General features: G+C 45.6%; 1 protein-coding gene and 4 long non-coding RNA genes across 16 annotated transcripts; 3 read left to right on the forward strand and 2 right to left on the reverse strand.

Annotated features, from left to right (window-relative positions):
• Positions 1 to 10,863: 10,863 nt before the first annotated feature.
• On the forward strand, positions 10,864 to 54,599 carry letm1 (leucine zipper-EF-hand containing transmembrane protein 1). 3 transcript variants are annotated; one of them, XM_052495873.1, is made up of 13 exons: positions 10,864 to 11,355; positions 15,971 to 16,028; positions 27,309 to 27,837; positions 33,733 to 33,876; positions 35,669 to 35,806; positions 36,004 to 36,207; positions 37,753 to 37,872; positions 38,406 to 38,537; positions 40,302 to 40,535; positions 46,639 to 46,773; positions 48,122 to 48,315; positions 52,848 to 53,004; positions 53,124 to 54,599. In XM_052495873.1, the coding sequence occupies exons 1-13, from the start codon at positions 11,277 to 11,279 to the stop codon at positions 53,262 to 53,264; spliced, it is 2,265 nt and encodes a 754-aa protein (XP_052351833.1). In that variant the 5' UTR covers positions 10,864 to 11,276; the 3' UTR covers positions 53,265 to 54,599. The 3 variants fall into 3 exon arrangements, with proteins under 3 accessions (XP_052351833.1, XP_052351832.1, XP_052351834.1); XM_052495872.1 differs by having other exon boundaries at positions 10,868 to 11,355; positions 27,306 to 27,837; XM_052495874.1 differs by having other exon boundaries at positions 10,875 to 11,355; positions 27,306 to 27,837; positions 52,866 to 53,004.
• LOC127915647 (uncharacterized) lies at positions 13,244 to 15,961 on the forward strand. 2 transcript variants are annotated; one of them, XR_008091489.1, is made up of 5 exons: positions 13,244 to 13,400; positions 13,457 to 13,502; positions 14,415 to 14,490; positions 15,142 to 15,165; positions 15,359 to 15,961. It is a non-coding gene; the product is annotated as an uncharacterized LOC127915647 (long non-coding RNA). The 2 variants fall into 2 exon arrangements; XR_008091490.1 differs by lacking the exons at positions 15,142 to 15,165; positions 15,359 to 15,961 and adding an exon at positions 14,589 to 14,805 and having other exon boundaries at positions 14,415 to 14,542.
• Positions 54,600 to 57,601: 3,002 nt separating the features above from the next.
• On the reverse strand, positions 57,602 to 58,448 carry LOC127915645 (uncharacterized). 6 transcript variants are annotated; one of them, XR_008091481.1, is made up of 4 exons: positions 58,307 to 58,448; positions 57,925 to 58,116; positions 57,836 to 57,892; positions 57,606 to 57,746 (listed from the first exon to the last, which is right to left on the reverse strand). It is a non-coding gene; the product is annotated as an uncharacterized LOC127915645 (long non-coding RNA). The 6 variants fall into 6 exon arrangements; XR_008091482.1 differs by having other exon boundaries at positions 57,925 to 58,148; XR_008091484.1 differs by lacking the exon at positions 58,307 to 58,448 and having other exon boundaries at positions 57,925 to 58,052; positions 58,085 to 58,299.
• A 273-nt stretch (positions 58,449 to 58,721) lies between these two features.
• Positions 58,722 to 60,048, forward strand: LOC127915646 (uncharacterized). Its single transcript, XR_008091488.1, has 2 exons — positions 58,722 to 59,440; positions 59,478 to 60,048. It is a non-coding gene; the product is annotated as an uncharacterized LOC127915646 (long non-coding RNA).
• A 2,317-nt stretch (positions 60,049 to 62,365) lies between these two features.
• On the reverse strand, positions 62,366 to 65,420 carry LOC127915648 (uncharacterized). Of its 4 annotated transcripts, none has more exons than XR_008091491.1 (3): positions 65,348 to 65,420; positions 64,213 to 65,285; positions 62,366 to 62,766 (listed from the first exon to the last, which is right to left on the reverse strand). It is a non-coding gene; the product is annotated as an uncharacterized LOC127915648 (long non-coding RNA). The 4 variants fall into 4 exon arrangements; XR_008091495.1 differs by having other exon boundaries at positions 64,213 to 65,223; positions 65,286 to 65,420; XR_008091494.1 differs by having other exon boundaries at positions 64,213 to 65,099; positions 65,224 to 65,420.
• Between the last annotated feature and the right edge of the window lie 6,669 nt (positions 65,421 to 72,089).

Raw genomic sequence — 72,089 nt, forward strand, 5'->3', positions numbered from 1 at the left:
TTTGGGGGACGTCGCGATGGGGGAAAGTCTGTTTTTGCCTCTTCGTGCGGTGATGTCGTGGAATTAGTAGGGTTCCAAGTAGCTCTAGGTAGCTAGTAGGCCTAGCAGGTTAGCAGAATGGGCCTTCAGCGGACGTCGCGCCTGAGGGGCCTGTTGGAGTCCTCGGGCAGATTATGTCGGTATTCCAGTCGTAGAGGATCGGCAGGGTTCCGTACCCCGTACCGGCAGTAGAAGGGGTCCAGATATTGTAGCCCAGTAGTGGGCTTTGGTGGTAGCATAGGAGCCCGGGCCGGACTAGCTTCAGGCTAATTGGTGCTTGCTCCAGAATGGAAACGCTAGCCAGGAGTGGTCACCCGGGATTGTGGTTAGCTAGTTGCGAAGATCCAGATGAAAATGTTCAGAGTTTGCGGTAGGAATCTGGGGATATGGAGAGAAATAGGTCCGTGATGACTCCCCTTGATCTAGCATAAGCACCAGGGATATGGCTTTTAATCTTCTTCCCATTTTCCATTTTCAGAATCTTCTCTTGCTGGCTAACACAAAAAATTAACAATCTACCATTTCCAATTAACCAAGCTAATTTGACTTCACCTAGCTCTTTCTCTATGGCATTCGTTCATCTGATAGTGTCAAAATGAGGTCCTGTGGTCTCATCAAACACCATCACCACTTTCCACTCCAACACATTACAACTCTTGCTTCCTATCTTGACCTTCTTTATGCTTTCTTTACTAGACGCTCCACTGCTTTCAGTATCATGATCTCTCTTCTTCCTATGTCTTTCATCTACAGACCATTCCGGTCCTTGACCCTAATCCTCCCGCTCCATACCATCAGAACTGACACCCATATTGTTCGCATTCCAGCACAGCTGTTGCTTCACCAACATTTTCTCAATTTCCTCCATTTTGTCCTCACTACTCACCACCATTTCCAACTCACTCCTACCGCCTCTGTTCATCTCTCCCGTCGATCCTAACATCAGCTTTTACAATGGTGGTAATGACCAGTCGTAAATACTAGGGGTGTGGCGACTTGGCCATACTCGTATTCGTAATCATATCGGTAAATTGACAATTGATGGTCGGATCGGATGATACTTGTGATCGGGAAAAATATCTTTCTCCCTGCACCTTGGTAGAGAAAACAGGTTGAAGATACGGAGCAACAAGGGTGTGTGTTTCTGTGTCCTCAAATTGCAAGGGGCAGACAAGCTGGCTGTCACTCAGTCAGAATGCGCATTGGTGCATGTATTTTCACTACCCTCGCCCGCTTGTTAGAGATTATGCACATTGATAACTTGCGATACTAGCAAACGTCCTCGCCATTTGATTTATCATAGTAGCAGCTAACAGGAAGCAGAAGCAATCTAAATGAACAGACCGAAACATGTGAGAAGTGATCAAGTGAAATTATGAAGTGAAGCGTGTGGATGGAGAAATACAGCTTTGCTCTATCCAATCAGAGCAGCAGGATCAACATCCAGCCCACCCTTCTCTCTTTCAGCTGTTAACTGAAGAGGTTCATCAGGCAATTTTTGTGGGGCTACTATACCTATTTTGCCAATTGGCCTGGACCCTTTTACTACATGGAGCCCTGCTGATCCATCACGACTGGTCTGCCAACGTAACCGCACGAAGGGGCTACAACTGACTTCTTCCGTCCCAACGTCCCTCTAAGGCCCTTCTGCTAGCCCGCTAGCTGTCTGAATCGCGGTGTTTCCAGCTCGCCCAGCTACTCACTGGACCCAATAATCACTCGGCTACGCATGTCTCTCCCTAATGTCAATATCAAATCAAATCAAATGTATTTATATAGCCCTGCTGTACAGAAACCCAGCCTAAAACCCCAAACAGCAAGCAATGCAGGTGTAGAAGCATGGTGGCTAGGAAAAACTCCATAGAAAGGCCTAAACCTAGAGAGGAACCAGGCTATGAGGGGTGGCCAGTCCTCTTCTGGCTGTGCCGGGTGGAGATTATAACAGAACATGGCCAAGATGATCAAATGTTCATAAATGACAAGCCTGGTCAAATAATAATAATCACAGTGGTTGTCGAGGGTGCAACAAGTCAGCACCTCAGGAGTAAATGTCAGTTAGCTTTTCATAGCCGATCATTGAGAGTATCTCTGACTCTCCTGCTGTCTCTCGAGAGTTTAAAACAGCAGGTCTGGGACAGGTAGCACGTCTGGTGAACAGGTCAGGGTTCCATAGCCGCAGGCAGAACAGTTGTAACTGGAACATCAGCACGGCCAGGTGGACTGGGGACAGCAAAGAGTCATCATGCCAGATAGTCCTGAGGGATGGTCCTAGGGTTCAGGTCCTCCGAGAAAGAGAAAGAAAGAAAGAGAGGAAGAGAGAATTAGAGAGAGCATACTTAAATTTAGACCTGATAAGACAGGAGAAATACTATAGATATAACAGACTGACCCTAGCCCACGGACACATAAACTACTGCAGCTTAAATACTGGAGGCTGAGACAGGAGGAGTCAGGAGACAGTGTGGCCCCATCTGATGATCCCCCGGACAGGGCCAAACAGGCAGGATATAACCCCACCCACTTTGCCGAAGCACAGCCTCCACACCATTAGAGGGATATCTCCAACCACCAACTTACCATCCTGAGACAAGGCCGAGTATAGCCCACGAAGATCTCCGCCACGGCACAACCCAAGGGGGGGCACCAACCCAGACAGGAAGACCACGTCAGCGACTGAACCCACTCAAGTGACGCACCCCTCCTAGGGATGGCATGTAACAGCACCAGTAAACCAGTGACTCAGCCCCTGTAATAGAGTTAGAGGCAGAAAATCCCAGTGGAGAGAGGGGAACCGGCCAGGCAGAGACAGCAAGGGCGGTTAGTTGCTCCAGAGCCTTTCCGTTCACCTTCCCACTACTGGGCCAGACTACACTCAATCATATGACCAACTGAAGAGATGAGTCTTCAGTAAAGACTTAAAGATTGAGACCGAGTCTGCGTCTCTCACATGGATAGGCAGACCGTTCCATAAAAATGGAGCTCTATCGGAGAAAGCCCTACTTCCAGCTTTTTGCTTAGAAATTCTAGGGACAATTAGGAGGCTTGCGTCTTGTGACCGTAGTGTACGTGTAGGTATATATGGTAGGACCAAATCGGAAAGATAGGCAGGAGCAAGCCCATGTAATGCTTTGTAGTTTAGCAGTAAAACCTTGAATTCAGCCCTTGCCTTAACAGGAAGCCAGTGTAGGGAGGCTAGCCCTGGAGTAATATGATAAAAAAAATTCGGTTCTAGTCAGGATTCTAGCAGCCGTATTTAGCACTAACTGAAGTTTATTTAGTGCTTTATATATATTTATGTTTCAATCAAATGTACAGCTGTGTGTCATCTGCATAGCAGTGAAAGTTAACATTATGTTTTCGAATGACATCCCCCAAAGGTAAAATATATAGTGAAAACAATAGTGGTCCTAAAACCAAACCTTGAGGAACACCAACATTTACAGTTGATTTGTCAGAGGACAAACCATTCACAGAGACAAATTTATATTTTTCCAACAAATAAGATCTAAACCAGGCCAGAACTTGTCCATGTAGACCAATTTGTGTTTCCAAACTCTCCAAAAGAATGTGGTGATTGATGGTATCAAAAGCAGCACTAAGGTCTACGAGCACGAGGACAGATGCAGAGCCTCGGTCTGACACCATTAAAAGGTAATTTACTGCCTTCACAAGTGCAGTCTCAGTGCTATGATGGGGTCTAAAACCAGACTGAAGCATTTCGTATACACTGTTTGTCTTCAGGAAGGCAGTGAGTTGCTGCGCAACAGCTTTTTCTAAAAATGTTGAAAGGAATGGGAGATTCGATATAGGCCGATAGTTTTTAAAATAGTTTGGCTTTTTCAAGAGAGGCTTTATTACTGCCACTTTTAGTGCGTTTGGTACACCTCCGGTGGATAGAGAGCCGTTTATTATGTTCAACATAGGAGGGCCAAGCACAGGAAGCAGCTCTTTCAGTAGTTTAGTTGGAATAGGGTCCAGTATGCAGCTTGAAGGTTTAAAGGCGATGATTATTTTCATCATTGTGTCAAGAGATATAGTACTAAAACACTTGAGTGTCTCCCTTGATCCTAGGTCCTGGCAGAGTTGTGCAGACACAGGACAACTGAGCTTTGGAGGAATACGCAGATTTAAAGGGGAGTCCGTAATTTGCTTTCTAATGATCATGATCTTTCCCTCAAAGAAGTTCATTAATTTATTACTGCTGAAGTGAAATCCATCCTCTCTTGGGGAATGCTGCTTTTTAGTTAGCTTTGTGACAGTATCAAAAATACATTTCGGATTGTAATTTTTTCCTCAATTAAGTTGGAAAAATAGGATGATGGAGCAGCAGTGAGGGCTCTTCGATACTGCACGGTACTGTCTTTCCAAGCTCGTCAGAAGACTTCCAGTTTGGTGGAGCAGCAGTAAGGGCTCTTCGATACGGCACGGTACTGTCTTTCCAAGCTCGTCAGAAGACTTCCAGTTTGGTGGAGCAGCAGTGAGGGCTCTTCGATACTGCACGGTACTGTCTTTCCAAGCTAGTCGGAAGACTTCCAGTTTGGTGGAGCAGCAGTGAGGGCTCTTCGATACTGCACAGTACTGTCTTTCCAAGCTAGTCGGAAGACTTCCAGTTTGGTGTGGCTCCATTTCTGTTCCCATTCTCTGGAAGCTTCAGAGCTCGGGTATTTTCTGTATACCAGGAGCTAGTTTCTCATGAGACATGTTTTTTGTTTTTAGGGTTGCGACTGCATCTAGGGTATTGCGCAAGGTTAAATAGAGTTCCTCGGTTAGGTGGTTAACTGATGTTTGTAATCTGACGTTCTTGGGTAGGCAGAGGTAGTCTGGAAGGGCATCAAGGAACCTTTGGGTTGTCTGAAAATGTATAGCATGACTTTTGATGCTCTTTGGTTGGGGTCTGAGCAGATTATTTGTTACGATTGCAAACGTAATAAAATGTTGGTCCGATAGTCCAGGGTTATGCGGAAAAACATTAAGATCCACAACATTTATTCCATGGGACAAAACTAGGTCCAGAGTATGACTGTGGAAGTGAGTAGGTCCAGAGACATGTTGGACAAAACCCACTGAGTCGATGATGGCTCCGAAAGCCTTTTGGAGTGGGTCTGTGGACTTTTCCATGTGAATATTAAAGTCACTAAAAATGAGAATATTATCTGCTATCACTACAAGGTCCAATAGGAATTCAGGGAACTCAGTGAGGAACGCTGTATATGGCCCAGGAGGCCTGTAAACAGTAGCTATAAAAAGTGATTGGGTAGGCTGCATAGATTTCATGACTAGAAGCTCAAATTACGAAAATGTGGTTTAATATTTTTGGTAAATTTAAATTTGCTATCGTAAATGTTAGCAACGCCTCCGCCCCTGAACAGGCAATTAACCCACTGTTCCTAGGCCGTCATTGAAAATAAGAACTTGTTCTTAATAACTGACTTGCCTAGATAAATAAATATACTGTTCAGCCTGTACATTAACTGTATCTTTACTTAACTAGGCAAGTCAGTTAATGTCAGCCTCGGAAATAGTGGGTTGATTGCCTTGTTCAGGGGCAGAACAACAGATTTGTACCTTGTCGGCTCAGGGATTTCGAAAACTTCGAAAACTTCAATAAGCATTTCTCAACGGCTGGCCATGCCTTCCGCCTGGCTACTCCAACCTCGGCCAACAGCTCCGCCCCCCCCGCAGCTCCTCGCCCAAGCCTCTCCAGGTTCTCCTTTACCCAAATCCAGATAGCAGATGTTCTGAAAGAGCTGCAAAACCTGGACCCGTACAAATCAGCTGGGCTTGACAATCTGGACCCTCTATTTCTGAAACTATCCGCCGCCATTGTCGCAACCCCTATTACCAGCCTGTTCAACCTCTCTTTCATATCGTCTGCGATCCCCAAGGATTGGAAAGCTGCCGCAGTCATCCCCCTCTTCAAAGGGGGAGACACCCTGGACCTAAACTGTTACAGACCTATATCCATCCTGCCCTGCCATCCTGCCCTGCCCTCCATCCTGCCCTCTAAGGTCTTCGAAAGCCAAGTCTACAAACAGATCACTTACCATCTCGAATAGTGGTCCTTCTGTAGCTCAGTTGGTAGAGCATGGCGCTTGTAATGCCAGGGTAGTGGGTTCGATCCCGGGACCACCCATACGTAGAATGTATGCACACATGACTGTAAGTCGCTTTGGATAAAAGCGTCTGCTAAATGGCATTTTCTTCTTCTTCTTCTTCGAATCCCACCGTACCTTCTCCGCTGTGCAATATGGTTTCCGAGCCGGTCACGGGTGCACCTCAGCCACACTCAAGGTACTAAACGATATCATAACCGCCATCGATAAAAGACAGTACTGTGCAGCCGTCTTCATCGACCTTGCCAAGGCTTTCGACTCTGTCAATCACCATATTCTTATCGGCAGACTCAGTAGCCTCGGTTTTTCGGATGACTGCCTTGCCTGGTTCACCAATTACTTTGCAGACAGAGTTCAGTGTGTCAAATCGGAGGGCATGCTGTCCGGTCCTCTGGCAGTCTCTATGGGGGTGCCACAGGGTTCAATTCTCGGGCCGACTCTTTTCTCTGTATATATCAATGATGTTGCTCTTGCTGCGGGCGATTCCCTGATCCACCTCTACGCAGACGACACCATTCTATATACTTTCGGCCCGTCATTGGACACTGTGCTATCTAACCTCAAACGAGCTTCAATGCCATACAGCACTCCTTCCGTGGCCTCCAACTGCTCTTAAACGCTAGTAAAACCAAATGCATGCTTTTCAACCGATCGCTGCCTGCACCCGCATGCCCGACTAGCATCACCACCCTGGATGGTTCCGACCTTGAATATGTGGACATCTATAAGTACCTAGGTGTCTGGCAAGACTGCAAACTCTCCTTCCAGACTCATATCAAACATCTCCAATCGAAAATCAAATGAAGAGTCGGCTTTCTATTCCGCAACAAAGCCTCCTTCACTCACGCCGCCAAGCTTACCCTAGTAAAACTGACTATCCTACCGATCCTCGACTTCGGCGATGTCATCTACAAAATGGCTTCCAACACTCTACTCAGCAAACTGGATGCAGTCAATCACAGTGCCATCCGTTTTTGTCAGTAAAGCACCTTATACCACCCACCACTGCGACTTGTATGCTCTAGTCGGCTGGCCCTCGCTACATATTCGTCGCCAGACCCACTGGCTCCAGGTCATCTACAAGTCCATGCTAGGTAAAGCTCCGCCTTATCTCAGTTTACTGGTCACGATGGCTACACCCATCCGTAGCACGCGCTCCAGAAGGTGTATCTCACTGATCATCCCTAAAGCCAACACCTCATTTGGCCCCCTTTCGTTCCAGTACTCTGCTGCCTGTGACTGGAACGAACTGCAAAAATCGCTGAAGTTGGAGAATTTTATCTCCCTCACCAACTTCAAACATCAGCTATCTGAGCAGCTAACCGATCGCTGCAGCTGTACATAGTCTATTGGTTATTTGCCCACCCATTTTCACCTACCTCATTCCCATACTGTTTTTATACTGTTTTTATTTATTTTTCTGCTCTTTTGCACACCAATATCTCTACCTGTACATGACCATCTGATCATTTATCACTCCAGTGTTAATCTGCAAAATTGTAATTATTCGCCTACCTCCTCATGCCTTTTGCACACATTGTATATAGACTGCCCCTTTTTTTCTACTGTGTTATTGACTTGTTAATTGTTTACTCCATGTGTAACTCTGTGTTGTCTGTTCACACTGCTATGCTTTATCTTGGCCAGGTCGCAGTTGCAAATGAGAACTTGTTCTCAACTAGCCTACCTGGTTAAATAAAGGTGAAATAAAAAATTTAAAAATTTGATTTTCAACCTTTCGGTTACTAGTCCAACGCTCTAACCACTGGGCTACCCGCCGCCTCAGCAACCTGTGTTCTGTCTGTACTGGGTCTGAAGTTCAGATGTGTGCAGGTGATTCAGTGATAATTGTGTACGCAAAGAGCAAACAACAAGTTGCACAAGAACTCACTACTGTAATGGTCCAGGTTACAAAGTGGCTCAGTGACTCATGTTTGCATCTCAATGTGAAAAAAAGCTGTCTGTGTGTTCTTCACAAAGAGGACAACTGATGCCACTGAGCCACATGTTTATGTGTCAGGGGAGAAGCTCCAGGTGGTATCTGATGCTACCGAGCCAGATGTCTTTGTGTCAGGGGAGAAGCTCCAGGTGGTATCTGATTTTAAATACCTTGGCATCATACTTGATTCCAACTTCTCTTTTAAAAAGAAGGTGAAATAGGTAACACAAATAACCAAATTCAACCTAGCTAATTTCTGACTTATACGCAATGATTTGACTAGCAAAACTTTACTCCCCCACTTAACATACTGCTTGACTAGTTGGGCCCAAGTTTGCTGTTAAAACCCATTCATTCTGTCTACAAACAGGCTCTCAAAATGCTTGATTCGAAGCCCAATAGCCATCATCACTGTTACATCCTCAGAAAGCATGAGCTCCTGAGTTGGAAAAATCTTGTGCAATACACTGACACATGTCTTGTATTCAAGATCCTAAATGGCTTGGCTCCTCCCCCTCCACTCAGTACTTTTGTTAAACAGAAAACCCAAGCATATGGCAGCAGATCCACAAGGTCTGCCATGAGAGGATCCACCCAATTTTTAAAATGTTCTCCTAAAATGACATACCCAAATCTAACTGCCTGTTGCTCAGGACCTGAAGCAAGGATATGCATATTCTTGGTACCACTTTGTAGTTTGTGGAAAAGTGAATGGAATGTTGGAGAATATAACACAATAGATATAGTAAAAGACAATATAAATAAAAAAACAACTGTTCTTTTGTCAAAAAAATTGTACCATCTTCTTTGAAATGCAAGAGAAAGGCCATAATGTATTATTCCAGCCCAGGTGTATTTTGGCCTCTAGATGGCAGCAGTGTATTTGCAAAGTTTTGGACTGATCCAATGAACCATTGCATCTCTGTTCACAATTTTGTATCAAGACTGCCAAAATGTGACTAATTTGTTTATTAACAACTTTTCATGTTCAAAATTATGCACTCTCCTCAAGCAATAGCATTGTATTATTTCACTGTAATAGCTACTGTAAATGTGTCAGTGTAGTTAGTTTAACAATAATTTAAGCTTTCTGCCAATATCAGATAGGTCTATGTACTGGGAAATGTTCTTGTTACTTACAACCTTATGCTAATCGCATTAGCCTACGTTAGCTCAACCTCATGCTAATCGCATTAGCCTACGTTAGCTCAACCTCATGCTAATCACATTAGCCTACGTTAGCTCAACCTCATGCTAATCGCGTTAGCCTACGTTAGCTCAACCTCATGCTAATCGCGTTAGCCTACGTTAGCTCAACCTCATGCTAATCGCATTAGCCTACGTTAGCTCAACCTCATGCTAATCACATTAGCCTACGTTAGCTCAACCTCATGCTAATCGCGTTAGCCTACGTTAGCTCAACCTCATGCTAATCACATTAGCCTATGTTAGCTCAACCTCATGCTAATCGCGTTAGCCTACGTTAGCTCAACCTCATGCTAATCGCATTAGCCTACGTTAGCTCAACCTCATGCTAATCGCATTAGCCTACGTTAGCTCAACCTCATGCTAATCGCATTAGCCTACGTTAGCTCAACCGTCCCATGGAAGGGACACCGATCCCAATAAGGAAAAGCACCTTTAGTCAATCTGCTTTCTCTGTGAGAGCTTTACACTGCCATCAGACACACACAACTGCACCACCTATCACACTTTCACAAAAAATATGAAGACATGGCTAAAGGTCAATCAGATGTGTGAACATAATCTCTAGTTGTGTGTTGCCGCTTTCCATGTTGTCTGTTGTCTGTAGCTTGTGAGGTGTGGAAACACTTTGTTGATTTTGTGGATTTTGTCCTGTTGCTTTTTGTGCTATGTTTCTCTATCTGCATTCTACATCTTGCTTGTCCTATGTTGCTCTGCGTGTGCTCACTGATTGTCTGTATTGTTATTGTAATTGTTTTTAATAACCTGCCCAGGGACTGCGGTTGAAAATTAGCTGGCTGGCTAAAACCGCCACTTTTTACTGAAATGTTGATTAATGTGCACTATCCCTGTAAAAATAAAAATAAACTCAAACTCAAACTTACAAATATTCTACAATGTAGAAAATAGTTAAAATAAACAGAAAACCTTGAATGAGTAGGTGGTCTAAAACTTCTGACTGACACTGTATATTCTCATTATTGTTGTTTTATTGTATTACTATTTCCTCTTTTGCAAATGTTTCTTACTTTTTGACTCAGAATTGTTGGAAAGTAAACGTTTCACGGTAAAGTCTACACCTGCTATATTCGGCGAATGTGACAATAACATTAGATTGATTTTACTCTTATTTTGAAAAAAACAAACAAATCTGCATTCATGTTGCTGCCATTATATCCTGCTGCCAGGAGAACGGTAATGTACTGAAATCGGTCTCCAGGAAGACGTAAATCAACGGGAAAATGGCGGAAGTTGATGTTCTGTTTGAATCAGATTTCGTGTGGAGTGGACAAGAGAGTGAGAGGAATTGGATTACAGTGGAGAATGCAGAAGGGAATAAGAGAACTAAATTGGTGGTGGAAACTAGTAAATCCAAACTTAGTTCTTAGTCCTTTTTTTGGTTGGAATAAGGGTTTTGAATCGATGTTGTTACCAGAGAGATCTGTTTTGAATTCTCTATTAAAATTGTGGTTGTGTTGGGTGAGGTGGCGTCAGTAAGAATAATGAGAAGTGGGCTTCTCAGGTACGAGGAGTGCAGCTGAGCGGTTTTTGGGACTCAGGGACTTCTCTGCAGAGGCATTACAATGAATCCTGTCGACGAATGCTCCGTCCTCACAGGCACCCGTGTAGATATGTGATTTGAATATGACTGAAGGAGTGGGGTGGTTGTTTGATTGATTTTTGTATTATCTCCGATCCCCCCTTCCCGCATTTGAGTATATTGTGTTATGTACCCGGTACAGTAGGTGGCGGCGATTCACCAATAGGTGTGGACTGCCATTAAACTTTAAAGAAGAAGAAGAAGAAGAACGACGAAGACGGAAGCCAATATAATCCGCAGTTCATCCACCTCGCCGCACTCACCCACGGAGAAAGCAAGGACATGGGGCTAGTTCAGCTAGTGTCATATTAAAGTAGCTAGCAGCACGTTAGTTTTCCGTTAGTTTGACCGACTAAAAGCCGTTATCGGAGCCAGGAGCATGGCGTTAATCTTGTTGACGAGGTCTCGCACTCCGCTGATGAAAACATCTCGCTCGTTAAAGAGCGATTTCCGCAACGGTGAGAAGGATCCTTCATGTCGACTGTCGATACGCGTCTTTTGTTGTAATTTATGTTTCGATTTGTATTAGCTTGTTTTAACATTGTAGCTAGACTGCCAATGCTGTTTAGCTGTGAATGTCATTGTTGGTTAATGAGGAAACCGTAGTTAAACTAGATTAGCTGGTTCAGACAGTTAAATAACTAACGTTAGTAAAACCCATGGCTTTGTAGAAAGATAAATGTTCATAACTAAACGTGTTTTATGACCGTGTAGAGGTTAACTAGTTGTTTCACTGAGATAATGGTAACGTCAGCTAACTATACGGGCTATTTCTGTTAATAAGTTACTATAGTTAGCAACTAGCAGTAGCTCCGCCGGTAACGGTGTATACCGGTTCCAGAAACGTGTGTTGTGGCATGGTCCCGTCCCGGCCTTTGTTGCTCTATTACACCGGGCATGACAGCGCTGTGGACAGAGGCGCGGCAGCAACTTCTAGACCGATTCCAGCTCATCTATTAACTACAACGTTAACTAAGCGGTTCAACGTGGGCATTGAACGTGTTTCTGTTGCAGAGGTTGTGATTACATTGTCAGGTCATCTAAGGCCAAGACTAATGGCAGGGGTCTGGGGGGGACGGTCCGTGAGGCCTAGAAGACGTAGATACAACTAACGTTAGTTGTCACATCTCCCTTCCCCGTAAGGTGTTTATGCGACGGTCATTATTCTAATAAAGCTCTCTAGTCTGGCGCATCCACTAACTATACAATGCATCAGGTTTCAGATCCTCGACAGCTTTCAGTCAATTTCCATTCCAATGTATTTTGTTATGCTGTTATATCTATAAACACGTCCTGTATGTATTTTTGGCGGTGTATCGTGATCGGAAATGTGATCGCTTCAGGCACCACACCTTGCGAATGTAGTAATGGGAGGAGACGTCATTCGAGGGCAGGTTCGTTCATAGGGATGGTGCCGTTTCCCTGGCCTGCTATGGTGCCGTTTCCCTGGCCTGCTATGGTGCCGTTTCCCTGGCCTGCTATGGTGCCGTAGAGGTGTTTATAGAGGTGTTTATAGAGGTGTTTATAGAGGTGTTTATAGAGGTGTTTATAGAGGTGTTTATAGAGGTGTTTATAGAGGTGTTTATAGAGGTGTTTATAGAGGTGTTTATAGAGGTGTTTATAGAGGTGTTTGTGGGTGTAGGTGTTTATGTAGTTGTGGGTGTTTGTGGGTGTTTATATAGGTGTAGGTGTTTGTAGGTGTTTATATAGGTGTAGGTGTTTGTAGGTGTTTATATAGGTGTAGGTGTTTGTAGGTGTTTATATAGGTGTAGGTGTTTGTAGGTGTTTATATAGGTGTAGGTGTTTGTAGGTGTTTATATAGGTGTAGGTGTTTGTAGGTGTTTATATAGGTGTAGGTGTTTGTAGGTGTTTAATAATAATAATAATAATATATGCCATTTAGCAGACGCTTTTATCCAAAGCGACTTACAGTCATGTGTGCATACATTCTACGTATGGGTGGTCCCGGGAATCGAACCCCGGTCCCAGGAATCGAACCCACTACCCTGGCGTTACAAGCGCCATGCTCTACCAACTGTTCCACAGAAGGACCACGTTTATATAGGTGTAGGTGTTTATAGAGGTGACAGTGTTTATAGGTGTTTATAGAGGTGTAGGTGTTTATAGGTGTAGGTGTTTATAGAGGTGACAGTGTTTATAGGTGTTTATATAGGTGTAGGTGTTTATAGAGGTGACAGTGTTTATAGGTGTAGGTGTTTATAGGTGTAGGTGTTTATATAGGTGTAGGTGTTTATAGAGGTGACAGTGTTTATAGGTGTTTATAGAGGTGACAGTGTTTATAGGTGTTTATAGAGGTGACAGTGTTTATAGGTGTTTATATAGGTGTAGGTGTTTATAGAGGTGACAGTGTTTATAGGTGTTTATATAGGTGTAGGTGTTTATATAGGTGTAGGTGTTTATATAGGTGTAGGTGTTTATATAGGTGTAGGTGTTTATATAGGTGTAGGTGTTTATATAGGTGTAGGTGTTTATATAGGTGTAGGTGTTTATAGAGGTGACAGTGTTTATAGGTGTTTATAGAGGTGACAGTGTTTATAGGTGTTTATATAGGTGTAGGTGTTTATAGAGGTGACAGTGTTTATAGGTGTTTATATAGGTGTAGGTGTTTATATAGGTGACAGTGTTTATAGGTGTTTATATAGATGTAGGTGTTTATATAGGTGACAGTGTTTATAGGTGTTTATGTAGGTGTAGGTGTTTATATAGGTGACAGTGTTTATAGGTGTTTATATAGTTGTAGGTGTTTATATAGGTGTAGGTGTTTATATAGGTGACAGTGTTTATAGGTGTTTATATAGGTGTAGGTGTTTATAGGTGTAGGTGTTTATAGAGGTGACAGTGTTTATAGGTGTTTATATAGGTGTAGGTGTTTATATAGGTGACAGTGTTTATAGGTGTTTATATAGGTGTAGGTGTTTATATAGGTGTAGGTGTTTATATAGGTGTAGGTGTTTATAGAGGTGACAGTGTTTATAGGTGTTTATATAGATGTAGGTGTTTATATAGGTGACAGTGTTTATAGGTGTTTATGTAGGTGTAGGTGTTTATATAGGTGTAGGTGTTTATATAGGTGACAGTGTTTATAGGTGTTTATATAGGTGTAGGTGTTTATATAGGTGTAGGTGTTTATATAGGTGTAGGTGTTTATAGAGGTGACAGTGTTTATAGGTGTTTATAGAGGTGACAGTGTTTATATAGGTGACATTGTTTATAGGTGTTTATATAGTTGTAGGTGTTTATAGAGGTGACAGTGTTTATAGGTGTTTATATAGGTGTAGGTGTTTATATAGGTGACAGTGTTTATAGGTGTTTATATAGGTGTAGGTGTTTATATAGGTGACAGTGTTTATAGGTGTTTATATAGTTGTAGGTGTTTATATAGGTGTAGGTGTTTATAGAGGTGACAGTGTTTATAGGTGTTTATAGGTGACAGTGTTTATAGGTGTTTATATAGGTGTAGGTGTTTATATAGGTGTAGGTGTTTATATAGGTGTAGGTGTTTATATAGGTGTAGGTGTTTATAGAGGTGACAGTGTTTATAGGTGTTTATATAGGTGTAGGTGTTTATATAGGTGTAGGTGTTTATAGGTGTTTATATAGGTGTAGGTGTTTATATAGGTGTAGGTGGTTATATATGTGTAGGTGGTTATATAGGTGTAGGTGGTTATAGGTGTTTATAGAGGTGACAGTGTTTATAGGTGTTTATATAGGTGTAGGTGTTTATATAGGTGTAGGTGTTTATAGGTGTTTATATAGGTGTAGGTGTTTATATAGGTGTAGGTGGTTATATATGTGTAGGTGGTTATATAGGTGTAGGTGGTTATAGGTGTTTATGTAGGTGTAGGTGGTTATAGGTGTTTATGTAGGTGTAGGTGTTTATATAGGTGACAGTGTTTATAGGTGTTTATATAGGTGTAGGTGGTTATATAGGTGTAGGTGGTTATATAGGTGTAGGTGGTTATATAGGTGTAGGTGGTTTATATAGGTGTAGGTGGTTATAGGTGTTTAAGTAGGTGTAGGTGGTTATAGGTGTTTATGTAGGTGTAGGTGTTTATATAGGTGACAGTGTTTATAGGTGTTTATATAGGTGTAGGTGTTTATATAGGTGTAGGTGTTTATATAGGTGTAGGTGTTTATATAGGTGTAGGTGTTTATAGGTGTAGGTGTTTATATAGGTGTAGGTGTTTATGTAGGTGTAGGTGTTTATGTAGGTGTTTATGTAGGTGTAGGTGTTTATGTAGGTGTAGGTGTTTATATAGGTGTAGGTGTTTATAGGTGTTTATGTAGGTGTAGGTGTTTATGTAGGTGTAGGTGTTTATAGTGTTTATAGGTGTTGTTTATAGGTGTAGGTGTTTATATAGGTGTAGGTGTTTATATAGGTGTTTTATATAGGTGTAGGTGTTTATATAGGTGTTTATATAGGTGTAGGTGTTTATATAGGTGTTTATATAGGTGTAGGTGTTTATATAGGTGTAGGTGTTTATGTAGGTGTAGTATCTATTGAAGTCAGTCCGACAGAGTTACAGTAATCTTTTAGCCAGGTGTGTAATGCCAGTAGCCTGCTGAATCCTTCACACCCGCGGTCCAATGATGATACCGGACCTGAATTGATTGGCTGCTTTTTGTAATCTTTCAGTGCTAGAATCAGTTCTTTAAAATAATTTTTCCAGAAGTTCTGAGCTAGCTCTCCTGATGTCGTTTGACCCCACGTGGACTACGACAGTTCCCGCCAACGGTTATAGAATGGCCAGAAGCAGCTTTGTAATGTCCTGTACTTGTGCTCCAGGATAGCACAGGCTTCTTACAATAGAGCTGCTGATGAAGACAACTTGTGCAATGGCTGAGTTCTGGCTGTTCTTTTGCCTTGGGTGGTTTCGCAAACCCCTCGAGGACCGAAGGGCAGTGGGGCCCGATGGACCCAAGCTGGCTGTAGTATCCATCCTGGATGATGAATGGGTGGCATACTGTAAACTGACTCTCTGCCCTGTCATGTACTATTCTGTTGCAGCCTGCCTTATAGGTCAATATATCTGTTTCTCTCTGTGTTTTCAGGGAAACTTCAAGATGGCTCCTGTTTCAGCTGTACATCTCTCAGACTCTCCAGTCAAAGGTAGTTTCTAACTGATACAAAGTAACAGTTAAATTAATCACCATGCTGGGGTTCTTCTGTTCATATTGTCAATGAGTGTGGTGTGGTTTTTGTTTTTTGGGGGATTTTATTAGGATCCCCATTAGCTGTTGCAAAAGCAGCAGCTACTCAGCCTGAGGTCCATATAAAAGATGAAACATGAGAATACAGAACATTAAATAGACAAGAACAGCTCAAGGTGAGAACTAAATTAATAAAAAAACAGTTTTCCAGAAGGCACACAGCCTACACATACATACACACAAACCATTTAGGTCAAACAGGGGAGAGGCGTTGTGCCGTGTCTGGGTTTAAAAATAACAGGTTTGTTGTTCATTTTGAGCAATATGAGATGGAACAGAGTTCCGTGCTATAATGGCTCTGTATAATGTGTATCAATAATTGGAAGGAGCAATTTCATAAATTCATCAAATGCAGCATCTGGATGCTCTTCATTAATCACATCAGATCAACAAATATTTTTAACTTAAAAGTCAGTCTTTTATAGGATCTGTTTTACACTATTTTAGGCCTAGCTTTTGGAACATTGTCTTTCCTGGATATAGCCACTATACTGTGATCACATCATCCAATGGGGATGGATATAGCCACTATACTGTGATCACTGCATCCAATGGGTACGGATATAGCCACTATACTGTGATCACTGCATCCAATGGGGATGGATATAGCCACTATACTGTGATCACTGCATCCAATGGGTACGGATATAGCCACTATCCTGTGATCACTGCATCCAATGGGGATGGATATAGCCACTATACTGTGATCACATCATCCAATGGGGATGGATATAGCCACTATACTGTGATCACATCATCCAATGGGGATGGATATAGCCACTATACTGTGATCACTGCATCCAATGGGGATGGATATAGCCACTATACTGTGATCACATCATCCAATGGGGATGGATATAGCCACTATACTGTGATCACTGCATCCAATGGGGATGGATATAGCCACTATACTGTGATCACTGCATCCAATGGGGATGGATATAGCCACTATACTGTGATCACATCATCCAATGGGGATGGATATAGCCACTATACTGTGATCACTGCATCCAATGGGTATGGATATAGCCACTATACTGTGATCACTGCATCCAATGGGGATGGATATAGCCACTATACTGTGATCACTGCATCCAATGGGGATGGATATAGCCACTATACTGTGATCACTGCATCCAATGGGGATGGATATAGCCACTATACTGTGATCACATCATCCAATGGGGATGGATATAGCCACTATACTGTGATCACTGCATCCAATGGGGATGGATATAGCCACTATACTGTGATCACTGCATCCAATGGGGATGGATATAGCCACTATACTGTGATCACTGCATCCAATGGGTACAGATATAGCCACTATACTGTGATTACTGCATCCAATGGGGATGGATAGCCACTATACTGTGATCACTGCATCCAATGGGGATGGATATAGCCACTATACTGTGATCACATCATCCAATGGGGATGGATATAGCCACTATACTGTGATCACATCATCCAATGGGGATGGATATAGCCACTATACTGTGATCACATCATCCAATGGGGATGGATATAGCCACTATACTGTGATCACTGCATCCAATGGGGATGGATATAGCCACTATACTGTGATCACAGCATCCAATGGGGATGGATATAGCCACTATACTGTGATCACATCATCCAATGGGGATGGATATAGCCACTATACTGTGATCACTGCATCCAATGGGGATGGATATAGCCACTATACTGTGATCACTGCATCCAATGGGGATGGATATAGCCACTATACTGTGATCACTGCATCCAATGGGTACGGATATAGCCACTATACTGTGATCACATCATCCAATGGGGATGGATATAGCCACTATACTGTGATCACTGCATCCAATGGGGATGGATATAGCCACTATACTGTGATCACTGCATCCAATGGGGATGGATATAGCCACTATACTGTGATCACTGCATCCAATGGGGATGGATATAGCCACTATACTGTGATCACTGCATCCAATGGGTATGGATATAGCCACTATACTGTGATCACATCATCCAATGGGGATGGATATAGCCACTATACTGTGATCACTGCATCCAATGGGGATGGATATAGCCACTATACTGTGATCACTGCATCCAATGGGGATGGATATAGCCACTATACTGTGATCACTGCATCCAATGGGGATGGATATAGCCACTATACTGTGATCACTGCATCCAATGGGGATGGATATAGCCACTATACTGTGATTACTGCATCCAATGGGGATGGATATAGCCACTATACTGTGATCACTGCATCCAATGGGGATGGATATAGCCACTATACTGTGATTACATCATCCAATGGGGATGGATATAGCCACTATACTGTGATCACTGCACCCAATGGGTATGGATATAGCCACTATACTGTGATCACATCATCCAATGGGGATGGATATAGCCACTATACTGTGATCACTGCATCCAATGGGGATGGATATAGCCACTATACTGTGATCACTGCATCCAATGGGGATGGATATAGCCACTATACTGTGATCACATCATCCAATGGGGATGGATATAGCCACTATACTGTGATCACTGCATCCAATGGGGATGGATATAGCCACTATACTGTGATCACTGCATCCAATGGGGATGGATATAGCCACTATACTGTGATCACTGCATCCAATGGGGATGGATATAGCTACTATACTGTGATCACTGCATCCAATGGGGATGGATATAGCCACTATACTGTGATCACTGCATCCAATGGGGATGGATATAGCCACTATACTGTGATCACATCATCCAATGGGGATGGATATAGCCACTATACTGTGATCACTGCATCCAATGGGTATGGATATAGCCACTATACTGTGATCACATCATCCAATGGGGATGGATATAGCCACTATACTGTGATCACTGCATCCAATGGGGATGGATATAGCCACTATACTGTGATCACTGCATCCAATGGGGATGGATATAGCCACTATACTGTGATCACTGCATCCAATGGGGATGGATATAGCCACTATACTGTGATCACTGCATCCAATGGGGATGGATATAGCCACTATACTGTGATCACTGCATCCAATGGGGATGGATATAGCCACTATACTGTGATCACATCATCCAATGGGGATGGATATAGCCACTATACTGTGATCACATCATCCAATGGGGATGGATATAGCCACTATACTGTGATCACATCATCCAATGGGGATGGATATAGCCACTATACTGTGATCACTGCATCCAATGGGGATGGATATAGCCACTATACTGTGATCACTGCATCCAATGGGGATGGATATAGCCACTATACTGTGATCACATCATCCAATGGGGATGGATATAGCCACTATACTGTGATCACTGCATCCAATGGGGATGGATATAGCCACTATACTGTGATCACTGCATCCAATGGGTATGGATATAGCCACTATACTGTGATCACTGCATCCAATGGGTATGGATATAGCCACTATACTGTGATCACATCATCCAATGGGGATGGATATAGCCACTATACTGTGATCACTGCATCCAATGGGGATGGATATAGCCACTGCACTGCATCCAATGGGGATGGATATAGCCACTATACTGTGATCACTGCATCCAATGGGGATGGATATAGCCACTATACTGTGATCACTGCATCCAATGGGTACGGATATAGCCACTATACTGTGATCACTGCATCCAATGGGGATGGATATAGCCACTATACTGTGATCACTGCATCCAATGGGTACGGATATAGCCACTATACTGTGATCACTGCATCCAATGGGGATGGATATAGCCACTATACTGTGATCACTGCATCCAATGGGTACGGATATAGCCACTATACTGTGATCACTGCATCCAATGGGGATGGATATAGCCACTATACTGTGATCACTGCATCCAATGGGGATGGATATAGCCACTATACTGTGATCACTGCATCCAATGGGGATGGATATAGCCACTATACTGTGATCACTGCATCCAATGGGGATGGATATAGCCACTATACTGTGATCACTGCATCCAATGGGGATGGATATAGCCACTATACTGTGATCACTGCATCCAATGGGGATGGATATAGCCACTATACTGTGATCACTCATCCAATGGGGATGGATATAGCCACTATACTGTGATCACTGCATCCAATGGGGATGGATATAGCCACTATATCACTGTGATCACTATACTGTGATCACAATGGGGATGGATATAGCCACTATACTGTGATCACTGCATCCAATGGGGATGGATATAGCCACTATACTGTGATCACTGCATCCAATGGGGATGGATATAGCCACTATACTGTGATCACATCATCCAATGGGGATGGATATAGCCACTATACTGTGATCACTGCATCCAATGGGTATGGATATAGCCACTATACTGTGATCACTGCATCCAATGGGGATGGATATAGCCACTATACTGTGATCACTGCATCCAATGGGGATGGATATAGCCACTATACTGTGATCACTGCATCCAATGGGGATGGATATAGCCACTATACTGTGATCACTGCATCCAATGGGGATGGATATAGCCACTATACTGTGATCACATCATCCAATGGGGATGGATATAGCCACTATACTGTGATCACTGCATCCAATGGGTATGGATATAGCCACTATACTGTGATCACATCATCCAATGGGGATGGATATAGCCACTATACTGTGATCACTGCATCCAATGGGGATGGATATAGCCACTATACTGTGATCACTGCATCCAATGGGGATGGATATAGCCACTATACTGTGATCACTGCATCCAATGGGGATGGATATAGCCACTATACTGTGATCACTGCATCCAATGGGGATGGATATAGCCACTATACTGTGATCACTGCATCCAATGGGGATGGATATAGCCACTATACTGTGATCACATCATCCAATGGGGATGGATATAGCCACTATACTGTGATCACATCATCCAATGGGGATGGATATAGCCACTATACTGTGATCACATCATCCAATGGGGATGGATATAGCCACTATACTGTGATCACTGCATCCAATGGGGATGGATATAGCCACTATACTGTGATCACTGCATCCAATGGGGATGGATATAGCCACTATACTGTGATCACATCATCCAATGGGGATGGATATAGCCACTATACTGTGATCACTGCATCCAATGGGGATGGATATAGCCACTATACTGTGATCACTGCATCCAATGGGTATGGATATAGCCACTATACTGTGATCACTGCATCCAATGGGGATGGATATAGCCACTATACTGTGATCACATCATCCAATGGGGATGGATATAGCCACTATACTGTGATCACTGCATCCAATGGGGATGGATATAGCCACTATACTGTGATCACTGCATCCAATGGGGATGGATATAGCCACTATACTGTGATCACATCATCCAATGGGGATGGATATAGCCACTATACTGTGATCACATCATCCAATGGGTACGGATATAGCCACTATACTGTGATCACATCATCCAATGGGGATGGACTATATAGCATCAATGGGGATGGATATAGCCACTATACTGTGATCACTGCATCCAATGGGGATGGATATAGCCACTATACTGTGATCACTGCATCCAATGGGGATGGATATAGCCACTATACTGTGATCACTGCATCCAATGGGGATGGATATAGCCACTATACTGTGATCACTGCATCCAATGGGGATGGATATAGCCACTATACTGTGATCACTGCATCCAATGGGGATGGATATAGCCACTATACTGTGATCACTGCATCCAATGGGGATGGATATAGCCACTATACTGTGATCACTGCATCCAATGGGGATGGATATAGCCACTATACTGTGATCACTGCATCCAATGGGGATGGATATAGCCACTATACTGTGATCACTGCATCCAATGGGGATGGATATAGCCACTATACTGTGATCACTGCATCCAATGGGGATGGATATAGCCACTATACTGTGATCACTGCATCCAATGGGGATGGATATAGCCACTCACTACTGTGATCACTGCATCCAATGGGGATGGATATAGCCACTATACTGTGATCACTGCATCCAATGGGGATGGATATAGCCACTATACTGTGATCACTGCATCCAATGGGGATGGATATAGCCACTATACTGTGATCACTGCATCCAATGGGGATGGATATAGCCACTATACTGTGATCACTGGGGGATGGATATAGCCACTATACTGTGATCATATCATCCAATGGGGATGGATATAGCCACTATACTGTGATCACTGCATCCAATGGGGATGGATATAGCCACTATACTGTGATCACTGCATCCAATGGGGATGGATATAGCCACTATACTGTGATCACTGCATCCAATGGGGATGGATATAGCCACTATACTGTGATCACTGCATCCAATGGGGATGGATATAGCCACTATACTGTGATCACTGCATCCAATGGGGATGGATATAGCCACTATACTGTGATCACTGCATCCAATGGGGATGGATATAGCCACTATACTGTGATCACTGCATCCAATGGGGATGGATATAGCCACTATACTGTGATCACTGCATCCAATGGGGATGGATATAGCCACTATACTGTGATCACTGCATCCAATGGGGATGGATATAGCCACTATACTGTGATCACTGCATCCAATGGGGATGGATATAGCCACTATACTGTGATCACTGCATCCAATGGGGATGGATATAGCCACTATACTGTGATCACATCATCCAATGGGGATGGATATAGCCACTATACTGTGATCACTGCATCCAATGGGGATGGATATAGCCACTATACTGTGATCACTGCATCCAATGGGGATGGATATAGCCACTATACTGTGATCACTGCATCCAATGGGGATGGATATAGCCACTATACTGTGATCACTGCATCCAATGGGGATGGATATAGCCACTATACTGTGATCACTGCATCCAATGGGGATGGATATAGCCACTATACTGTGATCACTGCATCCAATGGGGATGGATATAGCCACTATACTGTGATCACATCATCCAATGGGGATGGATATAGCCACTATACTGTGATCACATCATCCAATGGGGATGGATATAGCCACTATACTGTGATCACTGCATCCAATGGGTACAGATATAGCCACTATACTGTGATCACTGCATACAATGGGGATGGATATAGCCACTATACTGTGATCGCTGCATCCAATGGGTACGGATACAGCTGTAGAACAAAGTTCTACAGTGTTAGTAACAATTTGATCAATACATGTTGATGATCTTGTACCTGTAGTGTTTGTAAACACCCTGGTAGGTTGATAAATAACCTGAACCACATTACAGGCACTGGTTACAGTGAGAAGCTTCCTCTTGAGCGGACAGCTTGATGAAAACCAGTCAATATTCATGTCCCTGAGAAAGTAGACCTCTCTGTTTACGTCACATACACTATCAAGCATTTCACACATATTATTTAGATACTGACTACACCTGGTGGCCTGTAGCAACACCCCAAAAGAAAAGGCTTTAGATGAGTCAGGTGAAGCTGCAACCACAACACTTCAGTAACCCTTGACAAATGATCTCTAAGCATTACAGGGATATGTATGGCTCTGAATATATATATATATATATATAGCATCACCTCCCCCATAAACATTACAGGGATATGGTCACCACCGACAAATCCATGATTATCGAAAACTTCAACAAGCATTTCTCAACGGCTGGCCATGCCTTCCGCCTGGCTACTCCTACCTCGGCCAACAGCTCCGGCCCCCCCGCAGCTCCTCGCCCAAGCCTCTCCAGGTTCTCCTTTACCCAAATCCAGATAGCAGATGTTCTGAAAGAGCTGCAAAACCTGGACCCGTATAAATCAGCTGGGCTTGACAATCTGGACCCTCTATTTCTGAAACTATCCGCCGCCATTGTCGCAACCCCTATTACCAGCCTGTTCAACCTCTCTTTCATATCGTCTGAGATCCCCAAGGATTGGAAAGCTGCCGCAGTCATCCCCCTCTTCAAAGGGGGAGACACCCTGGATCCAAACTGTTACAGACCTACAGAATATCCATCCTGCCCTGCCTATCTAAGGTCTTCGAAAGCCAAGTCAACAAACAGGTCACTGACCATCTCGAATCCCACCGTACCTTCTCCGCTATGCAATCTGGTTTCCGAGCCGGTCACGGGTGCACCTCAGCCACACTCAAGGTACTAAACGACATCATAACCGCCATCGATAAAAGACAGTACTGTGCAGCCGTCTTCATCGACCTTGCCAAGGCTTTCGACTCTGCATATTCTTATCAGCAGACTCAGTAGCCTCGGTTTTTCGGATGACTGCCTTGCCTGGTTCACCAATGACTTTGCAGACAGAGTTCAGTTTGTTAAATCGGAGGGCATGCTGTCCGGTCCTCTGGCAGTCTCTATGGGGGTGCCACAGGGTTCAATTCTCGGGCCGACTCTTTTCTCTGTATATATCAATGATGTTGCTCTTGCTGCGGGCGATTCCCTGATCCACCTCTACGCAGACGACACCATTGTATATACTTTCGGCCCATCATTGGACACTGTGCTATCTAACCTCCAATCGAGCTTCAATGCCATACAACACTCCTTCCGTGGCCTCCAACTGCTCTTAAACGCTAGTAAAACCAAATGCATGCTTTTCAACCGATCGCTGCCTGCACCCGCATGCCCGACTAGCATCACCACACTGGATGGTTCCGACCTTGAATATGTGGACACCTATAAGTACCTAGGTGTCTGGCTAGACTGTAAACTCTCCTTCCAGACCCATATCAAACATCTCCAATCGAAAATCAAATCAAGAATCGGCTTTCTATTCCGCAACAAAGCCTCCTTCACTCACGCTGCCAAGTTTACCCTACTAAAACTGACTATCTTACCGATCCTCGACTTCGGCGCCGTCATCTACAAAATTGCTTCCAACACTCTTCTCAGCAAACTGGATGCAGTTTATCACAGTGCCATCCGTTTTGTCAGTAAAGCACCTTATACTACCCACCACTGCGACTTGTATGCTCTAGTCGGCTGGCCCTCGCTACATATTCGTCGCCAGACCCACTGGCTCCAGGTCATCTACAAGTCCATGCTAGGCAAAGCTCCGCCTTATCTCAGCTCACTGGTCACGATGGCAACACCCATCCGTAGCACGCGCTCCAGCAGGTGTATCTCATTGATCATCCCTAAAGCCAACACCTCATTCGGCCGCCTTTCGTTCCAGTACTCTGCTGCCTGTGACTGGAACGAATTGCAAAAATCGCTGGAGTTGGAGACTTTTATCTCTCTCACCAACTTCAAACATCAGCTAGCTGAGCAGCTAACCGATCGCTGCAGCTGTACATAATCTATTGGTAAATAGCACACCCATTTTCACCTACCTCATCCCCACAGTTTTTATTTATTTACTTTTCTGCTCTTTTGCACACCAATATCTCTACCTGTACATGATCATCTGATCATTTGTCACTCCAGTGTTAATCTGCAATATTGTAATTATTCGCCTACCTCCTCATGCCTTTTGCACACATTGTATACAGACTCCCCTTTTTTCTCTGTGTTATTGACTTGTTAATTGTTCACTCCATGTGTAACTCTGTGTTGTCTGTTCACACTGCTATGCTTTATCTTGGCCAGGTCGCAGTAAACATTACAGGGATATGGCTCTGAATATATACAACACCTCCCCTATAAACATTACAGGGATATGGCTCTGAATATATACAGCAACACCTCCCCCATAAACATTACAGGGATATGGCTCTGAATATATACAGCAACACCTCCCCTGTAAACAGTACAGGGATATGGCTCTGAATATATAAAACACCTCCTCTATAAACATTACAGGGATATGGCTCTGAATATATACAGCACCTCCCCTATAAACATTACAGGGATATGGCTCTGAATATATACAACAACACCTCCCCTATAAACATTACAGGGATATGGCTCTGAATATATACAGCACCTCCCCTATAAACATTACAGGGATATGGCTCTGCATATAAACATAAATACAACACCTCCCCTATAAACATTACAGGGATATGGCTCTGAATATATATACAACACCTCCCTCTGAATAAACATTACAGGGATATGGCTCTGAATATATACAACATCACCTCCCCTATAAACATTACAGGGATATGGCTCTGAATATATACAACACCTCCTCTATAAACATTACAGGGATATGGCTCTGAAAATATACAGCAACACCTCTCCTATAAACATTACAGGGATATGGCTCTGAAAATATACAGCAACACCTCTCCTATAAACATTTCTGTGTCCTATATCCTTGTTTCTACTGCTGTATCATCAGAATGAATTATCTAAGAGTTTCAGAAATGTCTAATATTTGAATGTTATCTGATGTCAGCAAGTTATTGATTTCATGAACTTTATTTCTAAGGCTACATATATTAATATGGGCTATTTTCAGCCCTTTCCTGGGTAGCTGATCAGAGATGGACTTAATACTGAAAAGAGCAAACAAAGCAAGAGAAAAAAAATACACATTCAGATGTGTGTGTGTGTGTGTTGTGGGGTTGAAGCCATGAACCCATAGGCTTGGCTCTCTCATCCCTTCCAGTCTTCTGGGAGGGAGGGGGGACAATGAGCCTGTCATAGCAGATGTAAGCAATGTCCCCACTCGCTCTGGCAGCTTTCATGGCTGGCAGAAGTTATTTCCTGGGCTCCCGAGTAGCGCAGCAGTCTGAGGCACTGCATCTCAGTGCTAGATGTGTCACTACAGGCCCTGGTTCGATTCCAGGTTGTATCCCAGCCTGCCGTGATTGGGAGTCCCATAGGGTGACCCACAATTGGCCCAGCGTCATTAGGGTTTGACTGGTGTTTTTGTTGTTCATGTTATTGAGTGTGCTGTTCATATTTCATTTTTTAGGTGGTAGATCGCCTTTAATATTGCAGATTGTGGTTTCCATCAATGTAATTCTCTGCGTATTATTAAAAAATATATATATTTTCCCCTAACCCTACCACCTCTCCCCTAATTAGAGTAAACTATTGGACAACAACACTTAGGCTTCTACTCCCAGCTTATACATACTATATACATTTTAAGGGCACAGTATTTTTTTTACGATAGTTCTGTTGTTCATGTTGTTATTGAGTGTTTCTGTGTTTTCAGTAGACTGGATGGTGATAGGCTGGTGGTCCGAGGTGGGAGCTTGGCTCCGCCCTCCTTCCTAGGCCCCTCGCTGCATACGGCATCAGACAGCTACAGGGTTCCAGGCCACGCCACAGACCACGCCCCTTCTATGAGGCTGTACTCTGCTGTAGTGGAAGGCTCCTCCACCACCTCCTCTCTGTACCACCTGGGAGGTGGGTACCCACAGTGGACAGCATCCTGGCGAGGGAGGGGGAACGTGGTCGGGGTACGGTGGATCCACACCTCCAGATGTCTCCATGACGACTCTAAAGTAGAGAAGTCTCTCCGCTCTCTGAAGGATAAGAACAAGAAGCTAGAGGAGGGCGGGCCGGTGTACAGTCCTACAGTAGACCATACCATAGTCAGGAGAACTATAGGACAACGTGTTCTAGACGAGGTTAAACACTACTACCACGGCTTCCGACTGCTGTGGATCGACACTACCATCGCTGGACGCATGCTGTGGCAGGTCCTCAACGGGCACCCCCTGTCCCGACGGGAGAGGAGACAGGTGAGGAGATCAGGGATCCCATGTAATCTTTCATTTATTTTATTAACCCTTTTCTGCTACATATACAGCGCCTTCGGAAAATATTCAGACCCTTTGACTTTTTCCACGTTTGTTAGGTAACAGCATTTTTCCCTCCTCGATTTACACCCCCCCAGGTTTTTAGAAATGTTTACTAATTTATTAAAAATAAAAAACATATCACATTTACGTAAGTATTCAGACCCTTTAACCAGTACTTTGTTGAAGCACCTTTGGCAGCATTTACAGCCTCTCGTCTTGGGTATGATGCTACAAGCTTGGCATTTGGAGTTTCTCCCATTCTTCTCTGCAGATCCTCTGAAGTTATGTCAGGTTGGGTGGGGAGTATCGCTGCACAGCTATTTTCAGGTCTCTCCAAAGATGTTCAATCGGGTTCAAGTCCGTGCTCTGGCTGGGCCACCCAAGGACATTCAGATACTTGTCCCGAAGCCACTCCTGCATTGTCTTGGCTGTGTGCCTAGGGTCATTATCCTGTTGGAAGGTGAACCTTCGCCTCAGTCTGAGGTCCTGAGCACTCTAGAGTAGGTTTTCATCAAGGATCTCTCTGTACTTTACTCTGTTCATCTTTGCATTGATCCTGACTAGTCCTGACTAGCCTCCCAGTCCCTGTCAGGAGGTCTGAATACTATAGGCGCTGTACATACATGGTACTTTTATATACAACAATCACAACAATAATACATTACTACAAGCTCTTTAATCCCACCCCTCAGCCCATCCCACCTATCACCATCGACCTCAGCTCTTTAATCCCACCCTCTCAGCCCATCCCACCTATCACCATGGACCTCAGCTCTTTAATCCCACCCCTCAGCCTCTCAGCCCATCCCACCTATCACCATGGACTTCAGCTCTTTAATCCCAGCCTCTCAGCCCATCCCACCTATCACCATAGACCACCCTCGTTTGGATTCCATGTGCCATACTTTTCAATTGTGCTGTGATGTTTTGTATGCCCCAGTGCCAGCCAAAAGTTGACACACCAATTTATTTTTCCTATTTTCTACATTGTAGAATAATAGTGAAGACATAAACTAACACATATGGAATCATGTAGTAACCAAGCAAGTGTTAAACAAATCAAAATATATTTGAGATTCTTAAAAGTAGCCACCCTTTGCCTTGATTACAGCTTTGCACACTCTTGGATTTCTCTCAACCAGCTTCATGAGGTAGTCACCACCTGGAAGGCATTTCAATTAACAGGTGTGCCTTGTTAATTTGTGGATTTTCTTTCCTTAATGCGTTTGAGCCCATCAGTTGTGTTGTAACAAGGTAGGGGTGGTATACAGAAGATAGCCCTATTTGGCAAAAGACCAAGTCCATATTATGGCAAGAACATCTCAAATAAGCAAAGAGAAACGACAGTCCATCATAAAAAAAAAAAGCAAAGGTCAGTCAATCTGGAAAATTTCAAGAACTTTTAACGTTTCTTCAAGTGCTATGATGAAACTGGCTCTCATGAGGACCGCCACAGGAAAGGAAGACCTGGAGTTACCTCTGCTGCAGAGGAAAAGTTCATTTTAGTTACCAGCCTCAGAAATCCGCAACGAACTGCACCTCAGATTTGAAATGGATTGTGGGAAGTTAATTAATATTTTTGGAGATATGAATACCAAGGATGTCTACTTCACCATCTGCCCATTTTAAAGTAGTGTAAACACTTTTTTTTTTAAACAATCCATTATGTAATATGGTACTCTAGTCATAATTGGGTTTTAGTCCAGAGAGGCTAGACAAGTGATCAAGAACTTCAGACTGCGGATTTAAGAAAAAAACTAGAGTCATCGGGATACATTAACTCTTGTTTTTATCCCCTGGATTTCTAACCCTGTGATGTTCTTTTTGGTTCTAATTTTAATAGCTAAAATTTCAATGGCCATAAGAAATAGATATGGAGATAATGGACAGCCTTGTTTTACTCCTCTTAAAAGCAACATTTCTGAGAAGTAACCATTATTTACTATTTTACACCTGGGGTTGCTGTACATAAACACATTGTATAAGAGATTCACCAAAATGAATTAACCTCTTACAGCTACCCCCCTACTTTTTTCAATTTCCGCCTGAAGACATACCAAAATCTAACTGCCTTTATCTCAGGCTCAGAACCAAGGATATGCATATTCTTGATTTCATTTGAAAGAAAACATTCTGAAGTTTGTAAATGTGAATTGGATGTAGGAGAATATAACACAATATATCTGGTTTAGATAATACAATTAAAAAAACATGTTTTTTTATTGTTGTATCATCTTTAAAATGAACAAGACAAAACAAACATTCAGATAGGATGATGGGGACAATTTCAGTGAAAACCACGAGGGCAACAGTGCTTGTGCAAAGTTTCAGAACGATAACTTCCAAAATGAGTGTGCTATATGAAATGTATCATGACATCACCCAGGTGTCCCACACAAGTAGCCCAAATGTACCCAAGTGGCCAAATTGGTGAAGTTATACATTTTGAATGGAAAAACTATATACAAAATACCAAAATGGTATTCTAACACACACACTCCAAAAATTGAGAAAAAACATGAAAAAAATATATACATTTACAAAATAACACTTTCAATATTTGGAAAACCCTCAGTCCTCTACACAATATTGTGCTGCAGATGCCAGGTGCCATAGCAGTCTCTTTCTGCTGAAAAGCAGAGGGTCACCAAGCATGTGGTGCAGGCGATGAGGGACTTCATTTTGCAAAGAACACAGCAACGCATCCATGCTGTGCCCTTTTGGCCCTGAGGCACATCCATGCCTGGAGAAATACATTTGGGCAGATGAACACCACTTGTGGCAGGATGAACCAGCTTTAGTGGGGGATGGACACCTTGGCACTGGGGGCTCCCATTCGGAGTCATTGCCCCCTTAAACTCTAACTGGCTGTGCCACCTTCAGCCGCAATGACTCCAACCAAATGCTTCCTGTAGTTGTTGATCAGTCTCTTACGTCGCTGTGGAGGAGTTGTGACCCACTCTTCCATGCAGAACTGCTTTAAGTCAGCAACATGTGGGTTTTCAACATGAACTGCTCATTTCAAGTCCTGTCACATCTCTGTTGGGATTAGATCTGGATTTTGACTAGGCCATTCCAAAACTTCACATTTGTTTTATTTTTAGCCATTTTCATGTAGACTTGATTATGTGTTTTGGATCATTGTCTTGCTGCATGACCCAGCTGTGCTTCGGCTTCAGCTCAGATGGCCTGACATTCTCCTGCAGAATTCATGGTTCCTTCTATTAAGGCAGGTCGTCCAGGTCCTGAGGCAGCAAAGCCTCCTCAAACCATCCCACTACCACGCTGACCCCAAACCATCCCACTACCACCACCATGCTGACCCCAAACCATCCCACTACCACCACCATGCTGACCCCAAACCATCCCACTACCACCACCATGCTGGACCCCAAACCATCCCACTACCACCACCATGCTGACCCCAAACCATCACACTACCACCACCATGCTGACCCCAAACCATCACACTACCACCACCATGCTGACCCCAAACCATCACACTACCACCACCATGCTGACCCCAAACCATCCCACTACCACCACCATGCTAGACCCCAAACCATCTCCACCACCACCACGCTGACCCCAAACCATCCCACTACCACCACCATGCTGACCCCAAACCATCCCACTACCACCACCATGCTAGACCCCAAACCATCTCCACCACCACCACGCTGACCCCAAACCATCACACTACCAGCACCATGCTGACCCCAAACCATCACACTACCACCACCATGCTGACCCCAAACCATCACACTACCACCACCATGCTGACCCCAAACCATCACACTACCACCACCACCACCATGCTGACCCCAAACCATCACACTACCACCACCACCACCATGCTGACCCCAAACCATCCCACTACCACCACCATGCTGACCCCAAACCATCACACTACCAGCACCATGCTGACCCCAAACCATCACACTACCAGCACCATGCTGACCCCAAACCATCACACTACCACCACCATGCTGACCCCAAACCATCACACTACCACCACCACCACCATGCTGACCCCAAACCATCACACTACCACCACCATGCTGACCCCAAACCATCCCACTACCAGCACCATGCTGACCCCAAACCATCCCACCACCACCACCATGCTGGACCCCAAACCATCTCTACCACCACCACGCTGACCCCAAACCATCCCACCACCACCACCATGCTGGACCCCAAACCATCTCTACCACCACCACGCTGACCCCAAACCATCCCACTACCATCCCACAGGTCCTAATCCAGGCACTTGTCATCTCCCGTCTGGATTACTGCAACTCGCTGTTGGCTGGGCTCCCTGCCTGTGCCATTAAACCCCTACAACTCATCCAGAACGCCGCAGCCCGTCTGGTGTTCAACCTTCCCAAGTTCTCTCACGTCACCCCGCTCCTCCGCTCTCTCCACTGGCTTCCAGTTGAAGCTCGCATCCGCTACAAGACCATGGTGCTTGCCTACGGAGCTGTGAGGGGAACGGCACCTCAGTACCTCCAGGCTCTGATCAGGCCCTACACCCAAACAAGGGCACTGCGTTCATCCACCTCTGGCCTGCTCGCCTCCCTACCACTGAGGAAGTACAGTTCCCGCTCAGCCCAGTCAAAACTGTTCGCTGCTCTGGCCCCCCAATGGTGGAACAAACTCCCTCACGACGCCAGGACAGCGGAGTCAATCACCACCTTCCGGAGACACCTGAAACCCCACCTCTTTAAGGAATACCTAGGATAGGATAAGTAATCCTTCTCACCCCCCCCTTTAAGATTTAGATGCACTATTGTAAAGTGACTGTTCTACTGGATGTCATAAGGTGAATGCACCAATTTGTAAGTCGCTCTGGATAAGAGCGTCTGCTAAATGACTTAAATGTAATGTAAATGTAGAATGGTCCTGTATTTGGCTCCATCCATCTCTGCAGTTCATCCAGAGTGATCATGGGCCTCTTGGCTGCATCTCTGATCAGTCTTCTCCTTGTATGAGCTGAAAGTTTAGAGGGACGGCCAGGTCTTGGTAGATTTGCAGTGGTCTGATACTCCTTCCATTTCAATATTATCGCTTGCACAGTGCTCCTTGGGATGTTTAAAGCTTGGGAAATCTTTTTGTATCCAAATCCGGCTTTAAACTTCTTCACAACAGTATCTCGGACCTGCCTGGTGTGTTCCTTGCTCTGCGCCTTTAACGGACCTCTGAGACTATCACAGTGCAGGTGCATTTATACGGAGACTTGATTACACACAGGTGGATTGTATTCCTCATCATTAGTCATTTAGGTCAACATTGGATCATTCAGAGATCCTCACTGAACTTCTGGAGAGAGTTTGCTGCACTGAAAGTAAAGGGGCTGAATAATTTTGCACGCCCAATTTTTCAGTTTTTGATTTGTTAAAAATATCAAATAAATGTCGTTCCACTTCATGATTGTGTCCCACTTGTTGTTGATTCTTCACAAAAAAATACAGCTTTATATCTTTATGTTTGAAGCCTGAAATGTGGCAAAAGGTCGCAAAGTTCAAGGGGGCCGAATACTTTCGCAAGGCACTGTATTTGGCAAACTGGAGTCATATTTTTGCAGATGGATCCCGGTTACTGGAGTTCATCCCTAGCGCTGTAACTCTGCCACTTTCCTCTGCTGATGTGGCAGGCTGCTATTGGTGGACATATCTCTAGCTTAAACTGCTGGATTTTGATGGATTTTTTTAATGGAGTATTGTGATGTTTTAAACATTTTCCAGACCGCAGGAAGAGTAACGGGGATCCATAATAAATACAAATACATACATAAACTGCTTTTAACTAATTAATGTCTGTTTTCCTCCTCAGTTCCTAAGAACTTGTGCCGATGTCTTTCGACTCCTTCCCTTCCTGGTGTTCATCATTGTGCCATTCATGGAGTTCCTGCTTCCTGTGGCACTGAAGCTCTTCCCCAACATGCTGCCCTCAACCTTTGAGACGCAGTCCAAGAAGGTAGGACCGCCTCCTTAACCCTTATCTTAAAGGAACGTTCCGGATTTGAACAATTTATCTCAATCGTTGTTCAGGTCACGTTAAAGAACATGTAGGAAACCGCTTCCAAATGAGGTCCATGTATGATGAGGTTATTCTCCCTCAGCGATGGATTTGGGGGTGATCATGTGTTTTTAAAAAGCTACAACAAACTTTAGGGAGGAGTGAGGTTGATTTCCTGCTCTCAGCACTGACCTCACTGCCTTCAGAAAGGGTTAGGGTTAGGGTTAGGGTTAGGAGCTACTGACCTCACTGCCTTCAGAAAGGGTTAGGGTTAGGGTTAGGGTTAGGGTTAGGAGCTACTGACCTCACTGCCTTCAGAAAGGGTTAGGGTTAGGGTTAGGGTTAGGAGCTACTGACCTCACTGCCTTCAGAAAGGGTTAGGGTTAGGGTTAGGTTTAGGGTTAGGAGCTACTGACCTCACTGCCTTCAGAAAGGGTTAGGGTTAGGGTTAGGAGCTACTGACCTCACTGCCTTCAGAAAGGGTTAGGGTTAGGGTTAGGGTTAGGGTTAGGGTTAGGAGCTACTGACCTCACTGCCTTCAGAAAGGGTTAGGGTTAGGGTTAGGAGCTACTGACCTCACTGCCTTCAGAAAGGGTTAGGGTTAGGGTTAGGAGCTACTGACCTCACTGCCTTCAGAAAGGGTTAGGGTTAGGGTTAGGAGCTACTGACCTCACTGCCTTCAGAAAGGGTTAGGGTTAGGGTTAGGAGCTACTGACCTCACTGCCTTCAGAAAGGGTTAGGGTTAGGGTTAGGGTTAGGAGCTACTGACCTCACTGCCTTCAGAAAGGGTTAGGGTTAGGGTTAGGGTTAGGAGCTACTGACCTCACTGCCTTCAGAAAGGGTTAGGGTTAGGGTTAGGGTTAGGAGCTACTGACCTCACTGCCTTCAGAAAGTACCCTGGACCCTCCTCCCACATTTGGTTGTGACAGCCTTTTTAAACACTGGCCTACACACAATACGCCGTAATGCCAAAGTGGAATTATATTTTTTACAAATGAATTAAACATGAAAAGCTGAAATGTCTTGTCAAGTATTCAACCCCTTTGTTATGTCAAGCCTAAATAAGTTCAGGAGTAAAAATGTGCTTAACAAGTCTCATAATAAGTTGCATGGACTCAGTGTGCAATAATAGTGTTGAACATGATTTAATGACTACCTGATCTCTGTACCCCACACATACAATTATCTGTAAGGTCCCTCATCTCTGTACCCCACACATACAATTATCTGTAAGGTCCCTCATCTCTGTACCCCACACATACAATTATCTGTAAGGTCCCTCATCTCTGTACCCCACACATACAATTATCTGTAAGGTTCCTCAGTCTATCAGGGAATTTCAAACAGATTCAAAGACCAGGGAGGTTTTCCAATGCCTCGCAAGGAAGGGCACCTATTGGTAGATGGGTAAACATTTTAAAAGCAGACATTGAATATCCCTTTGAGCATGGTGAAGTTATTAATTACACTTCGGATGGTGTATCAATACACCCAGTCACTACAAAGATGGAGCTAAAGATATACCCGAGCCCAGGTGTGTCCCATTTCACTGACAACCCTCCCGGCTCCGACCACCAACATCCTATTAAGGAAAAGAAGAGCAAAGAGAGAATTTGTCAAGACAAAGTGGGAGGGTCGTCACACCAGCCACAGCCTTCTTTAGGTTCCTCACCTCTGATCTCCCCTTTAATCTAGCCCTGCCACTGACCTTATACCTCCCTGGTCTAATGTGTGTGTGTGTGTGTTCCAGGAGGAGAGGCTGAAGACGGAGCTGCGTGTGAAGCTGGAGATGGCTAAATTCCTCCAGGACACTGTAGAGGAGATCGCTCTGAGGAACAAGGTTGCCAAGGGAAACGTCACTGAGGAGTTCTCTACTTTCTTTCAGAAGGTACGATCCATCTATCGCTACAGTCAAAACGCCTCTGTCCCCCATCTCCATAAAATCTGTCACCCTGTCTCTGTCCCCCCCTGTCTCGGTCTCTGTTCCCCCTGTCTTTGTTTCTGCCCCCCTGTTTCCTCTGTCCCCAAATGTCTCCCTAACCTTCTCTGCCCCCTCCCCCTGTGTCTCGGTCTCTTCCCCTTTAGATCCGTGACTCAGGGGAGCGTCCCAGTAATGAGCAGATCATCAGGTTCTCTAAGCTGTTTGAAGATGAGTTGACTCTGGACAACCTGACTCGTCCTCAGCTGGTTGCTCTGTGTCGTCTGTTGGAGCTACAGTCTATAGGAACCAACAACTTCCTTCGCTTTCAACTCATCATGAAGCTACGAGCCATCCGCGCTGACGACAAGGTCTGTAACCCCTGACCTCTAACCCCCAACCCTTTCAACTCCTCATGAAGCTATGAGTTATCCGCGCTGACGACAAGGTCTGTAACCCCTGACCTCTAACCCCTAACCCTTTCAACTCCTCATGAAGCTATGAGCTATCCGCACTGACGACAAGGTCTGTAACCCCTGACCTTTAACCCCTAACCCTTTCAACTCATCATGAAGCTACGAGCCATCCGCGCTGACGACAAGGTCTGTAACCCCTGACCTCTAACCCTTTCAACTCCTCATGAAGCTATGAGCTATCCGCGCTGACGACAAGGTCTGTAACCCCTGACCTGTAACCCCTGACCTTTAACCCCTAACCCTTTCAACTCATCATGAAGCTACGAGCCATCCGCGCTGACGACAAGGTCTGTAACCCCTGACCTCTAACCCCTAACCCTTTCAACTCCTCATGAAGCTATGAGCTATCCGCGCTGACGACAAGGTCTGTAACCCCTGACCTGTAACCCCTGACCTTTAACCCCTAACCCTTTCAACTCATCATGTGGTCCCTCTGTGGCTCAGTTGGTAGAGCATGGCGCTTGTAACGCCAGGGTAGTGGGTTCGATTCCCGGGACCACCCATACGTAGAATGTATGCACACATGACTGTAAGTCGCTTTGGATAAAAGCGTCAGCTAAATGGCATATATATGAAGCTACGAGCCATCCGCGCTGACGACAAGGTCTTTAACCCCTGACCTGTAACCCCTGACCTTTAACCCCTAACCCTTTCAACTCATCATGAAGCTACGAGCCATCCGCGCTGACGACAAGGTCTTTAACCCCCTGACCTTTAACCCCTAACCCTTTCAACTCATCATGAAGCTACGAGCCATCCGCGCTGACGACAAGGTCTGTAACCCCTGACCTCTAACCCCTAACCCTTTCAAATCCTCATGAAGCTATGAGCTATCCGCACTGACGACAAGGTCTGTAACCCCTGACCTCTAACCCCTAACCCTTTCAACTCCTCATGAAGCTATGAGCTATCCGCACTGACGACAATGTCTGTAACCCCTGACCTTTACCCCTAAGCCTTCCAACGTATACTTTTTTTATTGAACCTTTATTTAACTAGGCAAGTCAAAAAATAAGTGTCTGTGATCATCCGTAACCTCTGACCCCTGACCTCTAGCTACGACCTTGGGCTCCCGAGTGGCGCAGCGGTCTAAGGCACTGCATCTCAGTGCTAGAAGCGTCACTACAGACCCTGGCTCGATTCCAGGCCGTATCACAACTGGCTGTGATTGGGAGTCCCATAGGGCGACGCACAATTGGCCCAGAGTCGTCCTGGTTAGTTAGTTGGCTGGGGTAGGCCATCATTTTAAAATTGGAGTTTGTCCTTAACTGACTTGCCTAGTTAAATGAAAAGTAAAATATGAGCTATCTGTGGTGACGACAAGGTCAGACATTAGACACCCTGACCTTTTAACCCTAATCACTCACCTGAATGAAGATGAATAATCTGTCGTCCGTGTTGAATCAATACTACTGAATACTGTTCTCTCTGTCAGTACAGTTGATAGCTGAAGAGGGGGTGGACACTCTGAGTGTGAATGAGCTCCAGGCAGCCTGTCGAGTCAGAGGGATGAGAGCTCTGGGAGTCACAGAGGAGAGGCTGAGAGAACAGCTACAGCAGGTACAAACCACTCATATTATTATATATGAACATATCAGTGTCCTAATGGTGGAGAGACTGAGACAGCCTACATTAAACCTACTAAACACTTAAACCAGAAGACCTCTTCTTCACTGTGATTAGATGTAACCTGGTAAACCAGAAGACCTCTTCTTCACTGTGATTAGATGTAACCTGGTAAACCAGAAGACCTCTTCTTCACTGTGATTAGATGTAACCTGGTAAACCAGAAGACCTCTTCTTCACTGTGATTAGATGTAACCTGGTAAACCAGTAGACCTCTTCTTCACTGTGATTAGATGTAACCTGGTAAACCAGTAGACCTCTTCTTCACTGTGATTAGATGTAACCTGGTAAACCAGAAGACCTCTTCTTCACTGTGATTAGATGTAACCTGGTAAACCAGAAGACCTCTTCTTCACTGTGATTAGATGTAACCTGGTAAACCAGAAGACCTCTTCTTCACTGTGATTAGATGTAACCTGGGGTAGTGAGTTGTTGAGTAGTAAGTTGTGTGTGTTCCTCTTCTCCAGTGGTTGGAGCTGCACCTGAACCAGCACATCCCCACCTCACTCCTCCTCCTCTCCAGAGCCATGTTCCTCCCGGATACTCTCTCTCCTGCAGACCAGCTCAAGACCACCCTGCAGAATCTGCCTGACATAGTGGTATGTATGAGTATAGTTCCACCTGGAAATACCGGTACAAACTATTTTATAGGGTTGGTATACTACCACTATTTCACAGAGGCCCGGGGTTAGAGGTCAGTGTCTCTGACACGATGTCGGGTTAGAGGTCAGTTCTCTGACACGGTGTCGGGTTAGAGGTCAGTGTCTCTGACACGGTGTCGGGTTAGAGGTCAGTGTCTCTGACACGGTGTAGGGTTAGAGGTCAGTGTCTCTGACACGGTGTAGGGTTAGAGGCCCAGGGTCAGTTCTCTGACACGGTGTAGGGTTAGAGGTCAGTTCTCTGACACGGTGTAGGGTTAGAGGTCAGTGTCTCTGACACGGTGTCGGGTTAGAGGTCAGTGTCTCTGACACGGTGTCGGGTTAGAGGTCAGTGTCTCTGACACGGTGTCGGGTTAGAGGTCAGTGTCTCTGACACGGTGTCGGGTTAGAGGTCAGTGTCTCTGACACGGTGTCGGGTTAGAGGTCAGTTCTCTGACACGGTGTCGGGTTAGAGGTCAGTTCTCTGACACGGTGTCGGGTTAGAGGTCAGTTCTCTGACACGGTGTCGGGTTAGAGGTCAGTGTCTCTGACACGGTGTCGGGTTAGAGGTCAGTTCTCTGACACGGTGTCGGGTTAGAGGTCAGTGTCTCTGACACGGTGTCGGGTTAGAGGTCAGTTCTCTGACACGGTGTAGGGTTAGAGGCCCAGGGTCAGTTCTCTGACACGGTGTAGGGTTAGAGGTCAGTGTCTCTGACACGGTGTAGGGTTAGAGGCCCAGGGTCAGTTCTCTGACACGGTGTAGGGTTAGAGGTCAGTTCTCTGACACGGTGTCGGGTTAGAGGTCAGTGTCTCTGACACGGTGTAGGGTTAGAGGTCAGGGTCTCTGACACGGTGTAGGGTTAGAGGCCCAGGGTCAGTTCTCTGACACGGTGTAGGGTTAGAGGTCAGGGTCTCTGACACGGTGTAGGGTTAGAGGCCCAGGGTCAGTTCTCTGACACGGTGTAGGGTTAGAGGTCAGTGTCTCTGACACGGTGTAGGGTGAGAGGTCAGTGTCTGACACGGAGTAGGGTTAGAGGTCAGTGTCTCTGACACAGTGTAGGGTTAGAGGTCAGGGTCTCTGACACGTTGTAGGGTTAGAGGTCAGTGTCTCTGACACGGTGTCGGGTTAGAGGTCAGTGTCTCTGACACGGTGTCGGGTTAGAGGTCAGTGTCTCTGACACGGTGTCGGGTTAGAGGTCAGTTCTCTGACACGGTGTCGGGTTAGAGGTCAGTGTCTCTGACACGGTGTCGGGTTAGAGGTCAGTGTCTCTGACACGGTGTCGGGTTAGAGGTCAGTGTCTCTGACACGGTGTCGGGTTAGAGGTCAGTGTCTCTGACACGGTGTCGGGTTAGAGGTCAGTTCTCTGACACGGTGTAGGGTTAGAGGTCAGGGTCTCTGACACGGTGTCGGGTTAGAGGCCAGGGTCTCTGACACGGTGTCGGGTTAGAGGTCAGTGTCTGACACGGAGTAGGGTTAGAGGTCAGTGTCTCTGACACAGTGTAGGGTTAGAGGTCAGGGTCTCTGACACGTTGTAGGGTTAGAGGCCCAGGGTCAGTCTCTGACACGGTGTAGGGTGAGAGGTCAGTGTCTCTGACACGGTGTAGGGTTAGAGGTCAGTGTCTCTGACACAGTGTAGGGTTAGAGGTCAGGGTCTCTGACACGGTGTAGGGTTAGAGGTCAGTTAGAGGTGTATATGACTTGGTGGTGTCTCTCTCTCTCTCCAGGCTAAGGAGGCCCAGGTTAAGGTGGCTGAGATGGAGCTGTCCCAGGTGGACAACAAGACCAAGTTGGAAGCCACGCTGCAGGAGGAGGCAGCGATACGTCAGGATAACAAGGACCGAGAGATGGAGAGGCTGGCGGACGCAGCAGAGAGGACAGAAAACTCCCTCACTAGTGTGGACATGGCTGTACACTCAGAGACACTACGAGACACAGCGCCTGTCCTAGAGGGCATCAAGGTAACACACAGGCACCTGTCCTAGAGGGCATCAGGGTAACACACAGGCACCTGTCCTAGAGGGCATCAGGGTAACGCACTGGCACCTGTCCTAGAGGGCATCAGGGTAACACACAGGCACCTGTCCTAGAGGGCATCAGGGTAACGCACTGGCACCTGTCCTAGAGGGCATCAGGGTAACACACAGGCACCTGTCCTAGAGGGCATCAGGGTAACGCACTGGCACCTGTCCTAGAGGGCATCAGGGTAACACACAGGCACCTGTCCTAGAGGGCATCAGGGTAACACACAGGCACCTGTCCTAGAGGGCATCAAGGTAACACACAGGCACCTGTCCTAGAGGGCATCAGGGTAACACACAGGCACCTGTCCTAGAGGGCATCAGGGTAACGCACTGGCACCTGTCCTAGAGGGCATCAGGGTAACGCACTGGCACCTGTCCTAGAGGGCATCAGGGTAACACACAGGCACCTGTCCTAGAGGGCATCAGGGTAACGAACTGGCACCTGTCCTAGAGGGCATCAGGGTAACGCACTGGCACCTGTCCTAGAGGGCATCAGGGTAACACACAGGCACCTGTCCTAGAGGGCATCAGGGTAACGAACTGGCACCTGTCCTAGAGGGCATCAGGGTAACACACAGGCACCTGTCCTAGAGGGCATCAGGGTAACACACAGGCACCTGTCCTAGAGGGCATCAAGGTAACACACAGGCACCTGTCCTAGAGGGCATCAGGGTAACACACAGGCACCTGTCCTAGAGGGCATCAGGGTAACGCACTGGCACCTGTCCTAGAGGGCATCAGGGTAACGCACTGGCACCTGTCCTAGAGGGCATCAGGGTAACACACAGGCACCTGTCCTAGAGGGCATCAGGGTAACGCACTGGCACCTGTCCTAGAGGGCATCAGGGTAACACACAGGCACCTGTCCTAGAGGGCATCAGGGTAACACACAGGCACCTGTCCTAGAGGGCATCAAGGTAACACACAGGCACCTGTCCTAGAGGGCATCAGGGTAACACACAGGCACCTGTCCTAGAGGGCATCAGGGTAACACACAGGCACCTGTCCTAGAGGGCATCAGGGTAACACACAGGCACCTGTCCTAGAGGGCATCAGGGTAACACACAGGCACCTGTCCTAGAGGGCATCAGGGTAACGCACAGGCACCTGTCCTAGAGGGCATCAGGGTAACGCACAGGCACCTGTCCTAGAGGGCATCAGGGTAACGCACAGGCACCTGTCCTAGAGGGCATCAGGGTAACGCACAGGCACCTGTCCTAGAGGGCATCAGGGTAACACACAGGCACCTGTCCTAGAGGGCATCAGGGGAACACACAGACCAACACCTGTCCTAAAGGGCATCAGGGGAACACACAGACCAACACCTGTCCTAAAGGGCATCAGGGTAACGCACAGACCAACACCTGTCCTAAAGGGCATCAGGGTAACGCACAGGCACCTGTCCTAGAGGGCATCAGGGTAACGCACAGGCACCTGTCCTAAAGGGCATCAGGGTAACGCACAGGCACCTGTCCTAGAGGGCATCAGGGTAACACACAGGCACCTGTCCTAGAGGGCATCAGGGTAACGCACAGGCACCTGTCCTAGAGGGCATCAGGGTAACGCACAGGCACCTGTCCTAGAGGGCATCAGGGTAACACACAGGCACCTGTCCTAGAGGGCATCAGGGGAACACACAGACCAACACCTGTCCTAGAGGGCATCAGGGTAACACACAGGCACCTGTCCTAGAGGGCATCAGGGTAACGCACAGGCACCTGTCCTAGAGGGCATCAGGGTAACGCACAGGCACCTGTCCTAAAGGGCATCAGGGTAACGCACAGGCACCTGTCCTAGAGGGCATCAGGGTAACACACAGGCACCTGTCCTAAAGGGCATCAGGGTAACGCACAGGCACCTGTCCTAGAGGGCATCAGGGTAACGCACAGGCACCTGTCCTAAAGGGCATCAGGGTAACACACAGACCAACACCTGTCCTAGAGTGCATCAGGGTAACGCACAGACACCTGTACTAGAGGGCATCAGGGTAACACACAGGCACCTGTCCTAGAGGGCATCAGGGTAACACACAGGCACCTGTCCTAGAGGGCATCAATGTAACACACAGGCACCTGTCCTAGAGGGCATCAGGGTAACACACAGACCAACACCTGTCCTAGAGGGCATCAGGGTAACACACAAGCACCTGTCCTAAAGGGCATCAGGGTAACACACAGACCAACACCTGTCCTAGAGGACATCAGGGAAACACAGACACCTGTCCTAGAGGGCATCAGGGGAACACACAGACCAACACCTGTCCTAGAGGGCATCAGGGTAACACACAGGCACCTGTCCTAGAGGGCATCAGGGTAATACACAGGCACCTGTCCTAAAGGGCATCAGGGTAACGCACAGCACCTGTCCTAGAGGGCATCAGGGTAACGCACAGGCACCTGTCCTAGAGGACATCAGGGTAACACACAGGCACCTGTCCTAGAGGGCATCAGGGTAACACACAGACCAACACCTGTCCTAGAGGGCATCAGGGTAACACACAGACCAACACCTGTCCTAGAGGGTATCAGGGTAACGCACAGGCACCTGGTCCTTCTGTAGCTCAGTTGGTAGAGCATGGCGCTTGTAACGCCAGGGTAGTGGGTTCGATTCACCACCCATACGTAGAATGTATGCACACATGACTGTAAGTCGCATAAAAGCGTCTGCTAAATGGCATATATTATTATTATATTAGAGGGCATCAGGGTAACACACAGACCAGCACCTGTCCTAGAGGACATCAGGGAAACACAGACACCTGTCCTAGAGGGCATCAGGGTAACGCACAGGCACCTGTCCTAGAGGGCATCAGGGTAACACACAGACCAACACCTGTCCTAGAGGGCATCAGGGTAACACACAGACCAACACCTGTCCTAGAGGGTATCAGGGTAACGCACAGGCACCTGTCCTAGAGGGCATCAGGGTAACACACAGACCAGCACCTGTCCTAGAGGACATCAGGGAAACACAGACACCTGTCCTAGAGGGCATCAGGGTAACACACAGACCAACACCTGTCCTAGAGGGCATCAGGGTAACACACAGACCAACACCTGTCCTAGAGGGCATCAGGGTAACACACATGCACCTGTCCTAAAGGGCATCAGGGTAACACACAGACCATCACCTGTCCTAGAGGACATCAGGGAAACACAGACACCTGTCCTAGAGGGCATCAGGGGAACACACAGACCAACACCTGTCCTAGAGGGCATCAGGGTAACACACAGGCACCTGTCCTAGAGGGCATCAGGGTAATACACAGGCACCTGTCCTAAAGGGCATCAGGGTAACGCACAGCACCTGTCCTAGAGGGCATCAGGGTAACGCACAGGCACCTGTCCTAGAGGACATCAGGGTAACACACAGGCACCTGTCCTAAAGGGCATCAGGGTAACGCACAGGCACCTGTCCTAGAGGGCATCAGGGTAACACACAGACCAACACCTGTCCTAGAGGGCATCAGGGTAACACACAGACCAGCACCTGTCCTAGAGGGCATCAGGGTAACACACAGACACCTGTCCTAGAGGGCATCAGGGTAACACACAGACCAGCACCTGTCCTAGAGGACATCAGGGAAACACAGACACCTGTCCTAGAGGGCATCAGGGTAACACACAGACTATCACCTGTCCTAGAGGGCATCAGGGTAACACACAGACCAACACCTGTCCTAGAGGGCATCAGGGTAACGCACAGGCACCTGTCCTAGAGGACATCAGGGGAACACACAGACCAACACCTGTCCTAGAGGGCATCAGGGTAATGCACAGGCACCTGTCCTAAAGGGCATCAGGGTAACGCACAGGCACCTGTCCTAGAGGGCATCAGGGTAACGCACAGGCACCTGTCCTAGAGGGCATCAGGGTAACGCACAGGCACCTGTCCTAGAGGGCATCAGGGTAACGCACAGGCACCTGTCCTAGAGGGTATCAGGGTAACGCACAGGTACCTGTCCTAGAGGGCATCAGGGTAACGCACAGGCACCTGTCCTAGAGGACATCAGGATAACGCACAGGCACCTGTCCTAGAGGACATCAGGGTAACGCACAGGCACCTGTCCTAGAGGACATCAGGGGAACACACAGACCAACACCTGTCCTAGAGGGCATCAGGGTAACGCACAGACCAACACCTGTCCTAAAGGGCATCAGGGTAACGCACAGGCACCTGTCCTAGAGGGCATCAGGGTAACACAGGCACCTGTCCTAGAGGGCATCAGGGTAACGCACAGGCACCTGTCCTAGAGGACATCAGGATAACGCACAGGCACCTGTCCTAGAGGGCATCAGGGGAACACACAGACCAACACCTGTCCTAGAGGGCATCAGGGTAACGCACAGACCAACACCTGTCCTAGAGGACATCAGGGTAACGCACAGGCACCTGTCCTAGAGGGCATCAGGGTAACACACAGGCACCTGTCCTAGAGGGCATCAGGGTAACACACAGGCACCTGTCCTAGAGGGCATCAGGGGAACACACAGACCAACACCTGTCCTAGAGGGCATCAGGGTAACGCACAGGCACCTGTCCTAAAGGGCATCAGGGTAACACACAGACCAACACCTGTCCTAGAGGACATCAGGGAAACACAGACACCTGTCCTAGAGGGCATCAGGGGAACACACAGACCAACACCTGTCCTAGAGGGCATCAGGTTAACACACAGGCACCTGTCCTAGAGGGCATCAGGGTAATACACAGGCACCTGTCCTAAAGGGCATCAGGGTACCACAGCACCTGTCCTAGAGGGCATCAGGGTAACGCACAGGCACCTGTCCTAGAGGACATCAGGGTAACACACAGGCACCTGTCCTAAAGGGCATCAGGGTAACGCACAGGCACCTGTCCTAGAGGGCATCAGGGTAACACACAGACCAACACCTGTCCTAGAGGGCATCAGGGTAACACACAGACCAACACCTGTCCTAGAGGGTATCAGGGTAACGCACAGACACCTGTCCTAGAGGGCATCAGGGTAACACACAGACCAGCACCTGTCCTAGAGGACATCAGGGAAACACAGACACCTGTCCTAGAGGGCATCAGGGTAACACACAGACCAACACCTGTCCTAGAGGGCATCAGGGTAACACACATGCACCTGTCCTAAAGGGCATCAGGGTAACACACAGACCAGCACCTGTCCTAGAGGACATCAGGGAAACACAGACACCTGTCCTAGAGGGCATCAGGGTAACACACAGACCAACACCTGTCCTAGAGGGCATCAGGGTAACGCACAGGCACCTGTCCTAGAGGACATCAGGGGAACACACAGACCAACACCTGTCCTAGAGGGCATCAGGGTAATGCACAGGCACCTGTCCTAAAGGGCATCAGGGTAACGCACAGGCACCTGTCCTAGAGGGTATCAGGGTAACGCACAGGCACCTGTCCTAGAGGGCATCAGGGTAACGCACAGGCACCTGTCCTAGAGGGTATCAGGGTAACGCACAGGTACCTGTCCTAGAGGGCATCAGGGTAACACACAGGCACGTGTCCTAGAGGACATCAGGATAACGCACAGGCACCTGTCCTAGAGGGCATCAGGGTAACGCACAGGCACCTGTCCTAGAGGGCATCAGGGTAACACACAGGCACCTGTCCTAGAGGACATCAGGGGAACACACAGACCAACACCTGTCCTAGAGGGCATCAGGGTAACGCACAGACCAACACCTGTCCTAGAGGGCATCAGGGTAACACAGACACCTGTCCTAGAGGGCATCAGGGTAACGCACAGACCAACACCTGTCCTAGAGGACATCAGGATAACGCACAGGCACCTGTCCTAGAGGGCATCAGGGGAACACACAGACCAACACCTGTCCTAGAGGGCATCAGGGTAACGCACAGACCAACACCTGTCCTAGAGGGCATCAGGGTAACACAGACACCTGTCCTAGAGGGCATCAGGGTAACACACAGACACCTGTCCTTTATATTGTCCTTTACCCTGCTGTATAATCTAGTATATATTGTTCTATACCAAACTGTATAATAATCTAGTATATATTGTCCCCTACAGGGAGAGGAGATCACGAAGGAAGAGATAGACATGTTGAGTGATGCATGTACCCAGCTGAAGGAACAGAAGAAGTTACTCACTCTGGAAAAGGAGGAGCTAGAGGACCTGAAAGATGACGTGCAAGAGTACAGCGAGGTAAGGTGGGATCTCCTCACTTCTGACGGGGGGGTCGGGTGGGATCTCGTCACTACTGACGGGGGGCGTCGGGTGGGATCTCGTCACTACTGACGGGGGGCGTCGGGTGGGATCTCGTCACTACTGACGGGGGCGGGTGGGATCTCGTCACTACTGACGGGGGGCGGGTGGGATCTCGTCACTACTGACGGGGGGTCGGGTGGGATCTCGTCACTACTGACGGAGGGGGTCGGGTGGGATCTCGTCACTACTGACGGAGGGGGCGGGTGGGATCTCGTCACTACTGACGGAGGGGGCGGGTGGGATCTCGTCACTACTGACGGGGGGTCGGGTGGGATCTCGTCACTACTGACGGGGGGTCGGGTGGGATCTCGTCACTACTGACGGGGGGTGGGTGGGATCTCGTCACTACTGACGGGGGTCGGGTGGGATCTCGTCACTACTGACGGGGGGTCGGGTGGGATCTCGTCACTACTGACGGGGGGTCGGGTGGGATCTCGTCACTACTGACGGGGGGTGGGGTGGGATCTCGTCACTACTGACGGGGGGTCGGGTGGGATCTCGTCACTACTGACGGGGGTCGGGTGGGATCTCGTCACTACTGACGGGGGGTCGGGTGGGATCTCGTCACTACTGACGGGGGGTCGGGTGGGATCTCGTCACTACTGACGGGGGTCGGGTGGGATCTCGTCACTACTGACGGGGGTCGGGTGGGATCTCGTCACTACTGACGGGGGGTCGGGTGGGATCTCGTCACTACTGACGGAGGGGGTCGGGTGGGATCTCGTCACTACTGACGGGGGGTCGGGTGGGATCTCGTCACTACTGACGGGGGGTCGGGTGGGATCTCGTCACTACTGACGGGGGGTCGGGTGGGATCTCGTCACTACTGACGGGGGGGTCGGGTGGGATCTCGTCACTACTGATGGGGGTCGGGTGGGATCTCGTCACTACTGACGGGGGGTCGGGTGGGATCTCGTCACTACTGACGGGGGTCGGGTGGGATCTCGTCACTACTGACGGAGGGGGTCGGGTGGGATCTCGTCACTACTGACGGGGGGTCGGGTGGGATCTCGTCACTACTGACGGGGGGTCGGGTGGGATCTCGTCACTACTGACGGGGGGTCACTACTGACGGGGGGTCGGGTGGGATCTCGTCACTACTGACGGGGGGTCGGGTGGGATCTCGTCACTACTGACGGGGGGTGGGATCTCGTCACTACTGACGGGGGGTCGGGTGGGATCTCGTCACTACTGACGGGGGGGTCGGGGGGATCTCGTCACTACTGACGGGGGGTCGGGTGGGATCTCGTCACTACTGATGAGGGATGTGTGTGTTTTTGTCCAGGACCTAAAGGAGATGAAGAAGGAGTTATCTAAGACTGGCCAGGAGAAGGCCGTGCAGGAGAGTAAGGCCTCTCAGCGGCTCTCTAAGAGGGTCAACAGGATGATCAGTAGGATAGGCAAGATCATCACAGAGCTGGAGCAGGACAAGGTGGTCCTCGACGGACAGATGGACAGACCGTCCACTCCTCCTATTGGGTAAGAAATCAGCAGTGTCATCATAGAACCACTCTGTTCGATCAGACTGGAACAGGATATAGACGTCATGTGACCGGTGTTAACGTATCGTCAGGTAGCATTTGGAGTAATGGTTTAGGAGTCTTATTCACATGCTGAAATGTGTTCGCTCTCGCTAAAACCACATGCCTCCAAAGAAATATCACTTAATATGCCTTCAACAAAAACTAGGCTCGTTTGAATATTGGAGAATGTTCATTTGACATTTTGATGGAGAATGGATGATCATCATAGTTGTTGTTGACAGTTTGTCTGGGTGGCGGGGTTGTTGACGGTGTGGCGGGGTTGTTGACGGTGTGGCGGGGTTGTTGACGGTGTGGCGGGGTTGTTGACGGTGTGGCGGGGTTGTTGACGGTGTGGCGGGGTTGTTGACGGTGTGGCGGGGTTGTTGACGGTGTGTCTGGGTTGTTGACGGTGTGTCTGGGTTGTTGACGGTGTGGCGGGGTTGTTGACGGTGTGGCGGGGTTGTTGACGGTGTGGCTGGGTTGTTGACGGTGTGGCGGGGTTGTTGACGGTGTGGCGGGGTTGTTGACGGTGTGGCGGGGTTGTTGACGGTGTGGCGGGGTTGTTGACTGTGTGGCGGGGTTGTTGACTGTGTGTCTGGGTTGTTGACGGTGTGTCTGGGTTGTTGACGGTGTGGCTGGGTTGTTGACGGTGTGTCTGGGTTGTTGACGGTGTGTCTGGGTTGTTGACGGTGTGGCGGGGTTGTTGACGGTGTGGCGGGGTTGTTGACGGTGTGTCTGGGTTGTTGACGGTGTGTCTGGGTTGTTGACGGTGTGTCTGGGTTGTTGACGGTGTGGCTGGGTTGTTGACGGTGTGTCAGATTATTGCAATCCATGTTAACAGAACATGCAAGTCGAGGATGCAACAATGTGTAAAGCAATGAGTCTGATGCAACAGATCAGAACCTTTAGTTTAAAATGTTGATAAACCATTTTTTCTTCATAGTATAAATGCAGCAATACGCACAAGGCAGTAGGATACGCGCCACACTGTTGTCAAAAGCCAGCGGTTTCATGTGAAGTGGATGAAAATATCAGTTGGAGATTTAGAAAGAGGGGAGATCTAATATGCAACAACTAGCATGAGATGCTCATGGCCTGGTTCCTCTCTAGGTTTCTTCCTATGTTTTGGCCTTTCTAGGGAGTTTTTCCTAGCCACCGTGCTTCTACACCTGTTTGGGGTTTTAGGCTGGATTTCTGTACAGCACTTTGATATGTCATCTGATGTAAGAAGGGCTATATAAATACATTTGATTTGATTTAATATGACTAGCACGGGATGCTAATATGACTAGGATTATCATTAACTAGTATGGGATGCTAATATGACTAGGATTATCAACAACTAGCATGGGATGCTAATATGACGAGGATTATCATCAACTAGCATGAGATGCTAATATGACTAGGAATATCATCAACTAGCATGGGTTGCTAATATGACTAGGATTATCATCAACTAGCATGGGTTGCTAATATGACTAGGATTGTCATCAACTAGCATGAGATGCTAATATGATGCCTTGTGTGCCCTGTGTCATTTTCATTTTGTTTGTACAGCTTGCTTGGCCCATTGTGTCCAGTCACTCTGGTTCACACTGACCGTGTGCAATGCCATAATCATCCAGTCTTTCTCCTTCTCTGTCGCGGATGCCATAGTTGCCCATAGTTTGAAGATGTAATCCGGAGACAGAAGTTTTATACTACAGCCTTGTTCTCTTTTCCACTCCCTCTGCATTGGTAATCAATCGGCAGAATTCTATTGATCTCCTTATCATACTCTGCTTCCACCAGGCATTCTACTGATGGTCATTCAAAACATGGTCAACTTCTTCCGCGACAACAACTCTATTGATCGTCGTTTCTTCCCAATCGCTGTCATCGGAAGATGGTTCAATGAAAATGCTTTTACCTAAGTCGGATTTCCTCATCGTCTGAATAATGTTCAGTCGGAGAGATTCAGCGTGGCACGATCATCCTCCAGGAAGTAGTCCATCACAACCTTTTGTCCCGCTGATCTTTGTCGACAGCGTCTGATAAATTCATTGTTGAGAGCAGTAGCATCACTTTGCGTTCTCCACGGTTCACGTTACATCTTTCAAAAAAGCTGCGGTAGCAAGTATCCACACTTACTGAGAACAGCTCATGTTATAGACAGAAGTATGTTACATGGCAGACCAATCCGAACTCATGTCTCGGTATGTCCATCCATTATCTCAGCCAATCATGGCTAGCGGGAAAGTTCCTGTCTAAACCAACCAGGCTCGTAACTTAACAATTGTATTCGTATTTACATATGACATACAAGTTTGTTATTAAGGCACTTGAAAGTTCACATGTCCCAGAAGGCATTTCTGCAACAAACAAACAAAGTTAATATGCCTCTCCTGTGAAGTAGTGACGTCCACCTTACTGAAACGAGTCACAAATAAGTTACATAATGAATATACACACACCAATTTAATTCTGTTCAATTATGCAAATGAACCTAGAGACTAATAAGCATGACAGGTCAAATGTATTTCCATCGATGACGAGACTAAGTAATAATGTTTTATTCCCTTACCGGACAACCGGCCGGTGCAGATTTTATCGGCTTTCCTAAAACAAAATAGTGTCCAAAAGCCGGCTAATACCGGCTAAATGAAACCCTGCTTGGTGGCACAGTTTACTGTTCCATCTGAGCAGAGCACTCTGCCCTCAGCAGTTGTGCCTGGTTCAATCTGATGGAACAGGTTCATTCAAGTCACTGGGGTGGGGCTTTATACTAGATTATGTTAGAGAGCTCCTCATAATAGCAGCTCCTGTGACAGCATGGGCAGTGCCATTAAGGGCTGTCTCCATTTTAAAATAGTGTATTTCCTTTAAGGAGAAGCATGGTCTTTTAGTAAGTCTGTTCTTTGACCTTTTTTAAAGTCATTCTTCATTTGGATTGGCAAACATGCATCATCACTATGCTGTTATTGATGGTGTCTGTTCTAATGTAGACTTCCTGAGAAGCCAGTCTGGGTTAGAGTTAACCCTAACCCTTATTCATCAGTATGGTGTCTGTTCTAATGTAGACTTCCTGAGAAGCCAGTCTGGGTTAGAGTTAACCCTAACCCTTATTCATCAGTATGGTGTCTGTTCTAATGTAGACTTCCTGAGAAGCCAGTCTGGGTTAGAGTTAACCCTAACCCTTATTTAAACAAGCAGACAGACTTACAATAGTTTTACCATTCTGACACTGAGCCCTTCTCAAAACAAGAAATCTTGATAATTTTCTAGGATCAGATGCTAACACATTTAAATTGTTCTTACTATTCCGATTATTCATTGAGAAATATGGAGTCGCTAAAAGTTAAGCTAAATGTTGGTAAAAGCTGCGACGTCAGATGTTAACAATGTGGTGGAGTTTCAACCATTTAGTCCATCAAACTACACTGGAAAGGATTCATTTGCAATGACACCCGCCCCTTTAAGAGCGACCCATCTGCTCCCCAAATAATATGGATCTTTTTTTTAGCTCTGGTAAAATGTTTTAGTTTTGAACAGTTTGGGCTACAGAGGAGTGGTTTTCTGTATTGTAAAGGTGCAACCATGGACACGAAGCCACTGTTTCTAGAGCAGAGGCTGTGGTATAGCTACGCCCAGAGCCATATATTAAGAAATAAATGACAACCCTATCAGACTTAGTTGTGCTAACTGTTTTTATAGACAAAAGTAAAATGATACAATGACTTTGCTGGTGATGTGCACCCCTCAGGTGATACATGTAACAGCCTGAGCACACTGGACTGGAACCAACGATACAGATGGAACCATGTGTAACCATTGAATGTGTTATCTGACCAACTCTAGTGCTCCCAAGTCAACTTCACATGTTTATAAGTGAGGGTTCAAAAACATTAGTCAAGATTAGGAAAAGTTTTGCAGCACACCTGAGAGTTCCTCAAGCAGCACACCTCAAATTACATTTTACTGGTCACATACACATGTTTAGCAGATGTTATTGTGAGTGTAGTGAAATGCTTGTGTTTCTAGCTCCAACATTGTAGTAAAATCTAACAATTTCACAACAATTACACACCAATCTAAAGTAAAGGAATCTAATGTGTGCTGCACCGGTTGAGAACCACTAGTATATAGTCCATATGTCATTTAAACTGTTGCTATATAGTGACTATAGCATAATACACCTGAACATGATTTATTACTGCTTTTTTTTCTTCACAATAATGATAACTCTCATTTGCTAAATTAATGATCACAATCCTTTTCTAGATATGATTTTTCGCAAAAGATGCAATTCCTAGGAAAGGCTTTAAAATATTTTTTTATTTTAGCTTGTTCTTCATTGCACTTCACTGATAAAATATTCCCTAAAATGTAATTTGGTTTGATCTGATTGGTGTGCTCTGATCTGGGACTTTTGATCCTGCATGGCAACAGCGTTGGCTCCTCCCCCACCGTGTGACCTATGTGAGCCAGTAACATGCCTCCTGTATGTAGCCTTCTGTTTACCTTTAGGGAGAACCTGATCAGTATCAACGAGCTCATCACTGTCATGAGGCAGATCCAGAACATTCCAGAGCACAAGCTGCAGAGCATCGCTGACGCTCTCGATGACAACAAGGACGGGAAGATCGACATTGATGATGTCATCAAGGTATGTGTTGGGACCTCTGGCTGTGTCTTCTCAGCCAATCAGCTGAATGAAAGACAGACAGGTGGTGACAACGAATGAACGCTAACCCAATGTGTGTCTCGTTGTGTGTGTTATTCTAGTTGGTGGAGTTGATTGACAAGGAGGACATTGACATCAACACCAGCCAGGTAGCAGAAATCATGGTGATGCTGCAGAAGGAGGAGAAGCTGCAAGAGAAGGAGAAGGCCCAGAAGGAGCAGGCTGCTAAGTTAAATAACTAGCCCACAGAAGAGGCTCTGCTTGGGGGAGGAAACCGCATCCGAGATGACGTAACTGGAGCTCATCTCTGGACCCCAGACCTCCGTTTACCCTGACCAGTCGACCGGCACCATGAGCTACCACCCACCCACTCTAAACAGTTTCTTCCAATAGAATTAGAGGCTGAAATTTGTTTCAGAAAGGCTTTTGTGCCCTTATGAACATTATTTAAACTTATCCCAAAGTACCCAAAAATTATACTCAAACAACATAGTCTTAGAAACAAATGATGTTTCTGGGACCCAAGCTATCTATCTCATGGTAGTACTGGGACCCAAGCTATCTATCTAATGGTAGTACTGGGACCCAAGCTATCTATCTAATGGTAGTACTGGGACCCAAGCTATCTATCTAATGGTAGTACTGGGACCCAAGCTAGCTATCTAATGGTAGTACTGGGACCCAAGCTATCTATCTAATGGTAGTACTGGGACCCAAGCTAGCTATCTCATGGTAGTACTGGGACCCAAGCTAGCTATCTAATGGTAGTACTGGGACCCAAGCTAGCTATCTCATGGTAGTACTGGGACCCAAGCTAGCTATCTAATGGTAGTACTGGGACCCAAGCTAGCTATCTCATGGTAGTACTGGGACCCAAGCTAGCTATCTCATGGTAGTACTGGGACCCAAGCTAGCTATCTCATGGTAGTACTGGGACCCAAGCTAGCTATCTCATGGTAGTACTGGGACCCAAGCTAGCTATCTCATGGTAGTACTGGGACCCAAGCTATCTATCTCATGGTAGTACTGGGTTAGATATGCTTTATCTCATTCCAGGGAGGGGCGAGTGTCTGGGTTTCCGCTCCACACTATTTAATAAGGAACTCACCTCACCTGGGTGTCTAGGTCTTAATTGAAAGGAAAAACCAAAAACCTGCAGACACTCGACCTTACGTGGAATGAGTTTGACACCCCTGATCTAGGCCTTCAACAGGTACGTAATAAGGCCGAGGCAACAATGATATGATATAACAGCGTCTCCTATCTCACAGCTACAGTTTACAAAACATTAAGGACACCATCCTGATATGGCGTTCCACCCCCTTTAGCTCTCAGAACAGCCTCAATTTGGCACGGCATGGACTCTACAAGGTGTCCAAAGCTGTCCACAGGGATGCTGGCCGTTGTTGACTCCAATGCTTCCCACAATTGTGTTAATTCGTCTGCATGTCCTTTGGGTGGTGGACCAATCTTGATACACGCGTGAAACTCAGCAGCGTTGCGGTTCTTGACACAAACCGCTGCTTCTGGCACCTACTACCACCTACTACCATACCCCGTTCAAAGACACCTACTACCATACCATACTACCACCTACTACCATACCCCGTTCAAAGGCACCTACTACCATACCCTGTTCAAAGGCACCTACTACCACCTACTACCATACCATACTACCACCTACTACCATACCCCGTTCAAAGACACCTACTACCATACCCTGTTCAAAGACTGCTACTACCATACCCCGTTCAAAGACACCTACTACCATACCCTGCTCAAAGACTGCTACTACCATACCCCGTTCAAAGACACCTACTACCATACCATACTACCACCTACTACCATACCCCGTTCAAAGACACCTACTACCATACCCTGTTCAAAGACTGCTACTACCATACCCCGTTCAAAGACTCCTACTACCATACCCCGTTCAAAGACACCTACTACCATACCCTGTTCAAAGACACCAACTACCATACCATACTACAAAGACACCTACTACCATACCCTGTTCAAAGACACCTACTACCATACCATACTACAAAGACACCTACTACCATACCCCGTTCAAAGACACCTACTACCATACCATACTACAAAGACACCTACTACCATACCCTGTTCAAAGACACCTACTACCATACTACAAAGACACCTACTACCATACCCCGTTCAAAGACACCTACTACCATACCCCGTTCAAAGGCACCTACTACCATACCATACTACCACCTACTACCATACCCCGTTCAAAGACACCTACTACCATACCCCGTCAAAGGCGCCTACTACCATACTACCACCTACTACCATACCCCGTTCAAAGACACCTACTACCATACCCCGTTCAAAGACACCTACTACCATACCCCGTTCAAAGACGCCTACTACCATACCCCGTTCAAAGACTGCTACTACCATACCATACTACCACCTACTACCATACCCTGTTCAAAGACGCCACTACCATACCCCGTTCAAAGACGCCTACTACCATACCATACTACCACCTACTACCATACCCTGTTCAAAGACGCCTACTACCATACCCCGTTCAAAGACGCCTACTACCATACCATACTACCACCTACTACCATACCCCGTTCAAAGACGCCTACTACCATACCATACTACCGCCTACTACCATACCATACTACCACCTACTACCATACCATACTACCACCTACTACCATACCCTTCAAAGGCGCCTACTACCATACCCCGTTCAAAGACACCTACTACCATACCATACTACCACCTACTACCATACCCCGTTCAAAGACGCCTACTACCGTACCCCGTTCAAAGGCACCTACTACCATACCCCGTTCAAAGGCACGTAAAGATTTTGTCTTGCCCATTCATCCTCTGAATGGCACACACATAACAAGGCTTAAAAGTCCTTCTTAAACCTGTCTCCTCCCCTTCATCTACACTGATTGAAGTGGATTTAAAAAGTGACATCAATAAGGGATCATAGCTTTCACCTGGTCAGTCTGTCATGGAAAGAGCAGGTGTTCCTAATGTTTTGTACATTCAGTGTATATAGCCATACTTTACAACCTGTATAATGGCTCTGGTTTGAGATGAACCAGCTTGCCTTCTATTCATTCAACCATCAAAGGAAGGATTCGTTCTTCAAGATCCTCGACTTTGCACACTCAATCTTATTCATTTATTCCACTCAGCCCAATTCGCTTTTGATTGAACTTTATTTAAAAAAAAAAAAAAAAAATTTAAGGTCCTGATGTTAATACGTGTTAACTGAGTTGTTGCTATTTATTGTGTTGAATGTAACATAAAGATGTAGGTAATGCATTCTACAGGCTTTAGGGTTCGTCACCAAAGGGACCCCATTACTTATAGGAGTTGATGACCTGTCAAAGTTCTACTGTAGACTATACCTGATGTTAGAGACCGGGCTGGTCTGTCTCTCCTATTTGACCAGAACCTTATCATTTTCAAACCCATTCTAACTGACTAAAGAAGCAATCAAATGTAATGAAATCAATAATCGGTTGTGTTGAGCTGCATGGAGCACAGGGTGAGTCTGACCAATCAGCATCTTGGCCTTGAATAGAACCAGACATTACGGATACTGTCAAAGATGTATTGTTGTTTTTGATGAATATATAATATTCTGCCCACTTTGACTTGAGTACTTGACTTTGTCTGTTACTAAATCCACGGAGGTGTGTATAGAGTTAGTTTGGTTGAGTTGTATTGGACATCAGAAGGTATGTCTGTCTGATACATGTTGATTTCAGAACCTTCCTTATTTCTGAGCTCTAGGCAGAGAAGTGTACGAGCCTGTTGCTGGTTCGGAGGGCTAGGGTGAGAAGCATATTGAGATGTTACCTTTAATCCATTCCTGGAACACATTGGGGTTTGCTGTGACGCTGGAGGGTTGGCTGTCGTCTGATATATGATCAGCTCACACTAGGAATGGGCGGTATCCATGTTTTCATATCAGACCGTCCTCTTATCCCGGGATTTACAATATTACCGGTTTAGTACACAAGTGGGCACCAAAAAAATCCCATTGGGCGTCTTTTTAGTAGAATGCCTTACAAAATTAGCACAAGTAATGGCATGGAGGCTGCTACCTAAATATGCTAACAAGCGCAGACAAAAATAAGTTAATTGCAAAGACAGGCAGTCCAGCGCATAAAATTCTACGTATATAGGTAGGCACTACCGAATGTAATTTTTGGTGAGTTTGTACATTTACAAGTGCATGTGAACGAGAGACATTGTGCAAATGAACAGCACTGACTCTGGAGCATGATGTCTACATGCTGTATCTGTGTGGAGTCTGGAGTCGCTAGGGCAACGGGCCTGCCTGCTCTGCTTAGAAGGTGGAGCAGACGAGAGGAGAAAAAATGAAAGGAAATCAACAGAGGGCAGTGACAGCTGTACAGAACTGATCCAAAGGGCTTTGACAACTTAATCATGGCAGAAAGCAAACACAATATGATGCCCCCCTTACCTTATTAATTTAGCCACTTAGATAGCTCGCAACTTAATTCAGCATTTTTCAATCAGGAAAAATAGAAAATGCATTAGAAATATCTATCTGAGTTTTGTAAACACATTCCTAAAATGCTTCTTATTGTCATTTCTGCTCAGCATCAGACTAATTTTGTGCTTCAGTTGCACTTCTAAACTCATAATTCAGTACCAGGCCTTCTATCAGCAGGCTGCGCTCTGACTGATACCTTCTATCAGCAGGCAGCGCTCTGACTGATACCTTCTATCAGCGCTCGGACTGATACCTTCTATCGGCAGGCAGCGCTCGGACTGATACCTTCTATCAGCAGGCAGCGCTCTGACTGATACCTTCTATCAGCGCTCTGACTGATACCTTCTATCAGCAGGCAGCGCTCGGACTGATACCTTCTATCGGCAGGCAGCGCTCGGACTGATACCTTCTATCGGCAGGCAGCGCTCGGACTGATACCTTCTATCAGCAGGCTGCGCTCTGACTGATACCTTCTATCAGCAGGCTGCGCTCTGACTGATACCTTCTATCAGCATGCTGCGCTCTGACTGATACCTTCTATCAGCAGGCTGCGCTCTGACTGATACCTTCTATCAGCAGGCTGCGCTCTGACTGATACCTTCTATCAGCAGGCTGCGCTCTGACTGATACCTTCTATCAGCAGGCTGCGCTCTGACTGATACCTTCTATCAGCAGGCTGCGCTCTGACTGATACCTTCTATCAGCAGGCAGCGCTCTGACTGATACCTTCTATCAGCAGGCTGCGCTCTGACTGACCTTCTATCAGCAGGCAGGTGACCGGGTCAGCTGTTCTGGGGGACTATGGTAACTTCATAATGTGACTGGGTCAGCTGTTCTGGGGGACTATGGTAACTTCATAATGTGACTGGGTCAGCTGTTCTGGGGGACTATGGTAACTTCATAATGTGACTGGGTCAGCTGTTCTGGGGGACTATGGTAACTTCATAATGTGACTGGGTCAGCTGTTCTGGGGGACTATGGTAACTTCATAATGTGACTGGGTCAGCTGTTCTGGGGGACTATGGTAAGCTTCACAATCTGCTTTATCTCTTAATGTATTGCACAAGTTGACTACAGTTATTTACTTTAAAACAATCTACAAATATTAAAATGTATTGGAAAAACGTCAAAGAAATAGTTTCAGATATGATATATACGGTATACCGCCAAAGCCTAGTTCAGGAGGAGTCTTCAACCACTAGTGAAGAGGAGTCTTCACCCACTTGAGGAAGATGTAGAGGAGGAGTCAATTGCACACAAGATCCAACCAAAATTTGACTTATGCTTTTAACCCAACTTCTCTGGAAGAGACACATTCTATATACAGGTATTGGAGTGGTGCAGGGGCTACACTGTGCGTCCAGGGAGCTGTTGTTGTGGGGGGTTAAGTGCCTTGCTCAATGGCATGTAGTGGTAGGATTTGATACCAGCAACCTTCCAGCTGACTTCCCGACAGATTCTTCTGGTCGGTCCGGGATTGAAACTGGCAACCTTCCGGCTGCTGGCTGGCCTCTAACCGCAAGGGGGAAATTATTTCATGGAGTTTGTAATTGCACTATAGTCTATTAGTCTAATAATCAAATCCATGTTTGTTGTCCATGTGGACTCAGGGCATATCTGACTGTGTACCCTGGTTCTGCGATACAAGAGAAGACAATATTTGAAGCAATAAGTCATTCATAGTTTTTATTGGAGAAAAATGAAGTGTACAATATGCTTTTTTTGAGAGAGCGCGTACATTGTAATAGCTAATTTATCATCTGATGAAATGCTATTTTAGTGGATAGTGTTTCAGATTGGGATTGTTTTTAAAGTTGAAGTCATCTGCACAACTAGAGGGTGGTGGGCATCATGTTAGGGTGAGTAACTATCCATCCTGACTGGCAGCATGTTAGGGTGAGTAACTGTCCATCCTGACTGGCAGCAGGCTAGCAGTAACCTATAGTAACCTATAAGTTGTATAGCATCAGATTGGCAGTATGATGGAGGAGGACCGGGACAACAGACAGAACTGACTCCAATCTAAGTTCTAGAATAGAATTCTGTAATAGTTCTATTGAAGTCTGTTCTACACTGTAGAAGGCTAGTTACTAGAGCTCGGTTCGTATCATATATGATATTATGCACTGCTATTGTTTTATGTTTTTAATGACCATCGCACCAAACTCTGGTTAGAGGATTAAATTAGGTTTGAGAGGCAAGACGTTGCAGTATAATGACATTCACTACTTAAAATGTTAATGAAAATAAATCCAATGTTCTTAATAACCTGTGCTTATATTGAAGATATTGTATAATTCTGTTTATTTAATGTTTATTTAATCAAACTGAAAAGTTGAATAACATTTTGAACATGATTCAGATGACTTGGTAGCGATAGTTTACTTCAATATTAGTCCAAATCTGAGCTTTTTTGTCATAAATCAAATCTTTATGTAAATAATTAACTTTTACATAAAATGTCACAAGTGTTTGAATAAACTTTGGTTGATCCTGAATGATTGTTTATTTTTTGTTTATTTTTTATTTCTCATGCAAGCGTCATGGAATGATCATTCACAATGCTTATACAATAACCCTAACCACCCCTTCCCCCAACCATAACCTTAACCACCCCAACCTTAACCCCCAACTCCAACCATAACCTTAACCCCTGACCCCAACCATAACCTTAACCACCCCAACCTTAACCCCTATCCCTCCTGCCTTACCAGCAGTTGTGGAAAAATAACTCTATTGTCTTACTTGAGGAAAGTAGAGATACTGTCCATTAATAGAAAAGGACTCCAGTAGACCTAAAGACACTGTCCATTAATAGAAAAGGTCTCCAGTAGACATAGACACTGTCCCTTAATAGAAAAGGACTCCAGTAGACCTAAAGACACTGTCCATTAATAGAAAAGGACTCCAGTAGACCTAAAGACACTGTCCATTCATAGAAAATGACTTCAGTAGACCTAAAGACACTGTCCATTAATAGAAAAGGACTCCAGTAGACATAAAGACACTGTCCATTAATAGAAAAGGTCTCCAGTAGACATAAAGACACTGTCCATTAATAGAAAAGGTCTCCAGTAGACATAGACACTGTCCATTCATAGAAAAGGACTCCAATAGACATAAAGACACTGTCCCTTAATAGAAAAGGTATCCAGTAGACATAAAGACACTGTCCCTTAATAGAACAGGACTCCAGTAAAGGTGAAAGTCACCGAGTAAAATTCTAAATGTATAGCTTTAAATATATTTAATTATCCAAAGCAAACCAGATGGCACCATTGACATTTTAAAAATTATTTTATTTTGTATTTTTAGATAGCCAGGGGCACACACTAACACTCAGACATCCATTTACAAAGGATTATGTTTGACCAGGAATGTTCTCTTAAGTGGGTGAATTGGACCATTTTCCTGTCCTGCAAACCAACAAATGTTACTAGTGCTAGTACTAATGCTAGTATTGCTACTGATGCTAGTAGTGCTAGTACTGCTACTGATGCTAGTATTGCTACTGATGCTAGTGTTACTATTGATGCTAGTACTACTACTGATGCTAGTAGTGCGACTGACGCTAGAAGTGCTACTGATGCTAGTGTTACTATTGATGCTAGTACTGCTACTGATGCTAGTGTTACTACCGATGCTAGTACTACTACTGATGCTAGTAGTGGTACTGACGCTAGTAGTGGTACTGACGCTAGTAGTGCTACTGACGCTAATAGTGCTACTGATGCTAGTACTGCTACTGATGCTAGTACTGCTACTGATGCTAGTACTACTACTGATGCAAGTACTGCTACTGATGCTAGTAGTGCTACTGATGCTAGTGCTAGTACTGCTACTGATGCTAGTGCTGCTACTGATGCTAGTGCTGCTACTGATGCTAGTGCTGCTACTGATGCTAGTGCTACTACTGATGCTAGTACTACTACTGATGCTCGTACTACTGCTGATGCTAGTACTCGTGCGGTATATTGCTGTATATTAGTCTACATAATGTTAACCATGCTGTATAATCTACATAATGTTAACCATGCTGTATATTACTCTACATAATGTTAACCATGCTGTATATTACTCTACATAATGTTAACCATGCTGTATATTACTCTACATAATGTTAACCATGCTGTATATTACTCTACATAATGTTAACCATGCTGTATATTACTCTACATAATGTTAACCATGCTGTATATTACTCTACATAATGTTAACCATGCTGTATATTACTCTACATAATGTTAACCATGCTGTATATTACTCTACATAATGTTAACCATGCTGTATAGTCTACATAATGTTAACCATGCTGTATAATCTACATAATGTTAACCATGCTGTATATTACTCTACATAATGTTAACCATGCTGTATATTACTCTACATAATGTTAACCATGCTGTATATTACTCTACATAATGTTAACCATGCTGTATAGTCTACATAATGTTAACCATGCTGTATAATCTACATAATGTTAACCATGCTGTATAGTCTACATAATGTTAACCATGCTGTATATTACTCTACATAATGTTAACCATGCTGTATAATCTACAATGTTAGCCATGCTGTATAGTCTACATAATGTTAACCATGCTGTATATTACTCTACATAATGTTAACCATGCTGTATATTAGTCTACATAATGTTAACCATGCTGTATATTAGTCTACATAATGTTAACCATGCTGTATATTACTCTACATAATGTTAACCATGCTGTATAGTCTACATAATGTTAACCATGCTGTATAATCTACATGATGTTAACCATGCTGTATAATATACATAATGTTAACCATGCTGTATATTACTCTACATAATGTTAACCATGCTGTATAATCTACATAATGTTAACCATGCTGTATAATCTATACTCTGATATTGGTTGCTGGATTCCTGATAATGCATTGTTCCAATTGTTTCATTCCCCTTATTCTCCCCTTTAACTATTCCCCAGGTCATTTCAGTAAATGAGAATGTGTTCTTAGTCATCTTAACTGCTAAAATAATTGTTATCATTGTTCTATCTCATGACCTGGATAATATAACTGTATCCTGGTCCTATATGGTTCAGCTGGTATTATCTCATGACCTGGATAATATAACTGTATCCTGGTCCTATATGGTTCAGCTGGTATTATCTCATGACCTGGATAATATAACTGTATCCTGGTCCTATATGGTTCAGCTGGTATTATCTCATGACCTGGATAATCACCAATTACTTTGCAGACAGAGTTCAGTGTGTCAAATCGGAGGGCATGCTGTCCGGTCCTCTGGCAGTCTCTATGGGGGTGCCACAGGGTTCAATTCTCGGGCCGACTCTTTTCTCTGTATATATCAATGATGTTGCTCTTGCTGCGGGCGATTCCCTGATCCACCTCTACGCAGACGACACCATTCTATATACTTTCGGCCCGTCATTGGACACTGTGCTATCCAACCTCCAAACGAGCTTCAATGCCATACAGCACTCCTTCCGTGGCCTCCAACTGCTCTTAAACGCGAGTAAAACCAAATGCATGCTTTTCAACCGATCGCTGCCTGCACCCGCATGCCCGACTAGCATCACCACCCTGGATGGTTCCAACCTTGAATATGTGGACATCTATAAGTACCTAGGTGTCTGGCTAGACTGCAAACTCTCCTTCCAGACTCACATCAAACATCTCCAATCAAAAATCAAATCCAGAGTCGGCTTTCTATTCCGCAACAAAGCCTCCTTCACTCACGCTGCCAAGCTTACCCTAGTAAAACTGACTATCCTACCGATCCTCGACCTTCGATGTCATCTACAAAATGGCTTCCAACACTCTACTCAGCAAACTGGATGCAGTCTACCACAGTGCCATCCGTTTTGTCACTAAAGCACCTTATACCACCCACCACTGCGACTTGTATGCTCTAGTCGGCTGGCCCTCACTACATATTCGACCAGACCCACTGGCTCCAGGTCATCTACAAGTCCATGCTAGGTAAAGCTCCGCCTTATCTCAGTTCACTGGTCACGATGGCAACACCCATCCGTACTGCACGCGCTCCAGCAGGTGTATCTCACTGATCATCCCTAAAGCCAACACCTCATTTGGCCGCCTTTCGTTCCAGTACTCTGCTGCCTGTGACTGGAACTTGTTCTGCTGAAGTTGGAGACTTTATCTCCTCTCCAACTTCAAACATCAGCTATCCGAGCAGCTAACCGATCGCTGCAGCTGTACATAGTCTATAGGTAAATAGCTCACCCTTTTTCACCTACCTCATTCCCATACTGTTTTTATACTGTTTTTATTTATTTACTTTTCTGCTCTTTTGCACACCAATATCTCTACCTGTACATGCCCATCTGATCATTTATCACTCCAGTGTTAATCTGCAAAATTGTATTATTCGCCTACCTCCTCATGCCTTTTGCACACATTGTATATAGACTGCCCATTTTTTTCTACTGTGTTATTGACTTGCTAATTGTTTACTCCATGTGTAACTCTGTGTTGTCTGTTCACACTGCTATGCTTTATCTTGGCCAGGTCGCAGTTGCAAATGAGAACTTGTTCTCAACTAGCCTACCTGGTTAAATAAAGGTAAAATAAAAAAAAATAAAAATAATATAACTGTATCCTGGTCCTATATGGTTCAGCTGGTATTATCTCATGACCTGGATAATATAACTGTATCCTGGTCCTATATGGTTCAGCTGGTATTACATGGTGCTTTGCACGGCCATGGTTCAATTCCCGGGACCACCCATACATAAAATGTATGTACATATTACTGTAAGTCACTTTGGATAAAAGCGTCTGCTAAATGACTTATTATTATTAGATCATAACTGGTCTGCTCTATATCTATAATATCTCCACTGAGGTCCATTTCATAGTTGGCATCATTACCTGTGAAACCATACAGGTTTCTGTCTCTCCTTTTCCTCCGTTTTGGTCCATATGTATCAAAGTTGTCGGAGTAGGAGTACCATTTTAGGATCTATATTGCCTTTCAGATCACACTTAATAAGCTGTTATGGACAGGAGGGACCTGAGCTACTCTGAGACCTTTGATATGAACAAGCCCCTCTGTATTCATATGCTCTGTACAGTGATGCTTACAGCTCCACCTTCAAACATAAGACTGAATGTTTTGTTCTGCTCTGAAATGTCTTGATGCTTACAGCTCCACCTTCAAACATAAGACTGAATGTCTTGTTCTGCTCTGAAATGTCTTGATGCTTACAGCTCCACCTTCAAACATAAGACTGAATGTCTTGTTCTGCTCTGTACAGTGATGCTTACAGCTCCACCTTCAAACATAAGACTGAATGTTTTGTTCTGCTCTGAAATGTCTTGATGCTTACAGCTCCACCTTCAAACATAAGACTGAATGTCTTGTTCTGCTCTGAAATGTCTTGATGCTTACAGCTCCACCTTCAAACATAAGACTGAATGTCTTGTTCTGCTCTGAAATGTCTTGATGCTTACAGCTCCACCTTCAAACATAAGACTGAATGTCTTGTTCTGCTCTGAAATGTCTTGATGCTTACAGCTCCACCTTCAAACACAAGACTGAATGTCTTGTTCTGCTCTGAAATGTCTTGATGCTTACAGCTCCACCTTCAAACATAAGACTGAATGTTTTGTTCTGCTCTGAAATGTCTTGATGCTTACAGCTCCACCTTCAAACATAAGACTGAATGTCTTGTTCTGCTCTGAAATGTCTTGATGCTTACAGCTCCACCTTCAAACATAAGACTGAATGTTTTGTTCTGCTCTGAAATGTCTTGATGCTTACAGCTCCACCTTCAAACATAAGACTGAATGTCTTGTTCTGCTCTGAAATGTCTTGATGCTTACTGTTTGCTTTACGATGCAATAAAACAACTAACACAACCTTATCCTGTGTGTTTAATTCTTACCCATAAAACTCCCTTTCTGGGGCTTGATTCAATCCGTAACGCTGAAGATCCGCGTTAATTGCACGATTGAAATGTAAACATAATTTCCGTTTGAGCTGAAATATGCAGCATTTACCATGAATGCAGTTTCCGCAAATGCAGGAACATGACCTTTTTAAAGAGCAACTGAAAACGGACTGTGGCATTTATATAAATCAGAAACATTTATTCTGGTGTCTAAATGGTTTTCAAAGTGGAAATAGGATCACAAAGTCAGTCTCGTCTAAAACGTAGTTTGGAACCTCAGTGCTTTGTAACGTCCCTCTGTTTAGATTATGTTTATAGTAACTGAGGTCTGGGGTTCGAATACTTTAGTTTCCCTTCAGTCAGAAGGATGCTGGTATTACATGGTTCACATGGCATCCCACTGTCTTGCTACTGTAAAACATGGAACTGCGACCTGTACGCTCTCGTTGGCTGGCCCTCGCTTCATACTCATCGCCAAACCCACTGGCTCCAGGTCATCTACAAGTCTTTGCTAGGTAAAGCCCCTTATCTCATCTCACTCGTCACCATAGCAGCACCCACCCGTAGCACGCGCTCCAGCCGGTATGTCTCACTGGTCACCATAGCAACACCCACCCGTAGCACACGCTCCAGCCGGTATGTCTCACTGGTCATCCCCAAAGCCTATTCCTCCTTTGGTCGTCTTTCCTTCCAGTTGTCTGCTGCCAATGACTGGAACGAACTGCAAAAATCACTGAAGCTGGAGACTCATATCTCCCTCACTAGCTTTAAGCACCAGCTGTCAGAGCAGCTCACATACAGCACATAGCCCATCTTTAAATAGCCCATCCAACTACCTCATCCCCATACTGTATTTATTTATTTATCTTTTTCCTTTGCACCCCAGTATCTCTACTTGCACATTGATCTTCTGCACAGCTACCATTCCAGTATTAATACTAAATTGCAATTACTTCACCTCCATGGCCTATTTATTGCCTTACCTCCAGTATCCTACCTCATTTGCACACACTGTATATCGACTTGTTTTTCTTTGTATTATTGACTGTATGTTTGTTTATTCCGTGTGTAACTCTGTGTTGTTGTATGTGTCAAACTGCTTTGCTTTATCTTGGCCAGGTCTCAGTTGTAAATGAGAACTTGTTCTCAACTAGCCTACCTGGTTAAATACAGGTGAAATAAAAAAACAAATGAAAAAATCCCACAGTACCAATATACAGACTGGATAATGGCATACTACTCCCACTGTCTGGCTACTGTAAAACATGGTACTGGAATCCCACAGTACCCAATATACAGACTGAATAATGGCATACCACTCCCACTGTCTGGCTACTGTAAAACATGGTACTGGAATCCTACAGTACCAATATACAGACTGGATAATGGCATACCACTCCCACTGTCTGGCTACTGTAAAACATGGTACTGGAATCCTACAGTACCAATATACAGACTGGATAATGGCATACCACTCCCACTGTCTGGCTACTGTAAAACATGGTACTGGAATCCCACAGTACCAATATACAGACTGGATAATGGCATACCACTCCCACTGTCTGGCTACTGTAAAACATGGTACTGGAATCCCACAGTACCAATATACAGACTGGATAATGGCATACCACTCCCACTGTCTGGCTACTGTAAAACATGGTACTGGAATCCCACAGTACCAATATACAGACTGGATAATGGCATACCACTCCCACTGTCTGGCTACTGTAAAACATGGTACTGACATGTTACCATGGTAGCCCCATTACCATCAGACAGGAAGGTATGACCACTCTGACATGTTACCATGGTAACCCCATTACCATCAGACAGGAACGTATGACCACACTGACATGTTACCATGGTAACCCCATTACCACCAGACAGGAAGGTATGACCACTCTGGCATGTTACCATGGTAACCACATTACCACCAGACAAAATGCTGATAGGCACAGTATCTGTATCGGCTGGGGATGACAATGAAAGATGAAGTGTGCACATCGTTATATATATATTAGCAGAAAACGGATTCTATGGTGTAATCTAAAGGGTTGTTTGTTCTACATGAACCTTCTCATATTACTCTGTTACCTAAAATCAAATCAATGTTATTTGTCAAATCCACCGAATACAAAAAGTGTAGACTTTAGCATGAAATGCTTACTTAGGAGCCCTTTCCCAACAATGAGGTTAAAAAGTAAGACAATTAACAAATAGATAAAAAGAAAATAGTAACACAATAAAATAACAATAACGTGGCTATATACAGCCTACATACTGTTCTGCCTTACTATTATTCGACCATGCTGGTCATTTATGAACATTTGAACATCTTACATTTTACATTTACATTTAAGTCATTTAGCAGACGCTCTTATCCAGAGCGACTTACAAATTGGTGCATTCACCTTATGACATCCAGTGGAACAGCCACTTTACAATAGTGCATCTAAATCTTTTAAGGGGGGTGAGAAGGATTACTTTATCCTATCCTAGGTATTCCTTAAAGAGGTGGGGTTTCAGGTGTCTCCGGAAGGTGGTGATTGACTCCGCTGTCCTGGCGTCGTGAGGGAGTTTGTTCCACCATTGGGGGGCCAGAGCAGCGAACAGTTTTGACTGGGCTGAGCGGGAACTGTACTTCCTCAGTGGTAGGGAGGCGAGCAGGCCAGAGGTGGATGAACGCAGTGCCCTTGTTTGGGTGTAGGGCCTGATCAGAGCCTGGGGGTACTGAGGTGCCGTTCCCCTCACAGCTCCGTAGGCAAGCACCATGGTCTTGTAGCGGATGCGAGCTTCAACTGGAAGCCAGTGGAGAGAGCGGAGGAGCGGGGTGACGTGAGAGAACTTGGGAAGGTTGAACACCAGACGGGCTGCGGCGTTCTGGATGAGTTGTAGGGGTTTAATGGAACAGGCAGGGAGCCCAGCCAACAGCGAGTTGCAGTAATCCAGACGGGAGATGACAAGTGCCTGGATTAGGACCTGCGCCGCTTCCTGTGTGAGGCAGGGTCGTACTCTGCGGATGTTGTAGAGCATGAACCTACAGGAACGGGCCACCGCCTTGATGTTAGTTGAGAACGACAGGGTGTTGTCCAGGATCACGCCAAGGTTCTTAGCGCTCTGGGAGGAGGACACAATGGAGTTGTCAACCGTGATGGCGAGATCATGGAACGGGCAGTCCTTCCCCGGGAGGAAGAGCAGCTCCGTCTTGCCGAGGTTCAGCTTGAGGTGGTGATCCGTCATCCACACTGATATGTCTGCCAGACATGCAGAGATGCGATTCGCCACCTGGTCATCAGAAGGGGGAAAGGAGAAGATTAATTGTGTGTCGTCTGCATAGCAAGAAAGTGGCCACTCCACTCTACCTGTGGAGCGAAGATCTTGGCCATGTCCTGTTATAATCTCCACCCGGCACAGCCAGAAGAGGACTGGCCACCCCACATATGCTCTCTCTAATTCTCTCTTTCTTTCTCTCTCTCGGAGGACCTGAGCCCAAGGATCGTGCCCCAGGACGACCTGACATGATGACTGCTTGCTGTCCCCAGTCCACCTGACTGTGCTGCTGCTCCAGTTTCAACTGTTCTGCCTTGTTTTTATTCGACCATGCTGGTCATTTATGAACATTTGAACATCTTGGCCATGTTCTGTTATAATCTCCACCCGGCACAGCCAGAAGAGGACTGGCCACCCCACATAGCCTGGTTCCTCTCTAGGTTTCTTCTTAGGTTTTGGCCTTTCTAGGGAGTTTTTCCTAGCCACCGTGCTTCTACACCTGCATTGCTTGCTGTTTGGGGTTTTAGGCTGGGTTTCTGTACAGCACTTTGACATATCAGCTGATGTACGAAGGGCTATATAAATAAAATGTGATTTGATTTGATTTGACATACTAGGAGTACCGGTTTCGAGCAAGTGTACCGGGGTACGAGGTAGTTGGGGTGATTTCCAACAGCCTGGAAGGGATCAGAGAACCAAACCTAAGGGTTCGTAGCTTCAACCCGCAGCACACACACACACACCAACTGATGAATGGACTGCTGAATGTATATTTTCTCACTTTGTTTGCTCTTTTCCATATATCTGATCTCTGATAAGCTACCCAGGAAAGGGCTGAAAATAGCCCATAAATAACCCACATGCACCTGTTAAGAAACAGATGGTTAGAACTGTTGAGGCTCAATGGATTGATGAGGAAAACAGTTGAAAAACAGTTGTTGCTCAATATACGATAATGTGACTAGAAAGATGTTGTAATAAACAGACAATTCCGGGGCAGAAAGCGTAAATTCTTGTTAATCTAACTGCAGTGTCCAATTTACAGTAGTACCCTGTGCAACTGGGTACTGGACTTCCTGACGGGCCGCCCCCAAGTGGTGAGGGTAGGCAACAACATCTCCACCCCGCTGATCCTCAACACTGGGGCCCCACAAGGGTGCGTTCTGAGCCCTCTCCTGTACTCCCTGTTCACCCACGACTGCGTGGCCACGCACGCCTCCAACTCAATCATCAAGTTTGCGGACGACACAACAGTGGTAGGCTTGATTACCAACAACGACGAGACGGCCTACAGGGAGGAGGTGAGGGCCCTCGGAGTGTGGTGTCAGGAAAATAACCTCACACTCAACGTCAACAAAACTAAGGAGATGATTGTGGACTTCAGGAAACAGCAGAGGGAACACCCCGCTATCCACATCGATGGAACAGTAGTGGAGAGGGTAGCAAGTTTTAAGTTCCTCGGCATACACATCACAGACAAACTGAATTGGTCCACTCACACAGACAGCATCGTGAAGAAGGCGCAGCAACGCCTCTTCAACCTCAGGAGGCTGAAGAAATTCTGCTTGTCACCAAAAGCACTCACAAACTTCTACAGATGCACAATCGCCGCCTGGTACGGCAACTGCTCCGCCCACAACCGTAAGGCTCTCCAGAGGGTAGTGAGGTCTGCACAACGCATCACCGGGGGCAAACTACCTGCCCTCCAGGACACCTACACCACCCGATGTTACAGGAAGGCCATAAAGATCATCAAGGACAACAACCACCCAAGCCACTGCCTGTTCACCCCGCTATCATCCAGAAGGCGAGGTTAGTACAGGTGCATCAAAACTGGGACCGAGAGACTGAAAAACAGCTTCTATCTCGAGGCCATCAGACTGTTAAACAGCCACCACTAACATTGAGTGGCTGCTGCCAACACACTGACACTGACACTGACTCAACTCCAGCCACTTTAATAATGGGAATTGATGGGAAATTATGTAAAATATATCACTAGCCACTTTAAACAATGCTACCTAATATAATGTTACATACCCTACATTATTACATTTACATTTAAGTCATTTAGCAGACGCTCTTATCCAGAGCGACTTACATCTCATATGCATACGTATATACTGTACTCTATATCATCGACTGCATCCTTATGTAATACATGTATCACTAGCCACTTTAACTATGCCACTTTGTTTACATACTCATCTCATATGTATATACTGTACTCGATACCATCTACTGTATCTTGCCTATGCTGCTCTGTACCATCACTCATTCATATATCTTTATGTACATATTCTTTATCCCCTTACACTGTGTATAAGACAGTAGTTTTGGAATTGTTAGTTAGATTACTTGTTGGTTATTACTGCATTGTCGGAACTAGAAGCACAAGCATTTCGCTACACTCGCATTAACATCTGCTAACCATGTGTATATGACAAATAAAAGTTGATTTGATTTGCATGGCACAACGCCTCTCTCTTATTTGACCTAGATAGTTTGTGTGTTTGTAGTACTACATTGTGCATAAACACAATGTGTTATTTAGTTTTGTCTATATTATGTCATGTTTCATATTCTGTGTGGACCCCAGGAAAAGTAGCTGCTGCTCTCGCTAATAAAATGCCAAATTCAGGAGAGCAGAGTGCATTGACTGTCTTTCACCACTAGATGGCAGAGTTTAGTGGCTGGCTTTAGCCATTTGTAAGCTTAGTGCAATGACTGTCTTGAGACACTAGATGGAAGTATGAGACAGCAGCATAGTGCTCCCAGCCTTCAGCACAAATTGAATTCTCACCTCTTATTGGCTGAATGATGGTAACATTATTGCAGATGGTGAATACATGGTATTAAAGTGTTATTTCTATAGGTATGAACATAACCATCTGACAGTAATTATATATCCTCTGTGTGTGCTGTCTGTTGTGATCGTATTTAAAACAGTTCTATATCTGGTGTGATCTAATTCTTAGTCATCATCATCGTCATCATCGTCTTCAGATCAAATGAACCTAGCTGCTGTTTCACTCTGTTCTAATCGTTGAGCTGTGTTGCTCTGCTGTTAAAATGAGTAAATGTTGACTCTCGCTCCTTGCCTCGCCCTTCTCTTTGTTCACTAATCTAGCAGTTTATCCACTCATTAAAATCCCTTCCATCAATATTCTTACTGAACTGAACCAACAGGGACAAACTCCATAGAAATATTGACGGTGAGAAACAACTCATCTAGGCATTTACAATACTGGAGATTTTAAAGCTCTTTGTTACAATTATGTGCAAAGGTTTATAGGTGTTGTTAAAAGAGTGGGGGAGAAGAGTGTTCTGTTGGTCACGTGGTGATGGTT

This window comes from Oncorhynchus keta, chromosome 35 (assembly GCF_023373465.1).
Source record: "Oncorhynchus keta strain PuntledgeMale-10-30-2019 chromosome 35, Oket_V2, whole genome shotgun sequence".
Taxonomy (NCBI): Eukaryota; Metazoa; Chordata; class Actinopteri; order Salmoniformes; family Salmonidae; genus Oncorhynchus; species Oncorhynchus keta.

What these genes read in the sequence shown, in the direction of transcription:
- letm1 (XM_052495872.1), top strand. Translation starts at nt 11,277, where the DNA reads ATGGCGTTAATCTTGTTGACGAGGTCTCGCACTCCGCTGATGAAAACA. An exon ending in AAAGAGCGATTTCCGCAACG is followed by an intron (nt 11,356 to 15,970) that starts GTGAGAAGGATC and finishes CTGTGTTTTCAG; the next exon opens with GGAAACTTCAAGATGGCTCC. An exon ending in ACATTGATGATGTCATCAAG is followed by an intron (nt 53,005 to 53,123) that starts GTATGTGTTGGG and finishes GTGTTATTCTAG; the next exon opens with TTGGTGGAGTTGATTGACAA.